General features: G+C 43.2%; 1 protein-coding gene across 1 annotated transcript; it reads right to left on the bottom strand.

Annotated features, from left to right (window-relative positions):
• Positions 1-3,465: 3,465 nt before the first annotated feature.
• On the bottom strand, positions 3,466-40,897 carry RGS13 (regulator of G protein signaling 13). The gene is given in 7 exon segments (XM_075037431.1): positions 3,466-3,486; positions 26,365-26,553; positions 28,913-29,021; positions 29,023-29,074; positions 30,799-30,860; positions 33,490-33,558; positions 40,848-40,897. Coding segments are annotated over 7 exon segments (552 nt in total).
• Positions 40,898-72,089: the final 31,192 nt, after the last annotated feature.

A 72,089-nucleotide genomic window follows, 5' to 3' on the forward strand; every position in this document is an offset into this window, starting at 1 on the left:
ATTGGTTTGGTTAGTAACTAACAATTCATGATTGGTGAGTTTGTTAGGACGGTTCTTCTTATCACTATCTTGTTTTTGTACTGGTCTTCTCGGATCTTTCAAGACTCTCAAGGATACACTACAAGCTGCTCAAGGTCGCGCTGTTCTCGAACTGTGAGGAATTCCGTAGGCTCGTTGCATCCCCCGACAAAATTATGTGCATAAACACAGACAAGAATCTAACTTTTGGCACCTGGTTTTTGAAGAAGTTTGGCACAGATTTTCTGAGGTGCAGTGCATAAGCCATTGCTACTTGACAGCTTCTCCAGAGAGTAACTGTTATATCTGTCCTGTGATGCACCTTCTAGTAAGAAAACAAGGACAGGCTCAGATCATCACATTTTAATCTCCTCCTCTGTATTTCCTCTGAACTCAGAAGAAATTTGGCCAGGGCTCTCCACTGGTCCATCTTTACTGGAAATTTGTGCTGAATTAATTGGCAGACTCTGTAATGTTTTTCTACTTTTGCCAATAGTGATTACAAATCAGTACAATAGCAACCTGGAGACGACAACTGCTCAGTTGCTTAAAAAGAATAGCAGATAGCTGTTCTCCTGGGCATATAGACTGCAAGCAGAAAGTTCTGTTTTTGTTAATGATCCTTAATGGAATGGCTGTTTCAGGTTTCTCTAGTTCTCTAATTATGGTGTTATGTCAAGGGGTTTTGCAAATTCAAGTTTAACACCATATTTTCTTTGCATGTGAATGATATGTACTTGCAAACGAAATGCAGTGCTTCAAACTAGACAAAATGATGGTTTAGAGAACACTATAGAGAAGAATACCAGGGAAAATATCCATACTTTTGGAGGGAGATACTCACATCTGAAATTAGCCATATAGGTAATTTGAATAAGACTAGCCTAACTTGGAACAAGTAACAGTTCCTGCTCCACTGCTAATTGAGCAATAAACTGCTATTATATAGAGATGCTAAAGTTTCAGGAGGCTTTGAGTGGAGGTTGGGCATATAGTTGGGGAGGGAGGGGTGGGTGGAGGTGTTTTGTACATTTGAATGTGAAGACTTTATTTTGTTAAAGGTACTTACGTAAAATATATAGATGAGTGATTTATGAAGTGAAAGCTATGCTGATTTACCCTTCTAATTTACTAACAGGATACTTGCACCAAGTCATCTGAGCAGCTGAGGCTAGAACATTCCTATAGCAAGTTCCTCCAGTACAGATGGCTGGATATACAATCTGCAAGTGAGTTTTGTTGGATTCTAGACCCAGAGTTTTAAGTGAATATGTTGAGTAATAAAATATGCTTTAAAAAAATGTTGAGTAATAAAAGTATGTTTTAAGTAAATATACTGATTAAATAATCAAATAATCACTCATTTTATCAGAAGTTCACTGCAATGTGGGCTTGAACCCCTTCAGGGAGAGGAAAGACCAGAACCTGGGTTCCTTATATCCTGGGTAAATGTCACCTCACTTACCATTGACAGTAGCTGTATTTTAAAACAAAGATTGTGAACTCTGTTCAGCCCATTAAAGGGACATGGTTCAGAGCAGTAAAGTCTAAATGAACACTGTGATGATGTTGGAGGTATTACAGTGACTAGAAGTACTGCTTCTCAGAAGTTTGTACTTTTGTTTGCAGGCAGAAAGTACCTTGGTCTGCCTATATGCCGAGCTGTTTGGAAGGGACATTACTGTAGCTGCCTTGAGCTCAGTGGTGTGCTAGACCTGCCCGCAAGGCCAGGAGTCTGTTTTCAGGGTATTTGCTGTACAACTTGTGAGCATCTTGTAGCACAGGCAAGAGCTTGTGTCTGCTTTAGTAATGAGCCTGTCAAGCTTGTTTCTGCTTGCAAAGTACTCTAAGGACAACCTGTAGGTTCAATACAAGGCTAAGGTATGTCCAGCCAGAGCATGCAAAAGGTATTATGTCTCTTATCAATTCTGTTTCTTCTTTGTAAGTTCTTTTAGGATTTGATTGTAATAATTCCCATAGCTGCTGGGAAATAAACTTGGGGAGCAGGGGTGTAGATTTGAACTGCTACCAAGGAGACAGAATGTACTCACTGTTCAGTAACTTATTAAATCTAGTAAGCTCAGCAGTGCTCATGGAACTGATGCTTAGAGTATGACTAGCAGGATTTCCCAGCACTACACAGGGATGTGTGTATGTACTCTTCTGTTCTTTTTTTCTGTTTTAAACTCAACTTTATGCTTTTTCTGGGGAAAGACTTTTTAGCCAAGTTCTATATTTGTTGCCTTCTGCTATCTGTGTGCCCTGCACCCAGGGTTATTCAGCAGAGAGCAATGCTACTAGATCTGAGCCCAGACCTGCTCTGGTAGCTTCCATAAACATTTCCTTTGCTCTTTGGCACTTAGTGAGTGGCAATGGCTGCTTATCTATGAAATACCTTATGTCACTGCAGCTGTTTCCTTGGACAGGTATGTGACCCTGTTAGAAATAATAATAATAATAACAATAGAAAAAAATAGGCAAAAAGTTGGTGCTTCATTTTTTTTCATCTAATTTGCTTTTGAAATCCAAGGCAGAGCCTGAAAGTGTCTCATTTAAGAACTGTAGCATTTTGATCACATCATAGTCTGTATGAAGTGATGTCCAACATGTAAAATACAACACGTACTTTAGAATGAATTAGGGATGCTTTTGCTACCAACAATGCTAAATGCATCAAAAGGAAGTGGGAAAGTTATTTAGTTGTATGATCTGTTATTTCTGCAGCTACTTTGCATGATACAGCTCTGCAAGTGTCTGCCTTTGTGAAGAATGCCATTAATATACCTGTTCCTTACATTTGCAGCTCTGCTTTCCATACTTGATTATCTTCAAATTTGTGCATCACAACAAGTTGGTTTTTCCACTGAAAAAAGTCACATGTATATGAAAAGTGTGCTACCTGTAAATTTGTACAAGTGATGTTATGTGCAAACTAGTAGAGTTTCTTTCTTTACTCCTTGTTTAATGTTTTCATTTTGTAGCCATAAAGAGAGAGGGGAGAGAGAAAGAGCAGGTTACATCACAGGTTTCCTTGCATAAAATTAGGCTGTGGAGGACTTTAAAAATCCTTTTACAAATTAAAGGGTTAAAAAAGAGTCACTGGGATATGCTATTTAGAAGTATGAGGGCTTTTAGGTAATGAAAAATCACTGGTGAAAATGCTGAGATTGTCACTGTATGTTTCTTCTTGAAGAAAATGAATGTCAGAGCATGTTTCCTTACTTTCATCTGAAATATTCTCTTGAAAGCTGTTATTGAAAATGAATGTAGAATAAATGTTTTTGATATTGCAAATGTATTCAAAAGAATGCTGTGTATTCATTTTATGTCACAGAAACCTACCCAGGCTTAATGAATTACCCCTTCTTGCTAACGTTCCTTGAAGTAATTTGGCACTTGTTTTATTAGTTAAGGTTTTGCATAATTAAGGTTTTTGATATATTGCTACTATGTCAGAGGAGATAGTATCTGAAAAGAAAAACGGGACAAAAAAGCAAGTGTCACAGAGAATTAATGTTCCAGTTATAAATCTGCAAGCAAATTTGAACAGTCTGTTCTAAAATATGTTGTACTTCTGGCATGGAAAGACAGAAAACCTGTATTGTTAAGCTGGAGGAAGTTATGTGTTTGTGTGTATGGTGTGTGTGTGGGGGTTGTACATTTTAAATCTGGCCAGATCTCTATGTGGTCTGAAGTCAGTACAGCTTTGCTGATCAGGACCAAGCTAATGTGGAGCTAATTGTTGGCTTTAATGGTATGTTGGAGATCAGGCTTGATATTCCCATCCTGTCTTGTATGCGTGAATTTGTGCAAAGTTTGTTTCATGAACTGCCTTTAATTTCTTCATTTATAACATAATCCCAAAATATACTTACTCTACAAGGAATCCAGATTTAGATGACTATTAACTGTTAGTACTGTGTCTTGGGTCAAGGTGGCTAAAACCTATCTGTCTCTAAATATGTCTTTCTGAATTTCTCTCTTTTTGAGACATGGGATCATTCACCTTTTTAAAACAAATCTTCCTTTTCTAAAATATCTTCAAAATTTTTTCAGACTTTCTTTCCAGAAGCTAGAAAGAAAACATGTAGTTTAAAATATAACAAAAAATCAATCGTTTAGAAAAAAAACACTTGCCTTATTTCAGTTTTACTATGGGTTTGGTGTACTAATAGGACACATATTGTAGCTTGGGCATAGTAAGAAAGGACCAACCTTTCCCACCACTTATTCCTCCTAAGGGGATTCCTAGGCAGGGGAAGGTAAGGTGTGCTGTCATGTTTTGCTGCTCAGGCCCATGAGCTGAGTGGAGGCAGCTGTGCTGGTTGGGGCCTGTTGCACTGGGGAAGGTAGACAAAAGTTTCCACAGCACAATATTTCCTGAGGTAACGATGTTGGTGAAACATGGGGTGTAATTTTATATCATTACTCCCATATTGCTTTACAGTTTGTTGTGGAACCTTCTGTTTTGTTTGTCTGCTGTTAGGTTCTGGTTCCTTTCCTTGATAAAAGGTTATCTGTATGAGCAAGGCTTTTGTATCTCACCAGGTAGAAAGTGCTCTTTCTTCTGTAGCCCAGGCTTCAGAGGGGACAATAAAAATGCCAAACAGAAAACCTGAGAGGGATCACATGGATCGTCTTCTGAAGATGCAACTGAATAAATGTTTGTGATAGAGGTAGTTCTCTAAATGTGGTGTGGTCTTTCCAAGTGTACCAGGAGGAAGTGTGCCTCATTGACTGGGGACATTCATGGTTCTATCGAGAGATGGAAGAATGAATAAACAGAACACTTGTTTAAACAGACAAAAAGAAAAAAGCAAAAAGATCACCTCCTGCGTACCAGAAGCAATGCTGTTTGCTTTGATCCTTTATTTGCACAGTAAGTAGTCATTTTAATCTCTCTGATTCCAATTATAGTGGCAAGTACATGTTACCCACTTCACTTTTGTTGTTGGGTTTTCTGTTCCAAGTATTGTAGTCCATGTAGGATTGCCTGGAAATGCTAAGTTTGTTCTTGATGTAAATTTATTGCTGTCAGTTGCTTTTGAGTAGGGTTTTGGCCCATATCTGATGGAATAGAAAGAACAGCACAGTGGTGTGCTGTGTGATGAGGAAATGAGTAGGGCAATCTTTACATCTCATCTAAGCATCTGGCAGAGGATTCTTGTACTTCAGCATGCCTGTCTGTTTCTTCAAACTTGCGCACTTAAGCATGAGGATGGACTTTTTTCAATTACACTTCTAATCTGATCTGTGCTGTTGGATCACTTCCTGAGTGTGCTATATCTATGTAGTAATGGTGCTCTTTTTTTCCCACTTATGGCATCACTTTCCTTTTATTTTCATGGAAAGACTTAATGACATAGAGGAGTTGAAGCTTAATATACAACTCTTCAGCAGATCCATATGATAAATAATAGAACATTACTTACTTACAGTATTTGCTGTAAGTAAAATGGAGACATGTGGCAGTTAGAGATGTAGCTGATGAACTTCAGCTCTCTTGTCTTTCCTTCCTTTCTTGGTCTCTAACCCTGCTAATAAGCTTTTAAAAACAAGCATAGTATGTTTGGTTTCCTTTCTTATTCCAATTCTCTTGCATAAACACATTCACAAACTAAAGGCAAAATTCATATGGATGTCTTAGTTGCATACTTGCATTCTTTTCAGAAATGAAAGTTTTTGCTCAGCCAAACACTTCAGTTGCCCTGGCTGCAAGTACTTTGTGTATTAATGTTTTTTCCTTATCAGAACTTGTTAGTAGTTTTCTATGGAACAAGAAAATGACAATCATAGAATCATTTAGGTTGGAAAAGACCTTCAAGATCATCGAGTCCAACCATCATCCATACCCACTAAACCATGTTCTGGAGTACCCCTTCTACATGCTTTTTAATACCTCCAGGGATGGTGACTCAACCACTTCCCTGGGCAGCCTATTGCAATGTCTGAAAACCCTCTCAGTAAAGAAATTTTTCCTAATATCCAACCTAAACCTCCCTTGCCACAACTTGAGGCCATTTCCTCTCGTCCTATCTCCAGCCACCTGACAGAAGAGACCAGCACCCACCTCACTACAACCGCCCTTCAGGTAGTTGTAGAGAGCTATAAGGTCTTCCCTCAGCCTCACCTTCTCTAAACTAAACAGCCCCAGCTCCCTCAGCTGCTCCTCATAAGACTTGTGTTCCAGGCCCCTTACCAACCTGGTTGCCCTTCTCTGGACATGCTCCAGCACCTCAATGTCTTTCCTGTAGTGAGGGGCCCAAAGCTGAACACAGTACTCGAGGTGCACCCTCACCAGTGCCGAATATAGGGGAACAATCACCTCCCTGCACCTTCTGGCCACACTATTTCTGATACAGGCTAGGATGCCGTTGGCCTTCTTGGCCACCTGGGCACACTGCTGGCTCATATTCAGCTGGCTGTCAACCAGCACCCCCAGGTCTTTCTCTGCCAGGCAGCTTTCCAACCACTCTTCCCCAAGCCTGTAGCGCTGCATGGGGTTGCTGTGATTGAAGTGCAGGACCCCACACTTGGCCTTGTTGAACTTCATACGATTGGCCTCAGCCCATCAATCCAGCCTGTCCAGATCTCTCTGTAGAGCCTCCCTACCCTCAAGCAGATCGACCCTGCCTCCCAACTTGGTGTTATCTGCAAACTTGCTGAGGGTGCATGCAATCCCCTCATCCAAATCATTGGTAAAGATATTAAAGAGAACAGGGCCTAACACTGAGCCCTGGGGAACACCACTTGTGACCCGCCACCAACTGGATTTCACCCCATTCACCACAACCCTCTGGGCTCATCCATCGAGCCAGTTTTTCACCCAGTGAAGAGTACACTTGTCCAAGCCATGAGACTCCAGCTTCTCAAGGAGCATGCCGTGAGAGACAGCATCAAAGACCTTGCTGAAGTCAAGGTAGATAACATCCACAGCCTTTCCCTCATCCACTAGGTGGGTCACCTGGTCATAGAAGGAGATCAGGTTGGTCAAGCAGGACCTGCCTTCCGTAAACCCATGCTGACTGGGCCTGGTCCCCTGCTTGTCCTGGACTTGCCATGTGAGCGCTCTCAAGACAAACTGTTCCATAATCTTCCCCGGTACCGAGGTCAGGCTAACAGGCCTGTAGTTCCCCGGATCCTCCCTCTGACCCTTTTTGTAAATGGAAGTCACATTGGCAAGCCTCCGGTCCTCTGGGACCTCCCCTGTTGACCAGGATTGCTGACAGATGATGGAGAGTGGCTTGGCAAGGACCTCCGCCAGTTCCCTCAGTACTCTTGGATGGATCCCATCTGGTCCCATAGATTTGTGAGTGTCCGGATGGCGAAGTACGTCACTAACTATTTCCTCCTGGATTAAGGGGAGTATATTCTGCTCTTCATCCTCACCTTTCAGCTCAGGGGGCGGAGTACCCTGAGCATAACTGGTCTCCCTGTTAAAGACTGAGGCAAAGAAGGCATTAAGCACCTCAGCCTTTTCCTCTTCTCTGATGGCAACATTCCCTTCTGTATCCATTAAAGGATAGATATTGTCCTTGGGATTCTTTTTACTGTTAACATATTTGTAAAAAAGTTTTTTGTTGTCCCTTACAATAGTGGCCAGATTTAGTTCTAGTTGAGCTTTTGCCTTTCTAATTTTCTCTCTGTATTATCTAACAAGATCCCTGTACGCCTCCTGAGTTGCCTGCCTTTTCTTTCAGAGATGATAAACTCTCCTTTTTTTCTTGGCTCCTAGCAAAAGCTCCCTGTTCAGTCAGGCCAGTTGCTTTCCTCAGCAGTTCGACTTGCAGCACATGGGAATAGCCTGGTCCTAAGCCATTAAGACTTCCTTCTTAAAGAATATCCATCCCTCCTGGACCCCTTTGCCCTTCAGGACCATCTCCCAAGGGAGTCTCTCAACCAGTGCCTTGAAGAACCCAAAGTTTGCCCTCTGGAAGTCCATAGTGGTGGTTTTGCTGACCACCTTCCTTGCCTCACCAAGAATTGAGAATTCTATCATTTCATGGTCGCTAAGCCCAAGACGGCCTCCGACCATCACACCTCCCACCAGTCCTTCCCTGTTCGTAAACAATAGATCTAGCAAGGCTCCTCCCCTGGCTGGCTCACCTACCAGCTGTGTCAGGAAGTTATCTTCCACACACTCCAGGAACCTCCTAGATTGTTTACTCACTGCTGTGTTGTATTTCCAGCAGATGTCTGGAAAGTTAAAGTCCCCCACGAGAACAAGGGCACATGATTCTGAGACTACTGCCAGCTGCTTGTAGAATGATTCATCCATCTCTTCAACCTGGTTGGGCAGTCTATAACAGACTCCCAGCACAATATCTGCCTTATTGGCTTTCCCTCTCATCCTCACCCGTAAGCACTCCACCTTGTCATCAGAATCATGTAGCTCTGTACAGTCAAAACATTCGCTAACATAGAAAGCCACCCCACCACCTCTTCTACCTTCTGAAGAGCTTATAGCCATCTATTGCAGCACTCCAGTCATGGGAGTCATCCCACCATGTTTCCGTGTTGGCAACTAAGTCATATCTATCCTGCTGCACAACAGATTCCAGCTCCTCCTGTTTATTGCCCATGCTGCGTGCATTGGCATAGATGCATTTGAGCTGGCCTATCAAATCCACCCCTAACATTGGCATGCTGCCCCCAGGCTCATCTCTTCTGCTAGTCTTTTCAGTTTTGATAAAAATCAATGGTATCTGAGTTGCTGCTCACGAAGATTTCTCAGCTCTGTCATGAAATTATTTTCCAAAATTGAGAGAAACCACCTTCAAAACATATTGCCTGGACACTCAAGTGGGGTATGGGATACCTGGCTCAAAAACCCAATGTCTATCTAAAGCAGCAGATTGCTTGCTGGCCGTGGCTGGCTGTATAACTCTCTTCTGCTCAACTTTCTGTAATCAAATTTAACAGGAGGTTTTTCTTCCATACAGCAGCTGAGGGTGCTGATCAAATTGTCGTTTCAGCCAGGTTTTGGCAGGATATGGAAACTCACTGTGGCATAACCTAAAGCTGTCTATTTGTAGGGACTTGAAACATCTACTTCTGACTTTCAATGAGGCACAGGAAGGACTGGTAGCTAGTTATTTCATGTGGTATGCCTCCTGAAAACACAAATGTGCACCCAAAACTGATGGGTGTCATTCCTAGCCTGCACTCAGACTCAGTTAACACTGGTTGAGTCTTCACTGACACTTTCTTAATGAAACTTTTGGCTATTCATAACTGTACCTTGTGAGATGACCTGAAGAGTTTCTGCTCTACAGGAGAAATCTTTCTGACACTGACATCGTGATTGCAGAGCTCACCTCTGTCAGCAAGCATGGATGAAATCGGGGATGTTTCCATCAGCCTGTGGGTGACCCCTGGAAATCATGCAGCTAAAACTAAGCACAGTAAGAGCCTCAGCCACTGCCATTGTCCTGAACAATGCGTATTTTATATGACTTTGAAAAAGCCAGTTTCGGAGACTACAGACAAACTCCCCTTTGTAAGTGCTAGCTTATTTGCCTGCTGCTAATACTACTGGATCTGCGTCAGGCTAGGTCTGGGTCTTGATTATTTCCTGATAGACCACAGCTTTGGAGCTAGTGTATTATATAACAAATTAACTGAAACATCTGCTTTGCAATAGTCACATTTTCTTTCTTAGACTGCTGAGCCAGCACTACGCAATTCTAATTTATTGTGAGGATATATTACTATTTAGTGCTTTTTTAATTTGCCAAGTGTTAGGTGGCTGAGTTTTTCAGCAGCGTTAGCACTTGGAACTCTCTGGTTTTCTTGGTTTTGTTCCTTTTGACTATTCTTCCATGTCACCAGCACACTGAGTCACCCAATACTCTAAAGTTATTTGGTAATATTCCTGGAACACTGTATAAAACAGTTTATTCTGAGAAGGTACAAGCTAACACTGACATATTCTTACTCAGCAGACCTAGTCCTCTTACTCATTAAAACTTATTCCAGTTGACACCAGGGGCAGCACACTTTTTGCTGCTTTTTGTTCCTGGTAAATTTTTAGTCAAATGTATCATTTCCCAAACCTGTGGTATCAGAACATCTCTCAGGGAGTGCTATCAAGCACCCCTGGAGAGCTCTATGTAGAAAAATTGCTTTCTTCAGAAATCTGCAGGAGGTAAGGGAGTTTTGATGACAGTGCAGCAAAGTTTATTCTTCCCTTCAAACTGCGGTGTTTGTGACACATATAGAGGTGAGGATAGTAGAAATGGAAGATGAGATTTACATAATTGTGGATGCATAGTACATTAGAAGAAAAACTATACATTTTAAACATAAAAATGTCCACCATATTTACTGACATAAATCACAGCAATGGGTAGAGAGATTCATAATGAGTGCTCTTAGTTTTACAGAGCTGATATTGGCTAGTTTTGTATTCTGTGCCTGCTTCCTGTGAACAATGCAAGGGCGATTGATTATACAAAAAGTTATGGAGTGGGAATTTCTTGGATGAGAATTGTTTGGTGGCAACAGCTGTTGCTGAAACAAAACCCTGTATTTTATATCCCTTTAAAGAGGCATTTAAATGCCTCTCTTTAAATCATAACCAGAAAACTGTGGTGGTGGAAGGTACTGTTTTGTGATCGGCTAGTTTTAGGCTTGTGTACTTTACAGAAGACATGTAACCTTTGGGAAGGAAAGGATCACTCGTGAAAAATCCCTCCAAGTCCGCTATTGGTAAAGAACTGTGCTTCCTGGCTCCTCATCAAGCCTCGGGTTTGCATCTGTCCTTTCAGAATATGCTTTGTTAATGCGAAGGAGACTATGTACTGCTTTACGTGTTGTGTCCTCTAACTGGAGTAAGAGAAGTGACCTTTCAAAGGACAATTAATTGGATTTTCCTTCCATTATTTTTGTTTGCTAATTTCATGCTGAACCTAACCTGTAAGTGTAGAGACCTGCTGGCTCTGTGGTCTGTAGAACTGTACCTTTCACTCCATCTCATCAAGGCAGCAAATTATAAAGCTCTAACATCTATCGATATTGAATGAAGGGCTCAGTGGGTAGTTAATATTCCCCAAATACATAGGCATCATAGACTTGTGTAGAGGTTTTGAACAGCAAACAAACTTTAAAAGTTGCTGAACTTCTGTACACAGTATATAATCAGCCAATAACAAAATTTGAAGTCTAATTTGCAGGCCATTTAAATGTGCTTTTTTTTCTTCTTTATATTGGTAACGATTGATGGGATGGGGAAGAGGCCAGGATTTTAGTTTTTGTTCTAGGCACTAAATGTTCCTTCCCATATGATCATGGAGCAAGCTGGTTTTTGTAGTTGGTAATTGCAACACTTGAGAAAGCACCCAATCAGCGGTTTGAGTGCTCAGAGGTGTTGGGAATTCACCTTTCTCTAAGGGTGTCAAAGTTTGCAGTAACACTAGATGAGAAGGGGTGGAATAGCTGTGTCAGAAACACGGTATATCTTCATGGTGGAGGAAATAGGCACAACTGTCATGCAAGTAATTACTGGAAGAAAAATCCACGTAATATTCAGCTGGCAAGTGTTCCTAATGAGAAGGATAATGCTCATATAACAAAGGCCCTAAACATCTAGAGAACTTGCATGTGAATTTTGAAAAGTTCACTTCCAGATTCCTCCCTTCACATATGGGGCCCTAAGTTGACTCAGGATGCTCATCAGTTTGGGATGCTATTTGTTTTTGATGCTGACATTTTCTGTATGAATTTTTAATTTCTTTAGAAAGTCAAAAAAATGTACCAATACTACATGGAGGGGCAGAATTCCAATTTGTATTTGTGTAAAATTCCATCAGTATGCTATTTTGACACAACATTACTCAGACTCTTATTTAGCTTATTTTATTTCATGTTTGAACTTAAAAAGATTTTTCCCTTCTTTTACGCTTATATCTCAGTACTAATTCATTTATTTATGAGTAATAGCTGGCGAGTTTCCAGAAATTAGAAGTATCTGAAAGAAACTTTATACAGAGCTGCATTGTTTACAGTAGCAGGAAGGCAGAAACAAGCTGCACCTCTGATAGCAGCAGCTTTTTAGGAATTACTGAAAGGGGACACAAGTGATGCATCTTAATGAATATTTATTAATATGCTAGAACAACATGAGCTGCTTGATTCGCCACTGTGTGTTCTGCAATGTGCATGTACCCATTACAGTTTCAGTAACATCAGTTCTTAGCTATGTCACCTTCCTCTTGTTAAACAAATTGCAATCTTCACAAAGTGGAGGTAAATATGAACTTCACAGTAAACAGGTTGGTCAGACTGCTTTATATGGATGAAACTGCAATAAGACCAAGGACAAGTGTAGCTTTTGGCAGTATTCCAGTGTAATTTGGAATAAGGCAAAAAAAGCTCAGCTTTTAAGTGATTTTTAGGAGTCCCTTATCAATTATGGTAAAGAATTCTTATAAGGAAGTTGTTGAATTTTAATAAATTTTAGGCCTTCAATGGGAGTCTATGAATGGAAGATAGGCAAGTCAAAGAATTAGACTTAGGTGATTGTTTGAAGAGTATTTCCAAACTCTTTTTGGCCTGGTTCATTAACTGATCCCTGCACAATCCTGACACTTCGATTAAAAGCAAAGACATCAAACACACCTATAATATTTAGTCTTCTGCCTCAGATTTTCTAGCCTCTGCTTAGATAGCCTGTGTATAAGAAAATGAAAATCTGTTTCTACACAGAACATGGTTAAGGTGAGTAGCAGAAACTCCTTGTTGCTGTTCTGCATGGGGGTTTGGTCCTCCCAGGGTGAACCTATGTCAGATCATTTCAAATTCCAGCTGTTGCTGAAAAGATGAGCTCTTGAGCCCAGCAGCTTGCTGAATAGCAGAGTACATGTGGGTACAAACCTTCAGCAAGGATATGGAGCTTGTTTCTCTAGCATCAGAATTTCAACTCTGCTTTTAGGAGTTATTTCTCAGAAGGGCTAGAAAAGGCTGGATATGGTTTATCTTCCCTTTACAGGAGAAAGATAAGAAGCAGCAGTGGCAAATTCAACCTACTTCTGCTATAGGCTCGTAAAGGACTCTGCCTTGACTCTTGTAAGCTTAGCTGTATATCGATTTTCTTCACCTTCAAATTCTGACAGAGTTGTACCTAAGGCAGAATATTATGTAGTTGTAACAAAAGGCAGATAATTCCCCATGATTTTCTTGCTTAATACAAATATTTGTATGGTCACTGTATAATATATATGTATATATATTGGGCTTATTATAAATTAGTCTTTCCAACAATGCCTAACAGCTCTTTCTGACTCTTTGAAGATTGACAGTTAATACTCTATTATCTAATCAGAAATAACACTATCTTAGCATGTTGAGACCTTCTTATGTGCTACGTACTTGTAATAGTAAATAAAACTGCATTGCTCTTCAAAACTGGATGGCAGGAAAAAGTGGTCTTTCTTGAAATTTAAGCACAGCCACTATATAAAATATCAGATTTGTCCCTAAGCGGTGGGGGAAATAACTTAAGAAAATTAAGGCAAAACATGTGACTTGTCTTGTTGAGAATCTAGAGGGGCATGCACAGCGACTAACCAATATAAAGTTGTCCTTGTTTCAGCTGGGATAGAGTTAATTGTCTTCCTAGTAGTTGGTATAGTGCTAAGTTTTTGAGTTAGGTATGAGAAGAATGTTGATAACACTGATGTTTTCAGTTGTTGCTAAGTAATGTTTAGTCTAAAGTCAAGGATTTTTCAAGTTCTCATGCCCAGCCAGCAAGAAGGCTGGAGGCGCACAAGAAGTTGGGAGGGGACACAGCCAGGACAGCTGGCCCAAAGTGGCCAACGGGGTATTCCATACCATGTAATGTCATGTCTAGTTTATAACTGGGGGAGTGGGGGCGGGGGGGATCGCTGCTCAGGACTAACGGGGCGTCGATCGGCGGGTGGTGAGCAATTGCATTGTGCATCACTTGTATATTCTAATACTTTTATTATTACTGATGTCATTTTATTAGTGTTATCATTATTAGTTTCTTCTTTTCTGTTCTATTAAACCGTTCTTATCTCAACCCATGAGTTTTACTTCTTTTCCCAATTTTCTCCCCCATCCCACTGGGGGGTGGGTGGGGAGTGAGCGAGCAGCTGTGTGGTACTTAGTTGCTAACTAGGGTTAAACCATGACAAAAGTATACTTGAATTAACTGGACTATTCAGGACTTTTTAGGAAGCCAAATGCTTCTAATGGTGGGGAGGAGAAAAACCCAAACAGAAAACAAAAACCTAGCTCTGGGTCCTCAAGAATGTAGTGGTGGAGGGAGAAGCTGATGCAGTAAGAACTTGAAAGGTAAAGGAAGTATGTGGGCTTGTTGGGGGGGTTGTTTTGTTTTGTTTTTTCCTCTCCACAAACAGTACTTATCATACATTCCCATTCTGGACACTGTCATCTGCAGTTCTAGGAGTCCTTTGACATCACCTGTCATTAGATAGAATTGTTTTGTTGCTTTAGGATGTTATATTACTAGCAGGAATAGGAAAAAGGAGTTACAGCAGGAGGTTGTGCAGATGTGGTATGGTTGTAAAGATACCATTACACTTGAAGTAAAACTTCTCCTATGGAAGATGCTGATTACATATCTAAGAACTAAATTAGGGTATTGTAATTAAACAAGGAAGCCAGACCTGCATATTTTTAAATGTGAACTTTAACAAAGAATGAGAGGGGAACACGAAAATTAAGTAGAAAAAAGTACACAAACAAGTAATAGTTCAAGAAACAAATAACTGTTCATCTAAGCTAGCTACATCTTTTTATACTAAAAAGGCTAGGATTTTTGTTAAGGATGTTGGTGAGCTTACTCATTTTGGAGTCCAGCTGTTTTTTTATGTGTGTGAGATTAGCCATATGTTCCCTGGAAACTGTTGTAACAAATGTAGTCCTTTGGGGGCTTTCAAACCGATGCCTCATAGTAGTGTTACTTTTAAAAGCATGAACTAGAAAGGGAGGCAAGCATAAGACCTATGGCTACAGGACAGAAATCATGGGCCATATCCAGTTGCTGACTTTCCCATCTCTCTGGGCAGTTGATCTCTCAGGCTGAACAGCAATGCTAACTGGAAGGGATGGTTCCAACTGAACTTTTAGTATTAGAATGACTGAGTGATATAACGAGTCTTTTTGCATGTTGAAATCAATGCAGCTTTAGAGAGGCTTGAAAGGAGATGTGTAAAAGTGTGTAACTTGCATGTTTCCTGATCTTTTCCCTAAATGCTGTTCTGTTTGTGAAGCTACCTTTGAAATCTCACTTCTTTACTACAGAGAAATTCTTCTTTAGCTATCCCCATGCATGTCCAGGTGTAACTTGTTGTTCATCCCCTTTCCTGATCAATATGGGTTATGACCAGTGCAGGACTGATACAGTAATAATATAGAACATACTTTAAATTGCTCTACTTTATGTGAAAGTTGTTCACCTTGTGTCTTTGCTTTTAAAGCACCAGCTTTGTGTTTGTTTCTCTTGTTCTTTTTTGATGGATGTTGTAGGTATAGACACATCCCCTCTTGAGAAACTGTACTTCTTGTTTCTTCACTTATCTGAGAATCTGTTCTGGGATTAATTCTGCATTGGATAGTGTGTTCGCATCTGTTATTTCATTTGTCATGCTGCAGTAAAGCAGAGTACTCTGTGCTTTTAGCTTCAGTGAGCTTTATCACTCAATTGTCACAGGCTTTAATCATTTGTAAATTCTTTTCAAATCTTTCACTTCACATTAAAAAGAAGGTTAATGGAAAGCAGCTGAATTTAAATGACAAACCTAACAATGCAATTGTTTCCTGATAGAGCTCTTCAGACAAGAAGCAGTAACAATTTTAGTTTCCTGAATGTGTTTGAGGACCGTATTTTCTTTCTCACACAAGACAAGACTCTGCTATGCCTGTCCAGGCAGGTCTGCTTTGCACATCTATCAACAGAGCTGCTTGGCCAAGGAAAAAAGAGAATAGTGGACCTCCAAACAAAAGAAAAATAGCAACAGTGGAAAACTGACCAAAAGCCATTTTAATTCATTGAGAACCAAAGGAATATTGAGTTTTTATACTGGTATTTCCCATGGGATCCAAATTGCCCCCTTTACAACACTGGTCATAAATACTTTTTTCATTGCTTCAGTAACATTATTACACATCTGGGCTAAATATGATCAGACTTAGAACTTGCTGTTCCAGTGTATGCTGGTGCATTTACATGAATAGACTGTGCACAAGTCGAGAGGGAGAGGAAAGCTTCTGATCTCTTCCACATGTGGTAGAATTTAAATTGTTTGTGAGGGTTTTAGAGAGTTTGGTGTTAGACTAAATGGGAAGCCAGAGTCTTTTTATAGTTTTGTTTCTCTTCTTTCTTAGCTCTTGTTATTTCTGGACTTGCAGGAGTCATGTCCTAATTAAAACATTCTGCCTTCTGAAGCCAGTTGGTCACATGTTAATTGTGTTTTTAAACGAAAAAAAATCAAATAAAATGGAATGAGAAAGCTTTAATTTTTAATAATGGAAGCTTTAATTTTCTGATTTATGTTTAGATGTTTGACTGGTGTGGTTAGCTTCTCTAAATGCCTGTGTATACCTTTCATGGTTTAACTCTAGCTGGCAACTAAGCACCACACAGCTGCTTGTTCACTCCCCTCACAGTGGGATGGCGGAGAGAACTGGAAGAGGAAAAGTGAAGAAACTCATGGGTTGAGATAAAGACAGTTTAATAGGTAAAGCAAAAGCAGCGCACACAAGCAAAGCAAAACAGGGAATTCATTCACCGCTTCCCATCGGCAGGCAGGTGTTCAGCCATCTCCAGGAAAGCAGGGCTTCATCACGCATACTTGGGAAGATAAATGCTGTAGCTCAAGTCCCCCCATTCCTTCATCTTCCTCCAGCTTTGATTGCTGAACACAGCACCATATGGTCTGAAATATCCCTTTGGTCAGTTGGGGTCAGCTGTCCCAGCTGTGTCCCCTCCCAGCTTCTTGTGCCCCCCAGCCTCCTCGCTGGTGGAGTGGGGTAAGAAGCAGAAAAGACCTTGACTCTGTGTAAGCACTGCTCAGAATAACTGAAATATCCCTGTATTATCAACACTGTTTTCAGCACAAATCCAAAACATAGCCCCATACTAGCTACCATGAAGAAAATTAATTCTATCCCAGCCAAAACCAGCACAATGCCTAAATGATTAAGACTGATTGTTTTGTGGTTTAAGCTGTACATATTAAAAATACTTTTCTAATATAAAAATACAGAATTATGCACTCTTACTGAAATAGAAGCTGCAATTTAAGATGGCTTGATGTGGTAATGTGGATATTCTGTTTTCAGTTTGAAATTTTAGAAGAATCTGTCTTAATAGATAGCTGAGTTTTATTTATATTGTGTTTTAATTCTTAAACTTCTTCCTCTGGACACTTAATTACCATTAACAGCATGGTAATAGCACCTAAAGTGCTCCTGTAACTGGTAGATTACACTAAGTACAACACTGGTGAGGTTGCCCTTTTTTGCGGGGGCAACATTTATCTGGTCGGTTGTAGCAGGTAAAGAAGGTGCCACAGTCTGTTGTGGTTTTCCATTCCCAGCTGCCTTGTGAGACAAAGCCTATGCTGATGGAGACTGATCAAATTATCCTGCAGCTTACTCCTGGGATATCTCAAGGGACTCTTCTCAAGCTCTTTTTATGGCTGGAAGTGGGTTGTCTAATGGTGTGGGCCCTGGCCAAAGTGGAGGGTGGAGGGGAAGAGGTCAGGTTGGGAGTGAGTTGGCCTTCTTCCAGACTTCTTTCAGCTGTTTATTTGGGGCAATATTTCCCCAGGAAACCTGGTATGCCTCTATGTCTCATTAAGTTTCTTACCTGCTGGTTTTTCAGCTCTCTGTTACTCCTTCATGAGTTTTCTAAAGTGGCATGCACTAATGCCCTGGGGCTTTCGATGAGGACTACCAGTATTAACATAATGTAAATATATGACAGTCTAGTCCTCTCTGTCCAGAAATCCTTCCAAGTTACATCATTGCTAAAGCCTAACTGCCTCAGAGTCACACGGTGTGCTTTTATCAAACCAGTTTCTCAGCAATGGTTATAAACTTGTGCTAGTAGGGTCAGGTAGTTCTTGGCACTGGAACTGATCTTTCTTCTGCTGATGTGAAGTACAGGCAGACTACATTAACACCTTTCTACAAATGCTGTAGATGTATTCCAGCTAGATGACTTCACTTGTAAACCATTAGATGCTGGGTAGAAAGGCTATTTTTATAGCCAAAATGGCTGGCAGACCCAGTGCAGATACAGAAAGTAGAAGAATTCTTTCAAAAGGTGTGGAAAAATAACTGGATTATTTGGACTATTAGCTTCATGTACCACTGCACAGTAATAAGTCCAGTCTAAGTTGCTAGAGGCAAAATGATTAGCACGTTCTATTAAACTTTCACCTGTTAGAACAGGTAATTTGTTTGCTAGATTTCATCTTCACTGTTTGATCTCATTTCTGATCATGCTGGAAAAAGGTCCCTGAAACTTTTTCTAATCCTATACCTTAGCAAATTTATTAGAGAAGCAGAGCTAGACAGAACATAATTATCTTGGCAACTGTTCAGATTTTTACAGCAATTTATATTACTTTTATAACTGATGCTAGAGGTGGATTTCTCCCACTCGTCAATACTTAGCAATGCAAAACTATCTGGTTTTAAATGTCAGTGAACTGTTCATCCAGTGTACTACGATTGCAAAGACAATACAGGCTTATCCTCTGAGCAATTTTATCCTATTTTAGCACTAATCCTGTTGCTAGGAAGTAATTGCCATGCTGATGTAGCAGCAATAAAAGTTTAACTGGAGTTGTCCCACTGTAATTTGTTCTGTGGAACTGTTTCTGTGTTTATATTCTGGAATTGCATTTGATAACGTGGTATTCATCATCTCAGTCTTTTAATTAATCCATGTGAGTAGACTCTGAATCAATCAACAGGCCCACTCAACTTGTGGGCTAGATGGGTGGCATTCCTTCAGAGCAGCAGAGAGCTGCCACAAGCAAACTAAGTTTTACCTTGCTGTGGTTTGAGTGGACCTGTAGGAAACCTGTCTGTGAACCGTATTTCTGGGAAGGCTTTGTTGTGTGCTGACATGTAAGTGGTGCTTTGGGACATGATATCTGGTCTGATTATGATGACAAACTGGTGGTGATGGAGACCATGCTGGAAGGCTCAATATGTATAGAGTGGAGAGAGGTCTTTAAAGTAGCATCAAGGTTACTCCTGAGAGAGTATGAACATGTCCAAAAGGGCTCTAAGTGATAGATGTTAATCTAGAACCAATACAATTTATGGGCTGTAAGTCCTGAGTTATTTAAAACAAATAAACAACAGACCCTTTAAAATATCCTAAAATACGTGAGTGTTAAATATGCTTTAAAAAAAAAAAAATCAATACTGAATGTAAAGAGAAATGGGAGGGAGATAGAAAGGGAAGGAATTTGGAGAGCTACTGAGATAAATATACATAGAAAAATGTGATCTAGAAAAAAAGAGCAGGGTGACCACCAACAGAAACTGCTGCAAAAATACAGCTAAAATGAAAAGTAGTGAGAAAGCAAAGAACATAATGAGGAATAAACAAGTAATTTTTGTATTGGTATCTGAACTGAAATGAGATTACAAAGTTACAAAGTCCTCTTTCATTATTATAAGATTATTTCAGCAGCAGACAAAATTGAGTGAAGGAACAACATGGGCAATGATTCACAGGCTAGCAGTTTTCCTAGATATTTCTTCCTTTTGAATTTTTTAAATTGTGGACTTCTTGAATTATGAGACCAAAACCTAAGTATGTCTTCATTGGTAGAGAGTAATTAATAGAAAATATTGATGGTTCCCACTGTTGAGAAGTGATGTAATCTGCCATAGTACTGAATGACTCATTAATAACTGACTCGATCATGTGTTGTGAATGATAAATCTTTATAACTGCAAATGTCTGAAAACTGCCTTTAGAACTTTGACTGGAAAGTTCTTTCCCTATGTATTTGTGCAAGTAAAGATACAGTCCTGTACTCTTTTGCTCTAAGCAAAGGCAAACTGGATCATGGCATGGTAGGAAGGAAGTAACTCCATGAAACAATTGAGTAGGTAACCATTTCTTCAGGAAAAAACCCTGATATAATCTTATTTACTCACCTGTTGTTACTGAGGTGATTAGTGGAATCATGGTTTGCAGACAAGAAGTGTGGGAGAAAAAAACATTTGCCTTGGCTGGTGCTGTATGTAGCAACAGCCCTAGTGGTGGATGTTCTGGGAAATTTTTGACTTACCAGTCTGAGACTAGTAAGATAGGCAAGCCAGGACACAAAACAGAGGTAACAATTTAAATCTGTCATTAGATGAATTCCATGTTCCTTCAGGACTTGGCAAATACAGTGACAATTTGTCATTTCTGATTATTGGCATTTCTGACGTTTATGAAATGCAGTCTTTCAGCTGTGGTTTCGCATTATACCTTAGGCCTTGTTACCAGCCTAACAGAGCACACTCTTGCCACCATTACAAAGCTTCTGCTCTTTGCAGCTGGACAGGAAGTCAATGCTCATATAAAGTCTTTGCTGTGATTTTTAGGTTTTGGTTCACTGACTTCTTTCCCACTGAGAAGTACAGGCTATGGATCTGTGGGGTTCTGTGAAAATGACTTACAGGCAGATGGAGTTGCGGAAGAGGAAATGCAGCCCTGTCTCCTGCCCTGACCCTGTAAACCCTCAGGTTTTTCCCCTTATCCTCAGATATGTGCACTTGATGCAGAAATCCAGAGAGAGGACATAGCATTGAGGAGCTAGGGTTGTGAAGGAGGTCTGTAGCCCATCAATGGGGGTTTGCCATGGTTAAAAACGCCCACTAGCATAAACATCTCAAGGTGGACCTACCCCATTTCCCGTTTTGTGAGGTGCATGTCCTTGCAGTAAGGAGCTGCTCTTAGTCCCTGGATAGCTGCATTGTACTTTGAGTTGAGCAAAATCTGAGGTACAAGACACAAAGGTTTCTGTATAAGCAAGGTCACCTTGAGATAATTGTCATAGCAATTTTGGAGGGAAAATAAAGTTATAGGTAAAACAGCTTTTCAGTAAATGGTTTAAGATGCCAGGGGTGGGTAAAAAAAAGCTAGCAAATGTGAAACCTTTAACTAATATAGTTAAAAAAGCAGGCTTGATTCAGCTGTGTAAACACAGGCATCTAGTCCTACTGAGATGCTCTAGGATACCCTGTGGTGTCCATTTGCCACTGCAAGCAGGGAATGGCAGTATGTCCACCTACCTGTGTCAGATCTACCAGCCCCAGGGGAAGTCTTAGCCCAAGGGCACTACATACTACAAGGTGTTTATGCAACTGAGTCAAGACAGAATGTGTATGTACTTCATTCTGACCATTTGCAGCATACTTCAAGATGTCTCATTCCATGTCACTGTTTCTATAAGGATATGCAGACACATAAAAATCAACGGAAAGAGACTCCCTGGAATCCATAATATGATGCTATCATGCTCTTACTAATTTGCCTTCCTGTCTAAAGAACCATTGCACAATTTGGCTGCATTGGCTATCTTATTGCTGGTATGATGGGAATCCATAGTTCTTAGAATCTGCGCACCTATGATGTATAATTTCTAAAAGATTGCTTGGCTACGTGATTTGCTTCCCCAATATATAATTTGCTCCTCTTGTATTTTTTATTTTGCTTTCTACATTGTTGCACCTGTTTCTTTTTTCTTTCACTTAAAGTTAGAATTCTTTGTGTATTTTAATCAGACCCTGAATTGGGACTGCTATTTTAAATTTGAATTTTTATAAGTTTTTTATTTTTCTAAAATTTTTTAGAGTTTGAAATTTAAGATTTTTTAAATCAAAGCATCTCAAAGCTCTGGAGTTACTCAGTGCTACTGACAAATTATTAAATGGGTAATTCTACTGAGAGAGTTTACCACCTCTGTGAAGCTTTGTTGTAGGAGACTGTAGGCAAGCCTGTGTTAGGATGCAGACTTTGCCCAGAAAAGGCTATGGTCTGTAGCCATATAATCCAGCTAATTGGCATGTGCAGCAAAATGTTCTTTTTGGAGGACTTCTTCCATTGCGCTCTTTCCTCTGTGTTTAGTGAACCATAGACCAAACATCAGTTTCTGAAGGGACCTGTGATTGCAACAGTACCACATATTTAGCAATACTTGGAAATGCTACAGTCATTTCCCTTTCTTCTGAGGTTGTAGGCTCCTAAACATCCTCATCTGTGCTGTAATTGGTGATGAACATCTCTGCTCATAGTATTTGTTTAAATCAGTTGTCTACAGTACCAAGTTTTGGATATTACTTCATTACTATGCTTGGAGCGAAAGTGCCTATAATTTATTTCTTGGGATTTAAAAGCAGATATATCTAGAGTTAATACGGAAGTGTAAAATAATTGAGAGAACTTGAGAGAATATGTAGTCTACATTTGTTATTTTATACTTATCATCACCTAGACACCAAGAGTGGTTTTAAAACTCATGAAAACAGCTGTATAACAATAGAGTATGAATTTCATCACTTTTATCAAGTGAGTAGACCAACAAAGCTCATATTTACAAAGTAAAAATTATCTAATTGTCAGCTCTTTTTAAAACAACAACAAAAAAATCAAACCAAAAAACTCCCAGACCATCTGTCCAGTATGGGTTCGTTTTTTTAGGGAGCCTCAATAGGTCAACAGTTTCCAAGGTTGGATACAGTTAATTGCTATAGTGTTTTTATTAATCTACATTTTTATCTTGCCAAATTTAATGTGTTTGAAGAATTGCCATTGTTTTGATTTTTTTTTTATTCTTGTTAGATAATTGAGGGAAGAATGAGAGAGAATTCTGCTGATTTAGCTATTTTAAAGTTTTTTATCTTTCTTAACAGTAGCTTTGAATGATTAATGTGAGTAAATGCCTTTTAGTGTTGTCTACCAGTGGAAAGTATACCTGAGCTCGTTCAAGTGCTGTTAATGAAAATGTTAAAAGCAGTGATTTGTTATTGCTGCTACCATTAGTTACTGTTTTATGAATCATGTTATCTGATTAAATATACTGTTATTGTCATGCATCTGGTAACACAAAAGAAAAAGCAAGAGAAAGATCTCTACCAGTTAACAATAAATCTGTTTTGGGAAAAGCACCCTCTCTTCTTCCAACTTAAAAACCAAAACAAAACAGAGCCACCAAAACCCCCAACCTTTTAGTTAGTTCTAGAAGGAAATATAAAGTTAATAATCCTGCCAGCAATAAGGATTGCTTAACTCATGACCTGTTAGCAAAATAAACGCTAAATGTTTCATGCCATAAAAATGTGTTTGTGAGTCCCTCTGAGTTCTCTGAGTATTCTCTGTGGATGATTTTTTTTTTTTCTCTCTGTCCTGGGTTCAGCTGGGATAGAGTTAATTTTTACAGGAACCTGGGAGGTGGGGGGCATAGCCGGGGCAGCTGACCTGAACCAGCCAAGGAGCTATTCCATACCATGTGACATCATGCTCAGTATATATATAGGGAGCGGGCCGGGGGGTGGATCCTTCTTTCGGTGGGGGAAGTGGCGGAGCGTCGGGTCCCGGGTGGTGAGCAGTTGCACTGTGCATCACTCTTTTTGTATACTCGTTCATTAGTACCGTTGTTGTTGTTGTAATTCCTTTGTGTTGTCCCAGTAAACTGCCTTTATCTCAACCCTCGAGGTTCCAGTTTTTTTTTTTTTCTTTTCTCTCCTCCGTCTTCCCTCCATCCCACCGGAGGGGGGCGGGAGGAGTGAGCGAGCGGCCGCGTGGTTCTTTGTTACCGGCTGGGCTAAAACCACGACACTCTCCCTCTGGATAATCTCCTTTCTGCAGGGAGAAAAGGTTCTGTCTGTCAACATACTACCTGACCAGCCTCTTTGTGTAACCCCTTCAGAAGACTGCATGCTAAGCCCATTTGGATAGAGAGAGCTGTTATCCTTGGTCATCACAAGCCTCTTTCACTCAGAGAGCAATATTTAGGTCTTCTGAATTTCTAATCCTAACAGAAATGGGAAGGCTTTTCATAGTGTAGTCCCTTGCTTATTTGTTTTTTTCCTCTGCTTAGGCTGGCTTTTGTCACAGATCTGCTTCCCTGCAGGAATTGCTTTTTAGTAGTTCCTACAGTTTTTCTTTGCTGTGAGGCTGTGGCATCTGCAGGATCCATCAAGCCAAAGTCCAATGCGCTGTACCTACATCCGAAGTTAACAGCAGTGAAAGCTATACTATCCCTAGCTGGATTTCCTATGGAGTCCCTGCTTGCTGAGAGTGGTTTTACAAGCTGAATATTCGCACATTCATATGATAATCCTTTTATATGGGGTCAGTGCAAAAGGAAAGGATTATCTCCTATACTAACAATCTCTTTTCTTACAACACTGAAGTAATCTTAAAGCTTTCTGTACTAGTGTAGATTATGCTCAGACTTGCTTTGTATTCTGCCTTAGACGTGCATAAATTCTAGTTTGAGAATTTCATGAAAATGATGAATAAAAATCTGTGGAACCTTAGGTAATTGATGATAAGTTACAACATCACTTTTACTGTAATTCACGTGTTGGCATTAGAGCACACATACACAGTTACAATTTACCAATATAACTTTGTACAAAGCCAGACATCATATTATGCATTTGGTAGCTGTTGATAAACACACTTATCTGTCATCAATAAATTACTGTCCCTCTTCCCAAATGTAACCTATATTGCACACCACAATAATACCACAGCTCAGAGGCCCTAAGCAATGATTTTTTTTTTTTAGAAGGGATTGAGACTTTGCCTGAAAATATATTCACCTATAATATCTTATTACATTGGCAAGAGGAAGATCTTAAAAGAACAACTATAGTTTCTCCTTACTACAAGATAGATGCCACAGATGTGAAACCCAGTTGTTTGTTCACTGTCTGCACTGACCTGTGTTTTCATGCTTGCCTTGTAAGGAAAAGGCTTATACATTCACATTAAAAAAAATAAGGGAGGTTCTCAGTGAGAACAAAAACTTACTGTGGTTAGGCAAGCAGCACAATGAACTGCTGTGAGGCTCCTTTAGAAAGACTAGGCTTTCCCAACAGAGGTTAGACAATAATTTATTACATTGTCACAAAAATTGCCTTTTAAAACTGGGCATCCAAGTTACAGCTTAAAGTAACCTTAAAAAGCATGAACTGGCAACATGATTGAAGTAACCTCAGTCAAATAAATGTATCCAACTGAATACTTCATTTCTCCTGTGAAATCATCCCATAGGATCAGTGTATTACCATTGGGGTTTATGGGGCTGCTGTCAGAATGACTTGTTCTTTGTATTTCTTAGAATAGTACAGCTTGAGAGGATGCTAGAAAGGTCCCTGATTTCCTATGGCTTTTAGTGTCAATGCTGAAGTCCATTAAAAGAATTAAGAGATTCCGGTTTTAATGAGACTTGAGAAGTCAGACTGGTTTTTGAATGTAAATCAGAGTGCTTTGATACTTAATCAATTAATCAGAAAGTTGTCTTTTACAGTTTATGCATGACAGGAAGAGACCTGTTTGTGTTACAGTACGATGTTCAAATGTCAGGTCTGCTTGTATCTAATGATTAGGGCATCTGAAGGGAAAGCAATATATTTATGTGTCTATACCCAGAAAAATAGAAAAAATTCTGATGAGTTTTATCACTGGAGAGAAGTTCAGGAAACACTGGTAGTATTATAGTATACTGTAGACCAAGTACCTTTATAGCACATATTGTACATCGTAATTCAGCATAAAATCAACTCTATACAATATGAATACTGCTCTTAATAGCTTAAGATTAAGCAAATAGCTGTACCTTACAATTTATCTTCTTTTACTTTGAAAGAATATAAGAATGAAACAACAACAAAAGAGTAAATGCAACAATACAGATATATTTTCTTCTGTATTATGTGTAGCCAAATAAACATTTATTTCCTAGCAGCAAAACTGGTTTTTTATTTCAGATCTCTCAAAACAAGAATACTGAAAATATGTTGTTAGAGTTGTCAAATATCAATAAAAGACTAGAACCTTAGGCTATCATTTTTGGCTGAAACTTTTTTATACATAGTTTCTGCTAGTTTTTAGGGTTTTATTGAGGGGACAGGAAAACAAAACCAGAACTCTTCCTTGGGAAAAGAAAGGGGAGGGGGAATATAGTACCTCATCAATTCTAACATCAACAGAACAGTTGAGCAGATTATTACTAATATTTGTCTACTGCCTGATTTCTCCTGTCTACTTTAAACACTTGCATGACAGAAGAAACCTTTCTAAATTTTCAACCTTTCTCTTTAATTTACCATTGAATTATTGCCATTAGTTTGAAGGCTGTGTTTGAGTTTTTGATAGAACTTTGATTCAGAAAATCATGGATAAAAATCTCTTTCCATGTGCATGTAAATTATTTTCTGTGCTTCATCAAAACAGGACTGTGTTGGCTCTTGAATATTCTTTATAATTGCTTTCCTTGCAGGACTGTCAATGTTAAGCTGAAAGAGAAAACAACATTAGTAAAGTATTACTGAATATATGCAAAGGGTGGGTAAGGAAGATTAATTTAGGGGACCTGTACTGAATGCCTTTAATTTATATTTTTTAATATACCCTCTAATCTAAAATCAGCACCTAAACAAAAACATCAATTCTAGCAGAGTGGATTTCTCCTTATAATGCCAGAAACCCCCATCATATTAGTTGACCAATTTGCTCCTCTTTTGGTGTTTGATTTAGTAAGAGGTATGTTAGTGGCTGGATGGGGATCTTGCTCCCTTGGGGACAAGAAGCCTCGAAGACTGGGAGCTGTCTGCATTTCCCAGTCTACCCCACATCCTTAATGGAAAAGCCAGTTTAATACTGAATATTGTGATCCTTGGAGGTCAAAAGCAGTGGTAAAGTCACTATTGCTGGGCCCATATGCAGAACATGGGCCCAAGGCTTCCAGCATTACAGAGGTTAAGTGATATATGTTTGATTTGCTTGCTATTTTTAGAAAGAATAAGACCATGTGTATGATTTAGGCAGAGGAAGAAGTTCTGTGGACATGGTTTGCATGGAGTGGCTGCAGTGGAAGGAGTAGATGAAAGGTGCTGACGTCCACCCCTGCTACTTTTGCTAAGAATTGTTCCTAGAGCTAGGATTAGATCCCTGAAGAGGAAGACTGACTTTTGATTTCTAACGAGTCCAAGTGGCTGGAGATGCACAGTACTTGTGAAAAACAATTGCTAAAATTATTATGACTTCTGAGATAAGATAAAACTGAGCCCATATATCAATCCTGTTTAGGAAAAGTTTTGATTCCTAGAGCTCTTCTGCTGCAATCCAGGTTTTGTAGCAGATAAGTTGAAGCTCTGTGGGTGTGTAAGATTAGAAAGGTCTAGTGATAGGAAAATATGCCACATGAAATGGGAACTTTTGATAATCTGTTAGCTCATGATGAATTACATCATTGCTTTTTTTCACCTTGATTTTGTTAGTGTTGAGAGGAGAGCTCTAAAATGTGAAGTTAGTGCTGATGTCTTTCATGGATTAGGATCTTGCTCTTCCAGAGGAGTCATTGGAGTTGCACCTTTTAAAATGCTGCTGAAATTTGAATATAAACCATATTTAAAATCCTCTTGAGCATCTACCTTTTTAGGGTGGTACCTAGTTCTTGTGTTAATAGTGAATATCAAGAAAATGTGAAATCAGTGTGTGCTGAAGACCTAGAAACCAGAGCGCCAAGAGCAAGATTCAAATAAATACTATTTTAGAAAAAGAAAAAAAATTACACAGCTTATTTTTAACTTTCCTGATTTATGCCCTTACTTTTGATTAATGAATTTGTGGTTGGCAATACTGACATTTCTCTTTTGGAAATGCAAATGTCTTGCTGCGTTTCCTATAGCTGCACATGCTAAAAATAAAATTAATCAGAAAAAGACAGAAAAATGCATTGTCTTGCCAATTGTGTTTAAAACCAACAGAGGGAAGTTTCAGATTTCCTGAAGTTTTAGATTAGGGGGAGTGGTTTAGTCATTTAAAGCAGCAAATGCTCTTGGCTAACACTTGGGAATCCAGCTGAGTTGGTTTTGGCTTGCCTTTCAGTGTCAACTGGGAGGCTGCATTTTGAGAGTATAATAGTTTTATTGTTATCCGTAAACCAGAAAATAATCTAGCCTGATTTTTCAGTTATGTCAGTCTGCCAGAGGCAGTGGCAGTAAAAGCCAGTATTAGCTTATTTTTGCAAGGAGAGTAATAAGCAGGAATAGTTAAAGGTCATAAAGCACAACTGGCTGAGCCGGAATGACTTTTTTTTTTTGTATAGCCACTTGTTAGAAAAAAATTCTGAAACACTTTACATACAAATCTGTTCTGTTTTCCCTAAATCTTGTGCTGCTGGAAGCAGGAAATAATTAATCTGTCTTGGAAAATTTATTTTAGCCCATTATAGAAAGGGGACAGCACTGGGTAGAGTTTTTGTGTCGTTCATTTATATTTGCTGTTGCAGAGACCAGAGTAATACATACATGTAGCAGTGGCATAATCCAAAAATCTATTGAAGTGATACCAATGGCCCCTGGATCAGACACTAAAAAGATCAGAACAGATCAAAAAACTTGGTTCTTAATCTAGTTGTGCCTTTTGCTTATATCCTTGGTGGATGTAGTTCAAAGATCTGCCTATAAACAAGATGTGAAGGCAAGTATTAAAATTCTGGGTGCAAAAGAGTTTGGGGAGGATGAATAGCAACAGTTTTCACTCACTTTAATACAAGAGGTGCTAGGCATTTGTTGTTGCTTTTTGTAAGCTACATTACACATCAGGCATTTCTATTAGAGGAAATAAAGAGCTCATGTTATTGTATGTCACCTCGTTGGGAGCCTGGGGTTGAATGTAACTTGTAAAAAGTTTCCTGGCCACAGAAATCCTTTTCTTCTGTGATGTGATCTTATAAGCTTCACAAGCAAGCCAGAATTCTGTTTTCATAGCTGTGCTCTGTCTTCAAGTAGGCCTTGTAGATCATAGGCCCACCTGTAATATTTCAGAAGCCCAATTTATGTACCGTGTATTTATGCATTACATTTAGAGTCCTTTGAAAGCAATAGGGATGTTTACAAGGCAATATAATTCTTGATTGTACACCTATAAATATTCTTACTAGATTATGTCAAAGTGCAGAATTAAACACGCTAACTCACCCTGCAGCCCTACACGTCAACATTGCATTTTCCTGCACATGCAGGGCTTCCTTTGACCTCAGTGGCATTTCACTATGCAAGGACAGAGCTCTGAAAACTTTGTTCTTCCTGGTCTCTGTGAACACTATCAAACATATCCAAAGACTGACAAGTATTTTTAAATTCCATTTCTAGTTTTGTACAGAAGATATCTAAATATTTTCAAATAATCATAGTCCAACTGGAAAAAATAAGACCACCTTTTCTTGGTGTAAGAATTTGGCAAAAAAGCAATTAGCAAAAAAAGGAAGTAACTTTTTTCTTGCTGCTGTAATCAAGAGAAGTAAAGCAGTTAAGAGTACTCTCTTCAGCAAATAAGTGGTTCTGCACCTGAGGATGTCTTTGAAACACCTGTCAATGGAGTTTGACAGCAGTAATTGGTGGGATCTTGGCAAAGATTAAATTCCTGAGGCTGTCTTTTGTCAGGTCATGTCATACTTTGTACAGAATTAGGTGACAGAGTTGCTAAAATGCCTCTAGCCAGGAGAACATTTATGAGGTTTCACTCAGTGCTAGCACTTGAGCAGGAATGGTGCTTGCAGTTAGTTGTAAGATGTACTTTCAGAGTAAAACCTAAGATAGGCAAATACTTTGCCTACCTCTCATAAAGAGCTGCAGATCCATTGGCTTTAGAGTTTCTGGCTTTTCACGTGAGTACACCTTTGCATTTTCTGATGTCATTAAGCAGTAATGGTGATAGCATGCATGCCTACGGCTTGTGCTATAATTTTGTCTCTTTTTAATTTTTTCTGTTGTGCACTTTCTCCCTGTGCTTTCCCTGCAACCTGTAACATACTGGGTGGTTTGCTGATAAAGATTTCAGTGACAAATCTTTTTCTTTATAGTTGTTACAAATTCTGCCTGATAATTTTCTTGGTTTTTGCAGTTTGTCTGCAGTTGAAAAATGACAGTCCTTAGGAATAACTGTTAGAGGTTTGTGCTGTGATGTAACTCTGTACATTACTTTCTCATCAATATTTTTAAAAAAGTATTTCAGCAATGATGTTCCAGACTGCCAGCCGTATGAGAAATGTGGGAGAGCTCTGAGCTGTGAATGAGGCAGGGCGTGCTGGAGTGGGAAAGTTCGGATTTGCTAGTGCAGCTACAGTTCTTCCATACCTGCAATGAGGGTCTGTGTTACTTTTCATGGCACTACACTATATAGATGTACCATTAGGTATGGTGTCTTTGCCATACACAGGATTTCCCAAGTCAACTTTTTTCACTTTCTTGTAGTATATATTGCTATACAGTGCTCTAAGTGGGGATATGGCAGATAAACCTACCCTTATCACGAGTCCTTAAGAATGACATGTGCTTGCAGAAATGGCAAGTTTGAGAAAGCATTTACAGCATGCTACATTTATTTTCAGCGTGATGCATGCTAAGCATGTAACGCAAAGTTGGTTTTCATTGGTTGCTTGTAAGACAGCATACATTATACTGCATGACATTGATTTTGCTTCATGGGAACTTTTTTCAGTAATCTGTCTGGGATACAAACATACAATTACTTACATTTACTCGTTACCAGCTTTTCAAAAGACTGGGACCATTGTAGCACTTCCTCCAAAGACAATCTTTAGAAAAAAGGAGGAGATTATTGTAGGATTAGCTGTAGTTCAAAGCATAAAAAATTAAATGAAATTACATTATTGAAAATCTGTCCCCTAATCTAAATAAAATCTGTATGAAACTTATATTTTAAAAGGTTTTTCTGTGTATCCTAGATCTTGTGCTTACTATACTGAAGCAAATATTTTTCTTGCTCTAACAAATACAGTTCCATTGCAAGATGCTCCCATGTAATTCCTCTAGAAAAGGCGTTCACTTATTTAAGTTGTGCTTAGAAGAAGCAGAAGGGAAGTACTAGCTTTCTAGATAGCAACTCTTTGGGACAGGAATCATTATATAGGTTATGAAATGTTGATGTTTGTATTTAGTAACAAAGTATTAAATGCTCAAGATCTTATAATATTTGAAGGCCTTTAACATCTATGTTGACTTATCAACTGAGAGCTGAATATAAGCTCTGAACATAAGGTAAATAATGAAAGGTTAATACAATCTTAACTGTAAGGGACTTTGATGTCTCTCCAGTTGTTTACAATGCAGTATGACACATTATTACTAATCTAGACAGTTGTTGGAGGTGACTAAAATCAGATCTTTCTTTCATGTTTGCTATTCTTAAGCAATAATTTCTTAAGCTTGTAGGAGTCTCCTGCCTGATTCTGGGAAAGAGTATGGAAGTGGTGAGGTGAGAGACTAAACAATTTAAGGAAAAACAAACGTTTGAGGGTCAATAGCTCCAGTTAAGTGCATGTAGCTCCATTTACACCAACTGATTTTTAAGCATTGCAGTTACAGCACATCACAGGTAACTTTGAAAACATGCTTATGCTTATATTACTAGAAGAAAACACAAAGGATGTATTCCAGTGGGTGCTTTGTATTATGCATGAGCCAAACCTGGGAGGGGATCCTTCCTCATTGAGTATTTTGTTTTCATATGAGCTACAATTTTGACAACAGCTACTCAGTATCATAGAATGCTTTTTTAATTTAAATTAAAAGTAAAATTGGCTTTGGTATGAGTGCTGCATGATGCTTCATAAATTTCTGCTACACAACAGCCATTAGTAGCTTTGTAGCTTTTTTAATTGGTGATCATCCATTTATTTTTAACTTGATATAATTCTCTCTTTCTCTGAAAGAGTACATGCTGTGACTCGCTGATTCTTTCATCAAGCTTTCCTGATCAGTCTGACCTGATCAGAGAAATATATAGTAAAAGAAATTTTACCACTATCAAATTGTGGTGTTGATAACTCTCTAGTAACTCTTGCCAGTAAAAGATATTTTTTTTTTCCTTCTCATGAGCTACTGGCCTCCTCTCTGTGTAAACTCATGAAGTATGTGGATATGGGGAGTGAAAATCTCTAGTCCTTTGAATGTTTTTTTCCTTAAGAGCTGCTTCTGAGTCGTATTCATTGTTACTGATGCAGATAATTTTTCACCTCTGTCAGCAATAGCAGTTGTATATAGAACGTATAGTTGTATATAGTCTGTCTCACTAAGCATCATCAGTAGGGTCATTTTATTTCCATTTCTGATTATTTGTCTTTAGCATAATCTGTGAAGCAGAAAGAACGCTGCCTGATGGGGCAGCTGACACAGAGGAAAACCTTTTTACCTTTTAACTTTCCTTTTAAAATCAGGAAAATACGAAAGGCACTAAGGGAAATATGAATATGAGTTTTTAGGATCTGTATTGATGCCACTTTCATAGCTGCTGTGCTGGTAGGACACTTCTTGCTGCACTGATTTGCAACATGATTAATTTGCTGAAGAACATATACTACACTGAAAAAAAATTTGAATATTCTCCAAAAATAACGAGGGCTTTATAGCTGGGACTCCAAAGTTTAAATTGGAAAATACCGTTGTAGTGTCTTGTGGGAGCTATTGTTCACTTATTGCACCATCTTCAGTGTGAGGGGCTCCCCTTGGCCACTGCTGTGTGTGAGGGAAGTCCTAGTCCAGGAGGCACTTTTGGAAATGTTGTCTGGATTTCTGCCACGTAACCTCACCCAAATGGCAGTTTCAGGAGTCATCAGACACACCTCAGTATTGCTGTGGAGGACATGTTTTTCTCTAATCAATAAATCAATACCATATATGATCTGATACCAGTTGGCAGGCATGTTGGGTGGAAGCATTTCACCACCTCAATGTCACATGCTGACCAAAGTTCTAGCTATGGTTGACCTCCATTGAGGTTGGTGGCAGCTGAGGACTTGCAGGACTTGGCCATGTCTCTTATCCACCACATGTGTATTCAACCTTTGCCAGCAGTCTGAATTCTGTTAAAGGATTGACCCAAAATATTGGGCTTACAAATTTTTCACAGGCCCAAATCTGGACTTACCCCAGGGATTAGTTTAGGCCTATGCCTATTTAATATAAAAGTAGTTACCACTGGGATATACCCTCCTTCCTCTAGAGAAGTGCCAGTTTACACTTCACGTACTGTAAAGGAATTGGCTATATAAAGGTGGTCAGCTGGGGCAGTTGTGAAGATTTTGCACTCTTTTGCATGATCTTAAACTTGCAAAGAAAACTTCCACTGTGAATTTTGAGATTTTTGTGTCCCCTACTCAGACAGCTGCATGTACTGCAGAACATAAGAATCTTACTGTTACTTACTTAGAACTGATCCCATTTTCTTCTGCTCTGAATATCTTGCAAAGCCAACAAGTATTTGAACTCATTCTCCTAAACATGGAAAATATGTGAGTTTTAAACTTGTGCTTAGTTTTGGCTATCTCTAATTCCACTTATAATTCAGTCTCCATATAACAGTGCAACTAGTCCTAACAATATTCTTATTTTATGCATCTAATCTTTGAGTCATGGCTGAAGCATTAGACCAACATATATTTTTTGTAACATGCAAGAACTTAAAAAAAAATAAAAATTAAAAAAATCAAGCAGTCCAGTGGATATATCTTAGGGAAAAATAGAAGTGTTAATAATTCTCCCTCTTTGAATCTCCAATTGTGAAAAGAGATTATAAGTTTCAGCCTGACCCAAAGCAGAAGGAAACCAGGAATCTTTTCCCTGAAAGTTCAGGGTGACCCAGATCAGGGAAATGTAAACTGGACAATGCTGAGTAACTTAAGTGTCTGAGATTAACATTGACATTTGTCCAGCAAACATCTCAATCAGTAAAAATTTGTATTAAACTTGCTTTTGTATAGAGAAGATATCTATAAGAAAGGGTACAATTTTTTATTAGGAATGAGACAGTCAAGAATAAGTTTGTCTAAAAAAACAAACAAACAAAATAATCCTGTGACCTGGAGTATGTTTATTTTTTCCCCTTTGGCTTTCAAGAGATTCTAAATTCCTTGCAAAGTTTACATAGGACAGTGAGTAAGTTTGTATGGACCTGCCTGAAATCAAAACAACAGTCTTATACATTATTTATTTAAACTCACAATTTCTTTCAAGTTTGGATTTGGCTGGTACATACTATTCCTACAACCAATTTTTTCCTTCAAACTGAAACACACAGTAAAACACAGAACAAGGCTGTGTCTCCCAGCATTCTGAACCTGTGAAATGATTGTATTTACCTTTAGTCTTATTTTCCTTGTTTCCCTGACATCTATATCCAAATTTGCGTTATACCAGCGTCTTACCTGGAAGATTTCCTACAGGATATTGAAGCTTCATAACTCTGCCCAACTGCTATACTGCAACTCCTGCTGCTCACCCTCCCTGCAGCCCTGTAGGACTGCCAGTGGCCATTGCCTGTTTCCTACTTTTGTGGAATTCTCTGAACTACACTCTCTGCTTGAGTTCTGTCAACTGTATGACTTCCTCTACACTTGCCTATTTATTTCACAAGTATTTACTCATCTCACCAGCTGCCTAAAAGCAATCTTTTAAAACTACACTACATTCCCTTTTTAAGATAAAGTAATGCATTTAAATTCTGGCATACGGTTATCACTTATCACCTGATTTTAGACTATTTTACCCAATGTCCTCTATTTTGGGTGTTTTCATGTTGCAATCATCAGTCTTCTATTCACTGAAATATAAATAAAATACAGACTTTGTGGCTTTTTTGAAACCTGAAGAAGCTTATGTAGGTTGCCTACTATACAGAAATGCTCAAGGCATATTAGATGAAGCAATATTAAGTAATCTAAATCAGCTACTTCCATCTAAATTTAAAGTGTCAATCAGTAACTTTTTTCTTCAGGTGGTTGCTGCATGAAGTCACATTTGTATAAGGAAATGTTATTGTTCTGAGGAACCATTTTGAGTTAGAGACTTTAAGCAAATATTGTTCTCCAGGGATTTTTCAGTACACACATTTGCCAAACACACATCCAGGGTTTTGTGGTTCTCTCTTCTTTTTATGTTAGAAATATTTCCTAATAGACCAAGGAACAGATCATGCTGATTTTATCTTTTTCAGTGCTTCTTTGGAATGTCTTCTTTCCACTGAAGCATAGTTTATGCTTCATTAGTCTAATGTTGCTTGTTTCTGCTGGCAATAGTCTTAGTCCTAAAATAAGACAGGAATATCACAAAATAACAACATGCCCTTGAGCAATTTGTGTCAGTTTTGACTTGGCTAATCTTCACAAGTGCAGCCTGTGACTTTACCTATATTAGTGTCCTATCTTCTATGGGAAATGGTAGCCCATCTACATCTTAACTACTTAATACAGCTTTGCAGTGTTCAGCTAACTAGATTTGGAACATGGGAGCTATTTTCACCTGATACATATAAATAACATGTAGTATCCTTTTTGTTTGCTCATTATAAGACTTTATTGCAACAAGGCTACAAGTTCCTTAACGTGTAGGATATGTGCTTCCTGCAGGTCTTGTAATCAAAAAGAAAGTCACATGGTTACAACACTTTCAGAGAAGGAATTTCCTGTCTGATAATAAATGAATCTAAGTCCTGAAGTTATTCACGTCTGTAAAAGATATAAGCAGTACTGATCTGGAAATGACTAACTGCTACTATATCTTATATTGGAAAAATATCAGGAAAACTGCTTTGGTGGATCAAAGAACAAGATCTCTCTATTTTTCAAACTACAACATACCTTTTTATTTTTTCAGCACCTTTATGCTGTGCCAGTGAATCTGTGAACTACCTAATGTCACAGTTTTTAGTACCCAGAGTAGGTTTCAGCAGAGCCTTCAGAGAGAAACCGCCATATAAAAGTTCTAATTGTCTTCTGTGATGTCACTCAGCTTAGTTTGTACTAAGAGGATTACACAAAATATTCATATATAAATAGGGATAAAGTTGTTTATACATCAGAAACATTCTAAAATGAATGCCTTTGCTATGCTGAGATAACTTACATGCCAAGAGAAAAAGAGGTGTTTCCCTGCCTATGCTATACTTTTCTCTTAATATTTTGAAGTACAAAACTTCATACTTAGAGAAACTCTTCTTGGATTGTTTCTCTTGGTTAAAGAGTTTTGTTTAGTAGTTACAGTTGTAGGGATAATTTTCCAAATTCCTTGACCTATTTTTTTTCTTCATTATTTTCTTTTAGTGTAGAAGATCTTACTGCCCTTTGGCTGTGTCTATGCTGATCATATTAGTGCCTAACTCCTTTCTTATATATACCATAGGCAAACAGTGGCTGTGTTTTCTATCAGAAAAAAGTTCAGTTGGACTCTGATGTACCACTGATAGAGGCTGTTTGCTCCAAAATTATCTTGACATCTCTACTGATCAGCTGTAATGAAATGAAGCTGTGTTTTACTTCATTGAAATCTTGCATGTATTGTCCAAGTTTTGTGACTAATATTTTCCATCCTTTTATCAAAGTTATTTTTATGAAATCTAAAGTCCATGCTGAAATGAGATGAAAGGCAAAAAGTACCCTTGCACTAAAACCAAGTTTCATCCTCTTACAGGTAGCATTATGAAGTACTTTAGATTGCCATGGGAGAGCCTTTATTTTCTGCTGTGACCCATTAGTGTGAGGCTTTTTTGTGCTTCTAACTGGTCAACTTGGTGTTGCACACCATCTGAGTGATGTTAGAGCAGAACTTTCTTTAAACTTGTATGAGGTCCTCTGTCATTTTTCTCATACCTGTTGCAAAGGTTATGGCCTCATTTTAAATTGAGACTCAAGTTATCTACATTTCACTTATTCTTCTCTAGCCAAGTGTTTCAAAGCAGCTGTGCAGTGCGATAGCACTGAAGTTGCTCTGTTCATGCCAGTAGTAGACTAGTTTTTACTGATACTGGGGCTTTGGGAGTAAGAACTAGCTCAACTAGTTGTTGTAAATCAGTCACAGGGTGGGGGGAGAATCTTTCTAGAAGTCTTTCTGTCCTTTTTGGGGGTAGTTGTGAGTTGTGATCTCTGGGGATTTGCCAGTGTCTACAAGGTACATACTAATTGTGTCAGGAGGGAAAGGTTGGTCTTCTCCCTGCTCTATCTGACAGCCCAGCTGTGTGCAGTGCGCGATGATTCTTTCGATCTTCTCTCTCTGTTTTGACTCATCTTTCTTTTTCTCTTACAATGCCTCCTAGGCAAAGCATGAACTGTGTAGTATTTGAACTTAAATTGAAGTTTGAGCCTACAATAATATAGTACACTCATTTATTTTATTGCAGCTCACCCTACTGGTATACAGGCCTAGTGTAGAAGGATGTACGTACATTTTCCAACAGTAATGATTCTGCTAGGGAGGAAATGTGTGTGGTATGCACACCTACAGCAGAACCTGGTGTATGAGCAGGACAGCATAAGAGCCAGCATAAGGAACTCACCATGGCCTGTGCTTATGGAAAGGGAGGGACAAATATCACAATGTGATCTATTTTCTGTGGATTTTTATTTCATTAAATCTTATTTTATATTCTTCATACCTTCACACAGGTTTTTGGAGTATTTTGTTCCATTTCTATAATAGGAATAGGCAGAGGCAAATACCTATATAATGTAACTAGAGTTGATTATTCAAATAATCACAATAGTGAGATGATCCAACTTTCCCACATATCTCCTCAAAAATAACACTTCTAACACTTGCACATACAGGCAGTTATATGCTAAAAGCATCTGAGGGAAATAACTTTGGCCTGAACTTGAGAAGCTAAAAATGGCTTTAAAGGATCTTACTTGTAGAACTACTTAAATTAAAAAAAAAAAAAAAGGCACCATATGAATAAATGTGACTCTGGAAAAGTTACATAATGAAAATTCCAATTATGCTGATAGTCTCTGCTAATGATTTGAACCAGTATTTAACTATTTGATTTACATATATGTGAATACATATGTACATATGCAAGTTCTTTTGCAAAAACTTAAATATATCTTATTTTTGCAGTAAATTTTATTGGCATTAAAGGATAGCTTATCTAAAATCTTAGTATTAAAATGAATGATAATGAACTATTTAGGGCTTTTTTCTGTCATCAACTGATATTCATTATCAGGACACTGTTAATTATATGACACACCATCTCTTTGTAAATTTAAATTGTGCAGTGACTGAGTATCAGTGACTTTGTGTTCAAATATTTTCTTTTACATATTACAGACATTAAAAAATACTGTAATATTGCTTAGAATTGAAATAAACTTGTTTTGGTTTGTTTTTTTTTTCATAAGGTTGTTTTTACTCTTAAGCTGAAGAAAACACTTCTCCAAACCTCATCTTGACTTGTACAGTGGGAGGATATTTAGGTGCAGGATTTGTTGCTAATTTCATGTCTGCAGTTTTGTTGTATCCTTGACCGTGCTCTAAAGCACCATATGAAATTTAATGGGTATCTGCAGGTACTTAGGATTGCCTAATTGCCTTAGCATTGGGTGGTTGACTTGCTGGCAAATCTGTCCTTGGATCAGTGCAGAGGAACTGTAAAACCAGAGAATGTGGCTGGCTGGGAAGCCCTCAAAGACTTGAGGGATGCCGAAAGGCTATGGATATATTCCTGCCTGCCATCACCATGCCTGCCAGCCACTGCAAGGACTCTTATCTTCTTACTCTCAACAGGACTGCTAGCATTCAAGCTTGTTGCTAATTCATTAAACTTGTTGCAAATACGATTTTACAACTTGCTTCTCAGACTCAGCTGCTTTCCACTACCATTCTTTCATAGCTTGATACCCAGCTACCCAGCTATACCTTTCTACTTCCCTTTCCAGAATATTTAGAGCACATAGGGGTGGAAGGTTGAGTCACTAACAAGGTATGCTGCTTCACTGAAAAATTGTGATTGAACCTAAATCATACCCTTCCTCTTATTACATAGATATTCCACTAGATGTCATCTGGTATCACCCTGAAGGAGAAGGTATAACGTGTGTGCATTAGTTCTGTGTGCAACTGTGGTCTCATGAGGGTGGATGTGGGTGTAGGCTCTGGGGAAACACTGCAGTTTCATTGTAATGAGTGGTCTCATCTATCCTGAAAGAGACTCCTTGCCCAGATGGGTGAGACACTGAGATGAGCAGGTAACTGAGGCATACATTGAACAGGCTGGTTAACATGGCTTCTGATATGGCCTTGTTCCTTTGTATTCCTGATGTTGCCATGTGTTTGAAAAGAGGATGTCCCGGCCCTAGCTATGCCAAAGAGACAAAAGTTGTCACACTGTTCTGGGGCCTGGCCTGTGCCTACTGAGTACTATTCATGACTATTCAGCACCCTCAAGGAGAAGAGAGGGTCTCTGGATCTGAAGACATACAAACAGACACTGTGGCTAAACCAGAGACCCAACCCCCAGCTATATCAGTTACCCCTATAACTGGGTCCGGTTGAGCCTGAAGGAAAGGTATCCCTTCAAAGAAGACCATGTAATTGACCAGGTCAAGTGGACCTCTGCTGAGGGACATATCCAGTATCTGAGGGAATTAGCTGTGAAGACAAATGCCACAGCCTGGAACATACCTGTCCCACTGCCTTAATCCTTCTTGCCCCACCTTTTATTGCTAAGCATGACATCATAAGGTATGAAACATCCCTTTGGTCCGCTAGGGTTAGCTGTCCTGGCTATGTCCCCTCACAGCTTCTTGCTCACCCCCAGCCTACTTGCTGGTGGGAAAGAGTGAGGAACAGAGAAGCCCTTGACACTGTGCAAGCACTGTTCAGCAATAGCTGAAACATGAGTGGTTTATCAGGACTGGTTTGGTCATAAAACCAAAACACAGCACCCTGTGGCCTGCTATGAAGAAAACTAACTGCATGCCAGCCAAAACCAGTGCAGTGAAGCATGTGCTGCTCCTACCATGAGAGTGACATAAAGCAGGGAGTGTTTGGTAACATGGGAGGGGCTGTTTTGTCCCACAGGCCTTCAATCCCATCTCTTGAAAACAGCCCAACAGCAGCCAAACCCAAAACCCCACCCGCCCAGATGGGGTCCCTGTAGCAGAGACTTGTTGGTGCAGGGGGCAGATGCAATTTTTGGAAAAGGACTGGGGAGAAAGGGGGGGTGACTGTTTCTCAGGACAAGAGGGAAAATCTCTCACCTCTCACCCCAGCTGTGCCATCTCCCTGCTGGTGTCATAATGGACCTTCAAATGACATGGGCTGGTGTCACAGAGGGGTGCACTGCATCACAGGGAGGTGTCCTGGGCACCACAGCAGTACTGGTACTTCTCAGTGAGGCCTACGTGCTGCTGGACACTTCTCAGGGACTCCCCACTTCAGCCCTTTGGAGCTGCTCCGCAGCTGAGAGCGGGGTCAGGAGGCAGCAGGGATGTGGTGGGGGACACTTACTGACAGATAGGAGAATGTCAGAGAGGAGTTTTGGGTGAGGAGCTGCAAAGAGTGTCCCTTTTCCTGAGCTGAGGGCAAGCAGCAAAGCACAATGGAGGGCTGCTGCACCATGGCCATCAGCTTGGAGCCGAGCTGCTTATTCCCCACACTCCTGCAGCTCTCCACCAAGGGTGAGGGTTTGGGGAGCTCCTTCCCCAGGGGTTGCAGCAGAGCTGTCAGCTGTCAAAAGCTGGGCTGTGGGGGTGGCTGGACAGGGCTGGGGGCTGTCGTGAGAGCCCTACCTGAGGATTCCACTGGGCTCGGAGGACAATGTGGCTGCCAGGACTGCCATGTCCTGGTACTGGGGCTGCCCTGAGTATTGAGGCTCCTGTGGGCGTGGCTCAGTCCCCTCAAAAGTGGAACCATTCAGAGTCAACTTTCTCTGGGAGCTCTACAGCCATGGCAGTGTTTTTCTGGGCTCTTTGTATACACCAGCATCTGTCATTGCCGGGGCAAGGAGCTTGCCGAGAGTCTGTGAGCTATCCAGCCTGGAGTCTGAGACTGCATTCCCTTGCTTTCTGGAGATCGTGGCTGTCTGGGGAGCCATGTCTGATAACATCGTAGGACAGCTGAAGCTGGACAAGGTGGGTTGACATCCTGGTCCTCCTTGCCCCACAGGGCTTCAGACTTCCTGAGAGCCTGGGCCCTAAGGAGAAATCCCTCCCTGAGCATCGTGGCAGCACAGCGAGACGACCTCATGTGCCATGATCGGCTTCCTGGCCAACCAGGAGAGAGACCAAGTCCAGATCCAGTCTGAGAAAGTATTCAGCACCCCACAGGGCTTCACTCTTCCCTGTGGTCAGAGTGGAGAGACCAAGCAGAGAGACAGGGGATGATGCTGGATAATCCCTGGGAAAAAGCCCCAGCAGTATTTCATGTGCTGGAAATGCCTGGGATCTTTTCTAGCCAAGAGATGTTAGCAAATAATTTTAGAAGGGGGAAAGAAAAAAATGGAGAACATGGTTTTTTTTTCCAAAGCTTTCACTTTTCCTATCTCTAAAGGACTCACTCATCAGCCTTTTTGTCTTTTTTCTGGGCAGGGTGTCCTGGTTGCAGGACTCAGGAACTTCGCTGTGGTCCAAGAGCAATTCCACAGCAAACGAGTGGTATTTGTGGTTTGCAGAGCCATCTTCCAGCTGGACATTGATGAATTATGGCTGTGGGAGCTTCCGTTCCCCACAGTGATTATCCCTGGTGAAAAGGCAGCAGTGACACTCTGGTTTCCCCCTCCAGGTCGAGGGGATCTATGGCTTGTGTGCTTTCTGTTCCTTGGAAAGGGTTGGGAGAAGTAGACAATTGCCACCAAAGGTCAGGGGGCAGATTGAGCTCCCCCAAAGCAAATGACTCCCTAAGAGCTGTTTCTGTAAATGACCTTTTCTCTAGAATTTTGTTACGAATCTTGCATGGCCTGCTATGGCAGTGATGACATTCTTCCTCTTTTCAGATGATGTCAAGATTGAGCTGCTGAACTACAAGAAGCTATCATGAACTACCTCCTTCCCATGTCATATTGTGGAGAACTGTGTGCAAAAGTGTCACCTGAGACTGAGGGGGCAGACAGGGTCTTTTAGGGATCCTTGCCGGAATGATTATGGCACTAAATTTTAGTTATAATTAAGCTCTGTTTTCTTAACAGGATACTGTGATTAGTATAGCGACGAATTTATGATTAGACTAGCACAGGATTTCTACAAGCAGAATCAATGTAGAACAATTTATAAGTAGCATAATATAGAATTTATAATACAACTTAACTTATAATTTTTAATCACCTGGATCCTAACATAACTTATGATTTCTAATTACCTGGACCCTCTGTAGATCGTGTCAAATATTAATACATGGTTTGCTGTTTCAGTACAACAATCCTAATCTAGACTTCAAAATCATATAAAAGAATATAAGTCACTGCCTCAGTCCTTGGAAATATCAGACAATGGTGGAGGCATGCCTGGCCACAGGGGTGTCAGATGTCTCGATGTCCTGCAGCAGTTCCAGTCCAAGTTGCCCCCTTAGGACTTGTAAATGCTTGATTTAGAGACAGTGCTCTGTCTATAAAAAACAGGAGACAACAGGAGGACACATGAGGAAAAGGAGAAGGAGGCCAGAGGAAGCAAGAAAAACAGAAAAAGGAGGAGACAACAGGATGAAACAAGAGGCAGGAGGCAGCAACAGAAGGAGGAGGAAGAGGCAATAAGTCAACAGGAGGCAATAGGAGAAGGAAAAAGAGGAGGCAGTAGAAGGACAAAGCAGGACACAGGACATAAGAGGAGGCAACAAGAGGCAACAGGAGGAGAAAGAGAAGAAGGCAAGAAGAGGAAACCAGAGACAACAGGAGGCAAAAGGTGGCAACAGAAGGAAAAGGTAATATGAGGAAGATAAGGAGGAGGAAATGGGAGAACCAGGAGACATGAGTGGGACTGAACAAAAAGAAGAAAAAAGAGGAGGAAGAGGACGAGACAACAGGAAGTAACAGGAGGCAACAAAATGATGAGGCAACACGAGGCCACAAGAGGAGGAAGAGAATGGTGAGGCAAACAGGAAGACACAGCAGAAGGAAGAGTAGCAGGAGGAAGTGGAAATGGAGGAAGAGAATGTGGAAAAAGAAAGAGGAGGAGAAGAAGTGGAGAAGTAGCAGGAGGGGGTAGCAGAGGAGAAGGAAAGAGGGGCCAAAAGGAAGAAGAGGCACAGGATGCAACAAAAGGCAACAATAGGGAAGATGAGGAGGAAAAGAAGGCAACAGGAGGCAAGAACAGGCAAACAGAGAAATAGGATGAGGAGGAGGAGCAGGAAGAAGCAAGAAGAGGAAAGAGCAGGAGGAGATAATAGGAGGCAACAGGAAAAGGAGGACACAGGATGAGGAAACGAGGGCAAGGAAACAAGAGGGGAAAGGAAAACAAGACAAAGGAGGAGGAGAAGGCAACAGGAGGACAAGGAGGAAAAAAAGGAGATAGCTACAGGAGGAGAAAGAAGGAGGTAAGAGAAAGCAACAGGAGGATAAAGATGATGAGCCGGTGAAGTAGGAGGCAAGAGGAGGGAACAAGAGGCAATATGAAGAAGAGGAAGAGACAAGAGGAGGCAGGAATACAACATTGGAGGATGTGGATGGCAACAGGGGCAGTGAAGAGGCAACAGGATGCAAAGAGGAGGAAGAAAAGGAGGAAGCAACATGATGCAACAGTAAGAGGATAAAGGAAGAGGAGAAGGCAGCAACAGGAAAAAAGAGGTAGCAAGAGGAGGCAAAAACAGGAGGATGAGGAGGACACAACAAGGGGTAAAGGGAGGCACCAGGAGGAGGAGGTAGCAAGAGGCAGAGGAGGAAGAGAAAGAGAAGGAAGAGGAAGTAAGAGGAGGAGGAAAATGGAAAAAGGAAGAGAAGGCAACAAGAGGCAAGAGGAGAAGGAGGTAAGGATTTAACATGAGAAGAACAGGGAAACAAGAAACAACAGGAGGAAAAGGCAAGAGGAAGCAAAAGCAGGAAGAGGAGAGGCAGGCAATAAGACACAACAGGAGGAGGTGGTATAAGAGGCAACAGGTGGCAAAAGGAGACAAGAGAAGTATTTGAGGTGGAAAACCAGGAGGTAACAGGAGGAAACAGGTGGAAACTAAAGGCAACAGCAGGGAGAGAAGGCAAGAGGCTCAGGAGAGCAGGAGGAGGAAAAGTGAACAGGCTGTAACAGGAGGCAATAGGAGGCAACAGGAGAAGAAGCAGAAGGAGGCAATAGGAGGTGAAAAAAGAGAACACAACAAGAAAATATAACAGGACAGAAAAAGAAAGATGCATGAGGCAACAGATGGAAACAGAAAGAAAAAGAGAAGAAAAAAGGATGCTAGAGGAAGTGAAAGGAGGAGAAAATGAGAAGAGACAAAAGGAGGCAATGAAAGGCAACAAAAGAAGGCAATGAAAGGCAACAAAAGAAGAAGGAGGAGGATGCAATAGGAGGGAAAAGAGGAGGCAACAAGAGGACACAAGACAACTGTTTCTCCTGTTGCCTGTTTCCTCTTCCACCTTCTGCCTCCTGTATGTTCCTACTCCTGTTGTCTCATATTGTGTCCTCCTTCTGTTACTTCCGGTTGCTTCATCCTCCTCCTGTTGCCTTCTCTTGCTTCCTATTGCTTTCTTTTCCTCCCCCTCTCGCCTGTCCAAAGCCTGAGTTTTAGAGTCCAGTCTTCTTTATAGGGTCCAAAGGCTAATTTTTGGGCCCAACCCCTCTTTTTCTGTTTCCAAAGACTAATTTTCTGTGACCAAAGCCTCACTTGAAGGTTTCAGTCCAAAATTTGAGGGCCCAAAGCAGCATTTGGAGCCTCCAAAGACCCACTTTTAGGGTTCAAAGCCTTAGTGTTTTGTACCAAAGCATCATTTGAGAGCACAGAACCTAATTACAAGGTTCCAAGACTCATTTTCACTTCCAAAGCCCCATTTCTAGAGCCCAAAGCCCCGTTCTTTAAGCCCCAAACTCTCCTTTTGAGGGTGTGAACTCTCATTTATTGGGCCCAATCCCCTCTTTAGCATCTCTAAGCCTCCACTAGAGTGTCCAAAGCTCTATATTAGGGACCAAAGATTCATTTCTGGGCTCCACAGAAGAGCCAATAGGTTGCCTTCTTGTTTAGGGTCCAAAGTGTCGTGTGTAGCTTCTAGACCATCATTTTAGTACCCAAAACCTGATGTTTAGGGCAGATATCCTCATTTTTAGAGTCAAAATGATGAGGCAACATGAGACCACAAGAAGAGGAGGAGGAGTCTAAGAAGGCAACAGCAGGGGGGGAAGTAGTGGAGGCAACAGGAAGACACAGGAGGTAGGGGAGGAAAAGGTAAAAAGAAGAAGCAGGAAAAGAAGGAGTAGGAAGCAACCAAAAGATAAAAGGGAGACCACAGGATGCCAGATGAGGTAAGAGGTGGCAAATGGAGGAGGATGCAATAGGGGGAGACAGGAGAAAGAAACAAGAGGAGGATGGAGTAGGACACCAGAGACAAAAGAAGGAGGAGGCAACAAGAAACAGTAGAAAGGGAGAAAGGAGGAGACAATAGGATGAAACAGGAGGCAACTAGATTCAATACTAAACAAAAAGAGGAGTAGGCAACAAGATGTTCTAAGCAGCAACAGGACACAGCAAAATGAGGAGGAGGCAATGGGAGGTAAAAGGAGAAGGAGGAGGAAAAGACAACAAAGATGTAACAAGAGGTGACAAGAGGAAGAGGAATAGGAGGAGGAGAAGTAAAAGGTAACATGGGGCAAAGGGAGGGTGCTACAGGATGAGGAAGAGGAGGAAGCAAGAGAGTGAAATAAGAGAACAAAATAGCAGTAAGAGATAGAGAAGGAGGCAATAGGAGGCAAGAGGTGGAAAGATGAAGAAGAAAAGAGGAGGCAACAGGAGGACACAGCAGGACACAGGAGGTAAAGGGGAAGGAGGCAACAACAATCAACAGGAAGAGGAGGCAAGAGGATGCCATAGGAGACAACAGGAGGACACTAGAGGTAAAGCAGGAGGAAAAAGGAAGCAAAAGAGGAGGAGGCAACAGTATGCCATAAGATGCATGAAGACGAAACAGGATAAAACAGGTAAAGAAGGAGGAGGAGGCTGTAGGAATTGAGGGAGGCAACAGGAGAATTAGGAAACAACATGATGAGGGAGGACGCGACTGGAGCCAACAGCAGACAACAGGAGGGAAAAGGAAAAGGCATCTTCCTTCTTCTTGGGCCTCCTCTTGCCTTTTATTGTCTCCTCCTCCACTTGCTTCAGTGTTCCCCTCTTGCGGAGGAGGAGGAGGCAATAGGAGCCTACTTTTTAAGAGCTGCTGCACCACTCCAAGTCCCAGTGAGAGCAAGAGAAAGTTGAAACACTCAGTAACTTGGGAGTTAATACTACTTAAGTGTCTCCATCACCATGCAAAAAAAAAAAAAAAAAGATCTGCCTACTATGCAGAGCAGAAAACAGCACTGAACAAGGGCTTTCTCCAGGCATGAACTGGAGATGCCCCAGAGATACTACCTCCATATAGATCATCCCCTCAGCAGGGATGATGACATACAGCAGATTTCAGCCACCAGGCACGACACTCCAGTAACTTGGTATTTTTTTCCCTATGATACCAAAGGGTAACAGTGTCAGGACCTCCACAGAGCCCTTACTGACAGTGGGTCAAGACAAGGCCTGTTGCTGGTAAGGTGGGCAGGTGACAACACGAGCTGGTGAAGCACCTTTTCTTGTATCACAGAAACTTCTCCCACATCTGAAAGAAGCGGATCCCAACATTTATCTAGACAGCATTGTTCAAATTCCAGTAACCACAAAATTCAGGCTTCTCAAAGTTCAGAAATATTTGGATAGTGTACAATTGAGTTGATCATAAAAGCATTAATATTGTCTACCATTAGATTTCAGAGTTGCTTTCACGTTTGGTTTCTTGGTTGCTCAAGGAATACTGGTATAGAACACTTCTGTAAGCTAGGTTCAAGGAAGTAGCAGTAAAAAAAACAAAACACAGCTAAACAGTAAGTTCAATGCAAAACCAGACCTTTAAGAGAAAAGCAACAACCTGATGGAGAAAAAAGGAATGAAGGAGATGGGATGCCTTGTCTTGAACCAAGCTGAGATGATAAAAGCTGAAGTCAAGTATTAGGCAGAGAACAATAGACATTTTGGTCAATTGTTTTACAAAACTCAACTATGGCTGCTTACTCCAGAGCTTAGTTTTATGCCTACGTACTGCTGAAATACAGTGCTGCACGTTTTTTTATCCTTTCCCCTTGCATATCTGTAATCACCTCTGCTGTCCTCTTCAAGCTTAGAAGCTGACGTTGATTTTTACTGCAGCTAGTGGGGCTGGGGACTTGCAAGGATCAACTTTTCTATTAAATTCAAAATCAAATTACAGGATTACGGTTTGGGGTATGAGGAAAAAAACCCCACAAACAAAAAACAATCTTACTGAAATAAAAATTCAAGTGTTTGACTTTTATACGAGATTATTAAGATCTTCTGTCACCTGGAGTCTGACACCTCCTTGTACAGAATACTACTCCCTATACACCTGGGAGAAGTAGCCAGATGTTTGCCATTTCGGAAAGAGGCTCTGCCAAGATGAGCGCCATGTGATATTCTTTCTGTGGGACAGAACTTATGCCCAGTGCTGTTGTGCATGTGAATAGGTTGCCAAGGGAAGATAAAGACCTGCAACATCTTTCAGAGCTGGCAGGTTCTTTATGTGAGAAGAAGCCGGACGTTTGCCTTTTTGGAAAGAGACTCTGCCGAGAACGAGTGCCATGAGATGTTCCGTCTATGGGAAAGCACATATCCCCGGTGCTGTTGTGCCTCTGAATAGGCTACATGGGGTACATGAAGCCCTGCAACATCTATAACAGCTGCCACCTTCCCTGCGAGAGCAGGAGGCGGAAGTTTACCAATTCGAAAATAGGCTCTGCCGAGAACGAGTGCAATGACATGGTCCGTCCATGGGAAAGCAGAGATCCCCAGTGCTGTTGTGCCGGTGAATAGGCTGCCAAGGAGAGGTGAAGACCAGCAACATCTTTCAGACCTGGCACGTTCTTTATAGGAGAAGGAGCAGGACGTTTACCATTTCGAAAATAGGCTTTGCCTCGAACAAACGCCATGAGATGTTCAGTTTGTGGGAAAGTACAGATCTCCAGTGCTGTTGTGCCGGTGAATAGGCTGCAAGGGGTACATGAAGTCCTGCAACATCTTTCAGGGCTGCCACCTTCCTTGCGAGAGTAGGAGCCGGACATTTACCATATCGAAAATACGCTCTGCCAAGAACGAATGCCATGAGATGTTCCGTCTTTGGGAAAGCAGAGATCCCCAGTGCTGTTGTGCCTGTGTACAGGCTGCACGGGGTACATGAAGCCCTGTAATATCGTTCAGAGCTGGGACATTCCTTTCGAGAGTAGGAGCCGGACGTTTAGCATTTTGAAAATACGCTCTGCCAAGAACAACTGCCATGAGATGTTCCATCTGTGGGAAAGCACATATCCCCAGTGCTGTTGTTACTGTGAATAGGATGCATGGGGTACATGAAGCCCTGCAATATCTTTCAGAGCTGGCACCTTCCTTGCGAGAGTAGGAGCCGGATGTTTCCCATTTTGAAAATACGCTCTGCCAAGAACGAGTGCCATGAGATGTTCCGTCTGTGGGAAAGCACATATCCCTGGTGCTGTTGTGCCAGTGAATAGGGTGCAAGGGGTACATGAGGCCCTGCAACATCCTTCAAGGGCTGCCACGTTCCTTGCGGGAGAAGGAGCCAGATGTTTACAATTTCAAAAATAGGCTCTGCCTCGAACAAGCACCATGAGGTCTTCGGTCTGTGGGAAAGCAGACATCTCCAGTGCTGTTCTCTGGTGAATAAGTTGCAGGGGGAAGATGAAGACCAGCAACATCTTTCAGAGCTGGCAGATTCCTTGTGGGAGAAGGAGCCGGATGATTGCATATTTGGAAAGCTGCTCTGCCAAGGATGATATGACTATGAGATGCTCCATCTGTGGGAAAGCACAGATCCCCAGTGCTGTTGTGCCGGTGAATAGGCTGACGGGTAAGATGAAGACCTGCAACATCTAACAGAGCCAGCACGTTCTTTAAAGCAGAAGGACCCGAATGTTTACCTTTTCGAAAATAGGCTCTGCCGAGAACGAGTGCCATGAGATGTTCCGTCTGTGGGAAAGCACATATCCCCGGTGCTGTTTTGCCTGTGAATAGGCTGCACGGGGTACATGAATCCCTGCAACATCTGTCACGGCTGCCACCTTCCTTGCAAGAGTAGGAGCCGGACGTTTACCATTTTGAAAATACGCGCTGCCAAGGGTGAGTGCCATGACATGGTCCGACTGTGGGAAAGCACAGATCTCCAGTGCTGTTGTGCTGGTGAATAGGATGCACGGGGTACATGAAGCCCTGCAACACCTTTCAGGGCTGCCACCTTCCTTGCGGGAGAACGAGCCAGATGTTTACAATTTCGAAAATAGGCTCTGCCTCGAACAAGAGCCGTGAGATGTTTAGTTTGTGGAGAGCAGAGATCTCCAGTGCTGTTGTGCCGGTGAATAGGCTGACGGGAAACATGAAGACCTGCAACATCTAAAAGAGCTGGCACATTCCTTGTGGGAGGAAATCAGAGATCCTCGGTGCTGTTGTGCCGGTGAATAGGGTGCAGAGGGAAGATGAAGCCCTGCAAAATCTTTCAGGGCTGCCACCTTCCTTGCAGGAGAAGGAGCCAGATGTTTACCATTTCAAAAATAGGCTCTGCCTCGAACAAGTGCCATGAGATGTTCCGTCTGTGGGAAAGCACAGATCCCCGGTGCTGTTGTGCCTGTGAATAGGCTACACGGAGTACATGAAACCCTGCAACATCTATCAAGGCTGTCGCCTTCCTTGTCAAGAGGAGGAGCCGGACGTTTAGCATTTCGAAAATACGCTCTGCCAAGAACGAGTGCCATGACATGGTCCATCTTTGGGAAAGCGGATTTCTCCAGTACTGTTGTGCTAGTGAATAGGCTGCCAAGTAGAGGTGAAGACCAGCAACAACTTCTACTGCTGGCACATTGCTTCTAGGAGAAGGAGCCAGACAGTTGCCTCCTTGGAAAGAGGCTCTACCGATTATGACAGCCATGAGTTTTTCCGTCTGTGGGAAAGTACAGATCCCCAGTGCTGTTGTGCCTGTGAATTGGCTGCACGGGGTACATGAAGTTCCGCAACGTCTTTGAGAGCTGGCACCTTCCTTGCGGGAGAAGGAGCCAGAAGTTTAGCATTTTGAAAATAGGCTCTGCCTCGAAGAAGTGCCATGAGATGTTCCGTCTGGGAAAGTGGAAATCCCCGGTGCTGTTGTGCCGGTGAATCGGCTGCCAAATAGAGGTGAACACCAGCAATATCTTTCAGGGCTGGCACATTCCTTCTAGGAGAAGGAGCCGGACAGTTGCCTTTTGGGAAAGAGGCCCTACCGATTATGACAGCCATGAGATTTTTCCATCTGTGGGAAAGTACAGATCCCCAGTGCTGTTGTGCCAGTGAATAGGCTGCACAGAGTACATCAAGCCCTGCAGCATCTTTCAGGGCTGCCACCTTCCTTGCGAGAGTAGGAGCCAGACGTTTACCATTCGGAAATAGGCTCTGCCTCGAACAAGCTCCATGAGATCTTCCGTCTTTGGGAAAGCAGAAATCCCCGGTGCAGTTGTGCCAGTGACTCGGCTGCCAAGTAGAGGTGAAGACCAGCAACATCTTTCAGGGCTGGCACATTCCTTCTTGGAGAAGGAGCCGGACAGTTGCCTCCTCTGAAAGAGGCTCTTCCGATTATGACAGGCATGAGATTTTCCCTCTGTGGGAAAGTACAGATCCCCAGTGCTGTTGTGCCTGTGAATATCCTGCACAGAATTCATCAAGCCCTGCAACATCTTTCAGGGCTGCCACCTTCCTTGCGAGAGTAGGAAACGGATGTTTACCATTTCGAAAATAGGCTCTGCCTCGAACAAGTGCCATGAGATTTTCCCTCTGTGGGAAAGCAGAGATCCCCGCTGCTGTTGCGCCAGTGAATCGACTGCACAGGGTACATGAGGCCCTGCAACATCTTTCAGAGCTGCCGCCTGCGGAGAGTTTTCGAGCAGGGAAGACACAGAACACTCAATATGAGATCCTGCAAGCGTCTTCAAACTTTATTTCTACCAGGGTTCTTTTATATCATTTCTATAACATATGCCTACTAGTCATTCTCTTATTGGTTATATGATAAAAAGTTACATTTACATATTCCATAGACTTGCGGTTACAGACCACTTATTTTTACATTTCTTCAACCACAACTTCTCTTCACAAAGTTCCTTCTATTCCTCAAGGACACCGTGTCCTTGAGTGTCATTGGTCGCTGGTGACATATTCCAGCTAAAACTGTCCTATCTCAGCACAAACCTTCTTGTCTCAGCACAAACCTTCTTGTCTCAGCACATATCTTCTTGTCTCAGCACATATCTTCTTGCTCACATAACATCTCCATAGACTCGTGACCTTGCTCCATTAACCATTCCTCCACAATTCCCCCTTTTTCTTTTTGTTGAACAATCCAAACCCGATTCACAACTGATTATAGACCCTTCTTCACACAAGAAAAAACACAAAAAATAACAAATATAATAATGATAATAACAAGAAATCGAATACATTCCTTCACCAAGGTTCTTAACCAACCGGTAATTCCCCAGTTTTCAAGCCAGTCATCAACAGGATTTACAACAACAGTAAGTTTTTTCATGTTATCTCGTAATTGGGAAAGTTTCTTATAAATAGATTCAGAGTGATCAGAAAGATTCATACAACACATTCCTTCAAATTCTTCACAACTGTGCCCCTGTGCTAACAACAAAAAATCAATGGCGGCTCGGTTTTGTAATACGGCATGCCGTATACTAGCGACATCAGTGATGAGTTCATCTATTATTCTGGAGGTAATTTTAATTTATTTTCCTGTCCAGCAAGCTAACCATTTTAATTGGGTTAGTGCTTTGGCAGCGGCAACTTGGGCGTTCCCACAATTCCATATCATCCCTACATTCAGGTCCCAATTGAGATATTGCATGTCTAACACGTTTAGGTCTGTGATTTATATTACTCATATTTACCAATTGGTGAATGCTGGGAGCAAACAACGTTAATTTGCCAAGATAACACGGTCCTCCATGTGGTTTTGCAGGTATAGCTGGCCAAGCACGATCTCCACAAATAAGAAATATTCCGGGTGGTAATGTTTTTGCCTTTGTTACTTTGTCATACCCTGCTACGGGCCAATGCCAATCATTACAGTAACTAGTAATGTTATAATACCAAGAGGATCTAGGGGTAATCCAGGTCCTATCATTTCTTGGCTTTTCAGGTTCAAAGTTCTTAATTTTAACTAAATCCATACCTAGATGGTCCTCAAAAGTCAAACAATAATCTCCAGGTACAGACCCCAAAATGTTAAGTTCTTGAGGCTCTGTACCAGTAACATTCAATTTCGTGATAATGCTATGTGTTTGGGCTCCCAAAGGATTTATGGAGATATTTAATGTGTCACACCAATTGTTTGTGATTAATCCAGACCTAATGGTACAGAAATCAGTCTTCGCTTGATTTAGATCATCATAAATTTTGGCTGTCATCCAAGGCCCAAATTCTTTCATATTTTTTAAAGGGACCCCAATTAAACACGTACGAAACGGATCAGACGGGGTAGCCATTGATAGACAAAATGAATCTTGTCCTGTCTCGTTAGTCTAAGTAACCCACATATTCTGTCGAAGATCAACCTTGTGAAGGTTTCCCAATCCTTTTCCTAAGATAACAGACAATGTGATTAAAATCTTCATCCCGGTTATAATTCTATCCATTTTCTGTTATAAAGTAACCATAAGTTTAAAATTGTTAGTAGTGTTTAAGCAGTCTATAGTTCTATTTACAAACCAGGCGTCTCAGTAGAAACGTCGTTTACAGCTGGTCTAGTCCATCTGGACAGAATCCATTGTCACCCTCTAATTTGCTGATTTCCAGTTGTCATTCCCCTGGTTAATTGTAACAATGGCACTAACTGTGCTATCTTGCTTCCTTTTGGTATAACAATTGGAGGAAACAAAGTCTGTGCCACAATATAGATTTCGCCTTCAAAGTCAGTGTCTATCACTCCGGGCAGCACAAACAGTCCTTTTATTCCGCTTAATGAACGTCCCAACAGCAATGCCCCTTGTCTCTCGCCATTTATAATTAGTGGTCCGCATACTCCTGTAGCAATCTTTTGCGGTTTAGTGTCAATAAGTGTAACATCTACTGCTGTTGCCAGGTCCAATCCGAGGCTGCCACGCGTTGCTGGGGATAGTTGTCCCGCTGAGATGAGTTGAGATGTGGCTCCAGAGCTGGTGCAGAGTTGTCCTTCAATGCTGCTGGAGCCGCAATTGGTGTCCTCGCGCTGCGACCCCTCGCGCTCGGCATCCCGTTTCCCGATCGACGACACGCAGTGGTGCTGTGGGTGTCTTGCCGGCAGTTCTGGCACCAAACTCCTGACTCCCTACACTGGGGTCTCTTGTGACCTATCTTTCCACATCTATAACATTTAAACTTTCCACTCCTACTGTCACTAGAGCCTCTATTTCCCCCTAGTAGCTTTAAAGGTGCAAGGGCAGCTGCAAAGACTTGTTGTTGCAGTTGCTGACTTTCAATTAGCTTTTCCCCCAGTTTCTCTAATCATTCCACTAACATTGCTTGTGGACGCATAGGGACCTTGCTCATACGTTCTAACATTAGTTCAATTGGCGCATCAGCTGGCAAAGTAACCAATACAGCTCTGGTGGCAGCGTTACAGTTTTCCAAAGCACATTGTAGCAACAGTGCAGCTTTTAGAGCCGGAGGTATATTTGCCTTATTCAAGGCTGCTGTGAGCCTATCCACAAAGGCTGCAAAGGGCTCTTGGGCTCCCTGTTTGAGTGACATATATGATGGAGTGGCTGGAGCTTCCCTTACGTTTGACAGGGCTTCCCGAGCCAAACGCATGGACTCCAGACATTTCTCGGGACCCATTTCCATCTGCATTGTCACATGTGCAAAGGCTCCTGTACCCATCAATTGATCTACTGTAACGTCAGCCAACGGGTCCCCTTGTGCCCGTGCTGTCTGAGCCGAGAAGTCACACAATCTTTGCCAGTGTGCATGCCATAGCAATAGCTGTGAGGGGGTTAACGCCATACGAAATACCCCTTTAATATCTTCCGGCGTTAACACATGTGTATTCCAAATGTAATTTAACAATTGTTGAACTGGTTCACTTTGTACCCCTGATTCATTGACCGTTGCTCGTAACTGCATTAACAGTTTCCAGTCTAAAGCATGATAGGCAGCTTGCTGTCCTCCTGGTACAGGCGTAAAAATAACTGGCAAAGCCTGCATACCAGCAGCAGCAGCGACTATTTCAAAATTTCCTTCAGCTGCTGCATGACTAGCTAAGGAATCCCAGTCTATTCTTGATAGGTGTTTCTTGGCAGCCACCTTCCTGCCAGAAGACATAGACAACCCCTCTAATTCTGTCACAGGTGGAGGATCAGGAAACTCCATCTCCCCCTCCTCCTCCTCTGCAATCTCCTCATCACTTAACAAGGGTGCAGCAGGTTCTGGAGGATTGGGAGGTGGTGATCTCACTGGTCTTTTTACTGTAACTGAAGCACAGGTATTAGGAATTGCATCATATCTATAGTCTATGGTAATTTTCCCAGGCTCTCTGCCTACTGCCCCCTCGCTGGGCATTTCTTCCTCTAGGGCTTTTGATGCCACAGCAGCCACTCTCTTTTCACAATGATATGTCTTTAAAGCATTTATGGTTTCTCTCCATGGTTTCAACAATTTCTTATATTCTTTACTTTCCTTCTTTTCATCTATAATACCACCCCATAACACATCCCTGTATTTTCTCCACTCATCTACGGAAAACAATTGCCCGGGATCCCCAAAGAATCCTTTGGCTGTACCTAATGCTACCAGCCCTGCCAACTGTTTAACACAATTGGCTCCTTTCTTTTCTAAAATTCTCTGTAATAATTGTAAAGCTACCTCTTTTTCCATATTTCTCTTCTCCTTTGACGTACGCTGGCCAGCGTTTTCAATGCAGCACTTCTAAAGAAGAGGTAGCAGACGGACGGCGAAGAATTCTTAGAATCTCCAGACGCGGCTTCTCTGCGCCCGCACAGACAAGCTTTCATCCCCTGCTGGCTGCACGGCAGGACTTTTCCGTCGATCTGCTCCTCCCCGCTGGGTTCCACAGGGGAAGTGTAGGTCCCCCGTCTCCGTCTGCTCCGCCGAGTCCTATGCGCAGATTTGAGAAGCCCTCCGTCTGTTTCTCGGCTTAACAGATTTGAGGATCCCTGTTCGGGTGCCACTTGCGGAGAGTTTTCGAGCGGGGAAGACACAGAACACTCAATATGAGATCCTGCAAGCGTCTTCAAACTTTATTTCTACCAGGGTTCTTTTATATCATTTCTATAACATATGCCTACTAGTCAATCTCTTATTCGTTATATGATAAAAAGTTACATTTACATATTCCATAGACTTGCGGTTACAGACTACTTATTTTTACATTTCTTCAACCACAACTTCTCTTCACAAAGTTCCTTCTATTCCTCAAGGACACCGTGTCCTTGAGTGTCATTGGTCGCTGGTGACATATTCCAGCTAAAACTGTCCTATCTCAGCACAAACCTTCTTGTCTCAGCACAAACCTTCTTGTCTCAGCACATATCTTCTTGTCTCAGCACATATCTTCTTGCTCACATAACGTCTCCATAGACTCGTGACCTTGCTCCATTAACCATTCCTCCACAGCCGCCTTCCTTGCGGAAGAAAGAGCCGGACGTTTATCATTTCGAAAATAGGCTCTGCCTCGAACAAGCGCCATGAGATGTTTACTTTGTGGGAAAGCACAGATCTCCAGTGCTGTTGTCTGGTGAATAGAGTGCAGGGGGAAGATGAAGACCAGCAACATCATTCAGAGCTGGCACATTCCTTGCGGGAGAAGGAGACGGATGATTGCATTTTTGGAAAGAGCCTCTGCCGAGGAGGAGATGACGAGTTGTTCCGTCTGTGGGAAAGTACAGATCCCCAGTGCTGTTGTGCCTGAGAATAGGCTGCACGGAGTACATGTAGCCCTGCAACATCTTTCAGGGCTGGCACCTTCCTTGTGGGAGTAGGAGCTGGACTTTTACCATTTCGAAAACAGGCTCTGCCTCGAACAAGCGCCATGAGATGTTCCGTCTGTGGGAAAGCAGAAATCCCTGGTGCTGTTGTGACGGTGAATCGACTGCCAAGTAGAGGTGAAGACCAGCAACATCTTTCAGGGCTGGCACATTCCTTCTAGGAGAAGGAGCCGTCCATTCGCCTTTTCGAAAAGAGGCTCTACCGAATATGAGAGCCATGAGATTTTCCGTCTCTTGGAAAGGAAATATCCCCAGTGCTGTTGTGTCTGTGAATAGGCTGCACGGGGTACATGAAGCCCTGCAATATCTGTCATGGCTACCATTTTCCTTGGGAGAATAGAAGCCGGACTTTTAACATTTCAAAAATACGTTCTGCCTACAACGAGTGCCATGAGATATTCCGTCTGTGGGAAAGTACAGATCCCCAGTGCTGTTGTGCTGGTGAATAGGCTGCATAGGGTACATGAAGCCCTGCAACATCTTTGAGAGCTCGCAACTTCCTTGCGGGAGAAGGAGCCAAACGTTTACCATTTCGAAAATAGGCTCTGCCTCGAACAAGCGCCATGAGATGTTCCGTCTGTGGGAAAGCAGAAATCCCCGGTGCAGTTGTGCCGGTGACTCGGCTCCCATGTAGAGGTGAAGACCAGCAACATCTTTCAGGGCTGGCACATTCCTTCTAGGAGAAGGAGCCGTACATTTGCCTTTTGGGAAAGAGGCTCTTCCGATTATGACAGCCATGAGATTTTTTCGGCCTGTGTCAAAGTACAGAACCCCAGTGCTGTTGTGCCTGAGACTAGGCTGCACAGAGTACATGTAGCCCTGCAACTACTTTCAGGGCTGCCACGTTCCTTGTGAGAGTAGGAGCCGGATGTTTACCATTTCGAAAATAGGCTCTGGCTAGAACAAATGCCGTGAGATGTTCCTCTGTGGGAAAGCATAAATCCCCAGTGCTGTTGTGCCTGTGAATAGGCTGCCAAATAGAGGTGAAGACCAGCAACGTCTTTCAGGGCTGGCACATTCCTTCTAGGAGAAGGAGCCTGACAGTTGCCTTCTCGGAAAGAGGCTCTACCGAGTATGAGAGCCATGAGATATTCTGTCTGCGGGAAAGGACATATACCCAGTGCTGTTGTGCCTGTGAATAGGCTGCACGGGGTACATGAAGCCCTGCAACTTCTTTCAGGGCTGCTACCTTCCTTGCGAGAGTAGGAGCCGGACGTTTACCATTTCGGGAATATGCTCTGCCAAGAACAAGTGCCATGACATGGACCATCCGTGCGAAAGCAGAGATCTCCAGTGCTGTTGTGCCGGTGAATCGGCTGTCAAGTAGGGGTGAAGACCAACGTCTTTCAGGGCTGGCACATTCCTTCTAGGAGAAGGAATCTGACAGTTTGCTTCTCGCAAAGACGCTCTACCGATTATGACAGCCATGAGTATTTCCATCTGTGGGAAAGGACATATCCCCAGTGCTGTTGTGCTGGTGAATATGCTGCAGGGAGTACATGAAGCCCTGCAACATCTTTCAGAGCTGGCACCTTCCTTGTTGGATAAGGAGCCAGATGTTTACCATTTCAAAAAATACACTCTGCCAAGAATGAGTGCCATAAGCTGTTCCCTCTGTGGGAAAGTAGACATCCCCAGTGTTGTTGTGCCTGAGAATAGACTGCAAGGGGTACATGAAGCCCTGCAATTTCCTTGAGGGCTTCCATCTTCCTTGCGAGACTAGGAGCCGAAAGTTTACCATTTCGAAAATATGCTCTGCCAAGAACGAGTGCCATGAGATGGGCCATCCGTGGGAAAGCATAGATCTCCAGTGCTTTTGTGCCGGTGAATCAACTGCCAAGTAGAGGTGAAGACCAGCAACATCTATCACTGCTGGCACATTCCTTGTAGGAGAAGGAGCCGGACAGTTGCCTCCTCGGAAATAGGCTATACTGAGTATGACAGCGTTGAGATTTTCCATCTCTTGGAAAGGAAATATCCCCAGTGCTGTTGTGCCTGTGAATAAGCTGCACGGGGTACATGAAGCCCTGCAACTACTTTCAGGGCTGGCACCTTCCTTGTGGGAGAAGGAGCCAGATGTTTACCATTTCGAAAATAGGCTCTGCCTCAAACAAGCGTCATGAGATGTTCCGTCTGTTGGAAAGCAGAAATCCCTGGTGCTGTTGTGCCGGTCAATCGACTGCCAAGTAGAGGTGAAGACCAGCAACACCTTTCAGGGCTGGCAAATTCATTCTAGGAAAAGGAGCCGTACATTCGCATTTTCGGAAAGAGGATCTACCCAGTATGACAGCCATGAGATTTTTCTGTCTGTGGGAAAGTGCAGATCCCCAATGCTGTTGTGCCTGTGAATAGGCTGCAAGGGGTACATGAAGCCCTGCAACATCTTTCAGGGCTGCCACCTTCCTTGCGAGAGTAGATACCGGACGTTTACCATTTTGGAAATATGCTCTGCCAAGAAAAAGTGCATGAAATGGACCATCTGTGGGAAAGCAGAGATCTCCAGTGCTGTTGTGCCACTGAATCGCCTGTCAAGTAGAGGTGAAGACCAACAACATCTGTCAGGGGTGGCACATTCCTTGTAGGAGAAGGAGCCAGACATTTGCCTCCTCGGAAAGAGGCTCTACTGAGTATGACAGCCATGAGATTTTTCCATTAGTGGGAAAGGACATATCCCCAGTGCTGTTGTGCCTGAGAATAGGCTGCACGGAGTACATGTAGCCCTGCAACATCTTTCAGAGCCAGCTCCTTCCTTGCGGGAGAAGCAGCCAGATGTTTACCATTTTGAAAAATACACTCTGCCAAGAACGAGTGCCATGAGATGTTCCTCTGTGGGAAAGCAGAAATCCCCGGTGCTGTTGTGCCGGTGAATCGACTGCCAAGTAGAGGTGAAGACCAGCAACTTCTTTCAGGGCTGGCACATTCCTTCTAGGAGAAGGAGCCGTACATTTGCCTTTTGGGAAAGAGGCTCTACCGAGTATGAGAGCGATGAGTTTTTCCGTCTGTGGGAAAGTACAGATCCCCAGTGCTGATGTGCCTGAGAATGGGCTGCACGGAGTACATGTAGCCGTGCAACTACTTTCAGGGCTGCCACCTTCCATGCGAGAGTAGGTGCCGGACGTTTACCATTTTGGAAATATCCTCTGCCAAGAACAAGTGACATGACATGAACCATTCGTGTGAAAGCCAGAGATCTCCAGTGCTCTTGTACCGGTGAATCGGCTGTCAAGTAGAGGTGAAGACCAACAACGTCTTTCAGGGCTGGCACATTCCTTCTAGGAGAAGGAGCCGGACATTCGCCTTTTCCGAAAGAGGCTCTTCCGATTATGACAGCGTTGAGTTTTTCCATCTGTGGGAAAAGACATATCCCCAGTGCTGTTGTGCCGGTGAATATGCTGCACGGAGTACATGAAGCCCTGCAACCTCTTTCAGGGCTGTTACCTTCCTTGCGGGAGAAGGAGCCACATGTTTACCATAATGAAAATTACACTCTGCCGAGAACGAGTACCATAAGATTTTCCGTCTGATGGAAAGTGGAAATCCCCGGTGCTGTTGTTCCGGTGAATCGACTGCCAAGTACAGGTGAAGACCAGCAACGTCTTTCAGGGCTGGCACAGTCCTTGCAGGATAAAAAGACGGACATTTGCCTCCTCGGAAAAAAGGCTCTACCGAGTATGACAGCGTTGAGATTTTCCGTCTGTGGGAAAGGACATATCCCCAGTGCTGTTGGGCCTGTGAATCGGCTGCACGGGGTACCTGAAGCCCTGCAACCTCTTTCAGGGCTGCCACCTTCCTTGCGCGAGAAGGAGCCGCATGTTTACCACTTCGAAAATAGGCTCTGCCTTGAAGAAGCGCCATGATATATTCTGTCTGTGGGAAAGCAGAAATCCCCGGTGCTGTTGTGCCGCTGAGTCGGCTGCCAAATACATGTGAAGACCAGCAATATCTGTCAGGGCTGGCACATTCCTTCTAGGAGAAGGAGCCGGACAGTTGCCTTCTCGGATAGAGACTCTACCGATTATGACAGCCATGAGAATTTTCCGTCTGTGGGAAAGTACAGATCCCCAGTGCTGATGTGCCTGTGAATAGGCTGCACGGCGTACATGTAGCCCTGCAACATCTTTCAGGGCTGCCACCTTCCTTGCGAGAGTAGGTGCCGGACGTTTACCATTTCGGGAATATGCTCTGCCAAGAACAACTGACATGACATGGACGATCTGTGCAAAAGCAGAGATCTCCAGTGCTGTTGTGACGGTGAATCGACTGCCAAGTAGAGGTGAAGACCAGCAACGTCTTTCAGGGCTGGCACATTCTTTGTAGGAGAAAGAGATGGACATTTGCCTTTTCGGAAAGAGGCTCTACCGATTATGACAGCGTTGAGTTTTTCCGTCTGTGGGAAAGGACATATCCCCAGTGCTGTTGTGCCAGTGAATAGGCTGCACAGTGTACATGAAGCCCTGCAACCTCTTTCAGAGCTGGCACCTTCCTTGCGGGAGAAGGAACCAGATGTTTACCATTTCGAAAAATACACTCTGCCAAGAACGAGTGCCATGAGTTGTTCCTCTGTGGGAAAGCAGAAATCCCCGGTGCTGTTGTGCCGGTGAATCGACTGCCAAGTAGAGGTGAAGACCAGCAACATCTTTCAGGGCTGGCACATTCCTTCTAGGAGAAGGAGCCGGACATTCGCCTTTTCCGAAAGAGGCTCTTCCGATTATGACAGCGTTGAGTTTTTCCATCTGTGGGAAAAGACATATCCCCAGTGCTGTTGTGCCTGTGAATGGGCTGCACGGGGTACATGTAGCCCTGCAACTACTTTCATGGATGCCACCTCCCTTGCGAGAGTAGGTGCCGGACGTTTACCAATTTGAAAATAGGCTCTGCCTCGAACAAGCGTCATGAGATGTTCCGTTTGTGGGAAAGCGGAAATCCTCAGTGCTGTTGTGCCTTTGAATAGGCTGCCAAATAGAGGTGAAGACCAGCAACATATTTCAGGGCTGGCACATTCCTTGTAGGAGAAGGAGCCTGACAGATGCCTTCTCGGAAAGAGACTCTACCGATTATGACAGCCATGAGATTTTTCCGTCTGTGGGAAAGTACAGATCCCCAGTGCTGATGTGCCTGAGAATAGGCTGCACGGAGTACATGTAGCCCTGCAACTACTTTCAGGGCTGCCACCTTCCTTGCGAGAGCAGGTGCCGGACGTTTACCATTTTGGGAATATGCTCTGCGAAGAACAACTGACATGACATGGACCATCCGTGCGAAAGCAGAGATCTCCAGTGCTGTTATGCCTGTGAATAGGCTGCCAAATAGAGGTGAAGACCAGCAACGTCTTTCAGGGCTGGCACATTCCTTCTAGGAGAAGGAGCCGTACATTTGCCTTTTGGGAAAGACGCTCTACCGAGTATGACAGCCATGAGATATTCCGTCTGTGGGAAAGGACATATCCCCAATGCTGTTGTGCCGGTGAATAGGCTGCACGGAGTACATGAAACCCTGCAACCTCTTTCAGAGCTGTCACCTTCCTTGCGGGAGAAGGAGCCAGATGTTTACCATTTCAAAAATAGGCTCTGCCTCGAACAAGCGTCATGAGATGTTCCTCTGTGGGAATGCGGGAATCCCTGGTGCTGTGGTGCCGGTGAATCGGCTGCCAAGTAGAGGTGAAGACCAGCAACATCTTTCAGGGCTGGCACATTGCTTCTAGGAGAAAGAGACGGACATTTGCCTCTTCGGAAAGAGGCTCTACCGAGTATGACAGCGTTGAGTTTTTCCGTCTGTGGGAAAGGACATATCCCCAGTACTGTTGTGCCTGTGAATGGGCTGCACGGGGTACATGAAGCCCTGCAACATCTTTCAGGGCTGTCACCTCCCTTGCTGGAGAAGGAGCCAGATGTTTGCCATTTCGGAAATATGCTCTGCCAAGAACAAATGCCGTGAGATGTTCCTCTGTGGGAAAGCAGAAATCCCTGGTGGTGTTGTGCCTGTGAATAGGCTACCAAATAGAGGTGAAGACCAGCAACATCTTTCAGGGCTTGCACATTCCTTCTAGGGGAAGGAGTTGTACATTTGCCTTTTGGGAAAGAGGCTCTTCCGATTATGACAGCCATGAGATATTTCCGTCTGTGGGAAAGTAGAGATCCCCAGTGCTGTTGTGCCTGAGAATAGGCTGCAAGGGGTACATGAATCCCTGCAACTAATTTCAGGGCTGCCACCTTCCTTGCGAGAGTAGGTGCCGGACGTTTACCATTTTGAAAATATGCTCTGCCAAGAGCAAGTGCCATGACATGGACCATCCCTGTGAAAGCAGACATCTCCAGTGTTGTTGTGCCGGTGAATCAGCTGTCAAGTAGAGATAAAGACCAGCAACATCTTTCAGGGCCGGCACATTCCTTGTAGGAGAAGGAGCCAGACATTTGCCTCCTCGGAAAGAGGCTCTACCGAGTATGACAGCGTTGAGTTTTTGCATCTGTGGGAAAGGACATATCCCCAGTGCTGTTGTGCCTGTGAATCGGCTGCACGGAGTACATGAAGCCCTGCAACCTCTTTCAGGTCTGCCACCTTCCTTGCGGGAGAAAGAGCCAGATGTTTACCATTTCGAAAATAGGCTCTGCCTCGAACAAGCGTCATGAGATGATCCTTTGTGGGAAAGAGGGAATCCCCGGTGCTGTTGTGCCGGTGAATCGATGGCCAAGTAGAGGTGAAGACCAGCAACATCTTTCAGGGCTGGCACATTCCTTCTAGGAGAAGGAGCCTGACAAATGCCTTCTCGGAAAGAGGCTCTACCTAGTATGACAGCCATGAGATATTCCGTCTGTGGGAAAGGACATATCCCCAATGCTGTTGTGCCGGTGAATATGCTGCACGGAGTACATGAAGCCCTGCAACCTCTTTCAGGTCTGGCAACTTCCTTGCGGGAGAAGGAGCCAGATGTTTGCCATTTTGAAAATGGGATCTGCTTCGAACAAGCGCGATGAGATGTTCCGTTTGTGGGAAAGCAGAAATCCTCAGTGCTGTTTTGCCTTTGAATAGGCTGCCAAATAGATGTGAAGACCAGCAATATCCATCAGGGCTGGCTCATTCCTTCTAGGAGAAGGAGCCGTACATTTGCCTTTTGGGAAAGAGGCTCTTCCAATTATGACAGCCATGAGATATTTCCGTCTGTGGTAAAGTACAGATCCCCAGTGCTGTTGTGCCTGAGAATAACCTGCACGGGCTACATGTAGCCCTGCAACTACTTTCAGGGCTGCCACCTTCCCTACAGGAGTAGGTCGCAGACGTTTACCATTCTGGAAATATGCTCTGCCAAGAACAAGTGCCATGACATGGACCATCCGTGCGAAAGCAGAGATCTCCAGTTCTGTTGTGCCTGTGAATCGGCTGCCAAGTAGAGGTGAAGACCAGCAACATCTTTCAGGGCTGGCACATTCCTTGTAGGAGAAAGAGACGGACATTTGCCTCCTCGGAAAGAGGCTCTACCGAGTATGAGAGCGTTGAGTTTTTCCGTCTGTGGGAAAGGACATATCCCCAGTGCTGTTGTACCTGTGAATCGACTGCACGGGGTACATGAAGCACTGCAACATCTTTCAGGGCTGGCACCTTCCTTGCCGGAGAAGGAGCCAGATGTTTGCCATTTCGAAAATAGGCTCTGCCTCGAACAAGCGCCATGAGATGTTCCGTCTGTGGGAAAGCAGAAATCGTCAGTGCTGTTGTGCCTGTGAATAGGCTGCCAAATAGAGGTGAAGACCAGCAACATCTTTCAGGGCTGGCACATTCCTTCTAGGAGAAGGAGCCTGAGAGTTGCCTTCTTGGAAAGAGACTCTATCGATTATGACAGCGTTGAGTTTTTCCGTCTGTGGGAAAGGACATATCCCCAGTGCTGTTTGTGCCGGTGAATATGCTGCACGGAGTACATGAAGCCCTGCAACCTCTTTCAGGGCTGTCACCTTCCTTGCGGGAGAAGGAGCCAGATCTTTACCATTTTGAAATATACACTCTGCCGAGAACGAGTGCCATGAGATTTTCCGTCTGTTGGAAAGTGGAAATCCCTGGTGCTGTTGTGCCGGTGGATCTCTCTGCCAAGTACAGGTGAAGACCAGAAACGTCTTTCAGGGCTGGCACATTCCTTGTAGGAGAAAGAGACGGACATTTGCCTCCTTGGAAAAAAGGCTCTACCGAGTATGACAGCGTTGAGTTTTTCCGTCTGTGGGAAAGGACATATCCCCAGTGCTGTTGGGCCTGTGAATCGGCTGCATGGAGTACCTGAAGCCCTGCAACCTCTTTCAGGGCGGCCACCTTCCTTGCGCGAGAAGGAGCCACATGTTTACCATTTCGAAAATAGGCTCTGCCTTGAAGAAGCGCCATGATCTATTCTGTGTGTTGGAAAGCAGAAATCCCCGGTGCTGTTGTGCCGGTGAATCGACTGCCAAGTAGAGGTGAAGACCAGCAATATCTGTCAGGGCTGGCACATTCCTTCTAGGAGAACGAGCCGGAAATTCGCCTTTTCGGAAAGAGGCTCTTCTGAGTATGACAGCCATGAGATATTCCGTCTGTGGGAAAGGACATATCCCCAGTGCTGTTTTTCCGGTTAATATGCTGCACAGAGTACATGAAGCCCTTCAAACTCTTTCAGGGCTGGCACCTTCCTTGCGAGAGTAGGTGCCGGACGTTTACCATTTCGGGAATATGCTCTGCCAAGTGCCATGACATGGACCATCCGTGCGAAAGCAGACATATCCAGTGCTGTTGTGCCGGTGAATCGACTGCCAAGTAGAGGTGAAGACCAGCAACGTCTTTCAGGGCTGGCACATTCCTTCTAGGAGAAGGAGCCTGACAGATGCCTTCTCGGAAAGTGGCTCTACCGATTATGACAGTGTTGAGTTTTTCTGTCTGTGGGAAAGGACATATCCCCAGTGCTGTTGTGCCAGTGAATATGATGCACGGAGTACATGAAGCCCTGAAACCTCTTTCAGAGCTGGCACCTTCCTTGCGGAGAAGGATCCAGATGTTTACCGTTTGGAATAATACACTCTGCCAAGAACGAGTGCCATGAGTTGTTCCTCTGTGGGAAAGCGGAAATCCCCGGTGCTGTTGTGCCGGTGAATCGACTGCCAAGTAGAGGTGAAGACCAGCAACATCTTTCAGGGCTGGCACATTCCTTCTAGGAGAAGGAGCCAGACATTTGCCTCCTGGGAAAGAGGCTCTGCCGAGTATGACAGCGTTGAGTTTTTCCATCTGTGGGAAAAGACATATCCCCAGTGCTGTTGTGCCTGTGAATGGGCTGCACAGGGTACATGAAGCCCTGCAACATCTTTCAGGGCTGTCACCTCCCTTGCCGGAGAAGGAGCCAGATGTTTGCCATTTCGAAAATAGGCTCTGCCTCGAACAAGCACCATGAGATGTTCCGTTTGTGGGAAAGCAGAAATCGTCAGTGCTGTTGTGCCTGTGAATAGGCTGCCAAATAGAGGTGAAGACAAGCAACATCTTTCAGGGCTGGCACATTCCTTCTAAGAGAAGGAGTTTTACATTTGCCTTTTGGGAAAGCGGCTCTTCCAATTATGACAGCCATGAGATTTTTCCGTCTGTGGGAAAGTACAGATCCCCAGTGCTGTTGTGCCTGTGAATAGGCTGCCAAATAGAGGTGAAGACCAGCAACATCTTTCAGGGCTGGCACATTCCTTGTAGGAGAAAGAGACGGACATTTGCCTCCTCGGAAAGAGGCTCTACCGAGTATGACAACCATGAGATTTTCGCTCTGTGGGAAACGTCATATCTGCAGTGCTGTTCTGCCTGTGAATCGGCTGCATGGGGTACATGAAGCCCTACAACCTCTTTCAGGGCTGGCACCCTCCTTGCGGGAGAAGGAGCCAGAAGTTTACCATTTCAAAAAATGCACTCTGCCAAGAACAAGTGCCATGACATGGGCCATCCGTGCGACAGCAGAGATCTCCAGTGCTGTTGTGCCGGTGAATCGACTGTCAAGTAGAGGTGAAGACCAGCAACTACTTTCAGGGCTGGCACCTCCCTTGCGGGAGAAGGAGCCAGATGTTTACCATTTCGAAAATACGCTCTGCCAAGAACAAACGCTGTGAGATGTTCCGTCTGTGGGAAAATGGAAATCCTCAGTGCTGTTGTGCCTGTGAATAGGCTGCCAAATAGAGGTGAAGACCAGCAACATCTTTCAGGGCTGGCACATTGCTTCTAGGAGAAGGAGCAAGACATTTGCCTTTTGGGAAAGAGGCTCTACCGAGTATGACAGCGTTGAGTTTTTCCATCTGTGGGAAAGGACATATCCCCAGTGCTGTTGTGCCAGTGAATAGGCTGCACAGTGTACATGAAGCCCTGCAACCTCTTTCAGAGCTGGCACCTTCCTTGCCGGAGAAGGAGCCAAATGTTTACCATATCGAAAAATGCACTCTGCCAAGAACAAGTGCCATGACATGGACCATCCGTGCGAAAGCAGAGATCTCCAGTGCTGTTGTGCCGGTGAATCGGCTGTCAAGTAGAGGTGAAGAACAGCAACCTCTTTCAGAGCTGGCACATTCCTTCTAGGAGAAGGAGCTGTACATTTGCCTTCTAGGAAAGAGTCTCTTCCGATTATGACTGCCATGAGTTTTTTCTGTCTGTGGGAAAGTACAGATGCCCAGTGCTGTTGTGCCTGAGACTAGCCTGCACGGAGTACATGTAGCCCTGCAACTACTTTCAGGGCTGCCACCTCCCTTGCGGGACAAGGAGCCAGATGTTTACCATTTCGAAAAAACGCTCTGCCAAGAACAAAAGCTGTGAGATGTTCCGTCTGTGGGAAAACACAAATCCTCACTGCTGCTGTGCCTGTGAATAGGCTGCCAAATAGAGGTGAAGACCAGCAACATCTTTCAGGGCTGGCACATTGCTTCTAGGAGAAGGAGCCTGACAGATGCCTTCTCGGAAAGAGGCTCTACCGAGTATGAGAGCCATGAGATATTCCGTCTGTGGGAAAAGACATATCCCCAGTGCTGTTGTGCCGGGGAATATGCTGCACGGAGTACATGAAGCCCTGTAACCTCTTTCAGAGCTGGCACCTTCCTTGTGCGAGAAGGAGCCAGAGGTTTACCATTTCGAAAAATACACTCTGCCAAGAACAAATTCCATAGATGTTCCTCTGTGGGAAAGCAGAAATCCCTGGTGCTGCTGTGCCTTTGAATAGGCTGCCAAATAGAGGTGAAGACCAGCAACATCTTTCAGGGCTGGCACATTGCTTCTAGGAGAAGGAGCCTGACAGATGCCTTCTCGGAAAGAGGCTCTACCGAGTATGAGAGCCATGAGATATTCCGTCTGTGGGAAAAGACATATCCCCAGTGCTGTTGTGCCAGTGAATAGGCTGCACAGTGTACATGAAGCCCTGCAACCTCTTTCAGAGCTGGCACCTTCCTTGCCGGAGAAGGAGCCAGATGTTTACCATTTCGAAAAATGCACTCTGCCAAGAACAAGTGCCATGACATGGCCCATCTTGCGAAAGCAGATATCTCCAGTGCTGTTGTGCCGGTGAATCGGCTGTCAAGTAGAGGTGACGAACAGCAACCTCTTTCAGAGCTGGCATATTCCTTCTAGGAGAAGGAGCTGTACATTTGCCTTCTAGGAAAGAGTCTCTTCCGATTATGACTGCCATGAGATTTTTCCGTCTGTGGGAAAGGACAGATGCCCAGTGCTGTTGTGCCTGAGACTAGGCTGCACAGAGTACATGTACCCCTGCAACTACTTTCAGGGCTGCCACCTTCCTTGCCAGAAAAGGAGCCAGATGTTTACCATTTCGAAAAATACACTCTGCCAAGAACGAGTGCCATGAGATGTTCCTCTGTGGGAAAGAGAAACTCCCCGGTGCTGTTGTGCCTATGAATAGGCTGCCAAATAGAGGTGAAGACCAGCAACATCTTTCAGGGCTGGCACATTCCTTGTAGTAGAATGAGACGGACATTTGCCTCCTCGGAAAGAGGCTCTTCCGAATATGACTGCCATGAGATTTTTCCGTCTGTGGGAAAGTACAGATCCCCAGTGCTGTTGTGCCTGAGATTAGGCTGCACGGAGTACATGTAGCCCTGCAACTACTTTCAGGGCTGGTACCTCCCTTGCGGGAGAAGGAGCCAGATGTTTACCATTTTGAAAAATGCACTCTGCCAAGACAAGTGCCATGACATGGGCCATCCGTGCGACAGCAGAGATCTCCAGTGCTGTTGTGCCGGTGAATCGGCTGTCAAGTAGAGGTGAAGACCAGCAACTACTTTCAGGGCTGGCACCTCCCTTGCGGGAGAAGGAGCCAGATGTTTACCATTTCGAAAATACGCTCTGCCAGGAACAAACGCTGTGAGATGTTCCGTCTGTGGGAAAATGGAAATCCTCAGTGCTGTTGTGCCTGTGCATAGGCTGCCAAATAGAGGTGAAGACCAGCAACATCTTTCAGGGCTGGCACATTGCTTCTAGGAGAAGGAGCCTGACAGATGCCTTCTCGGAAAGAGGCTCTACCGAGTATGAGAGCCATGAGATATTCCGTCTGTGGGAAAAGACATATCCCCAGTGCTGTTGTGCCGGGGAATATGCTGCATGGAGTACATGAAGCCCTGCAACCTCTTTCAGAGCTGGCACCTTCCTTGCTGGTAAAGGAGCCAGAGGTTTACCATTTCGAAAAATACACTCTGCCAAGAACAAATGCCATGAGATGTTCCTCTGTGGGAAAGAGGAACTCCCTGGTGCTGTTGTGCCTATGAATAGGCTGCCAAATAGAGGTGAAGACCAGCAGCCTCTTTCAGGGCTGGCACATTCCTTGTAGGAGAAAGAGACGGACATTTGCCTCCTCGGAAAGAGGCTCTACCGAGTATGACAACCATGAGATTTTCACTCTGTGGGAAAGGACATATCCACAGTGCTGTTGTGCCTGTGAATCGGCTGCATGGGGTACATGAAGCCCTGCAACATCTTTCAGAGCTGGCACCTTCCTTGCCGGAGAAGGAGCCAGATGTTTACCATTTCGAAAATACGCTCTGCCAAGAACAAAAGCTGTGAGATGTTCCGTCTGTGGGAAAATGGAAATCCTCATTGCTGTTGTGCCTGTGAATAGGCTGCCAAATAGAGGCGAAGACCAGCAACATCTTTCAGGGCTGGCACATTGCTTCTAGGAGAAGGAGCCTGACAGATGCCTTCTCGGAAAGAGGCTCTACCGAGTATGAGAGCCATGAGATATTCCGTCTGTGGGAAAAGACATATCCCCAGTGCTGTTGTGCCAGTGAATAGGCTGCACAGTGTACATGAAGCCCTCCAACCTCTTTCAGAGCTGGCACCTTCCTTGCCGGAGAAGGAGCCAGATGTTTACCATATCGAAAAATGCACTCTGCCAAGAACAAGTGCCATGACATGGACCATCCGTGCGAAAGCAGAGATCTCCAGTGCTGTTGTGCCGGTGAATCGGCTGTCAAGTAGAGGTGAAGACCAGCAACCTCTTTCAGAGCTGGCACATTCCTTCTAGGAGAAGGAGCTCTACATTTGCCTTCTAGGAAAGAGTCTCTTCCGATTATGACTGCCATGAGTTTTTTCTGTCTGTGGGAAAGGACAGATGCCCAGTGCTGTTGTGCCTGAGACTAGGCTGCACGGAGTACATGTACCCCTGCAACTGCTTTCAGGGCTGCCACCTTCCTTGCCAGAAAAGGAGCCAGATGTTTACCATTTCGAAAAATACACTCTGCCAAGAACGAGTGCCATGAGATGTTCCTCTGTGGGAAAGAGGAACTCCCTGGTGCTGTTGTGCCTTTGAATAGGCTGCCAAATAGAGGTGAAGACCAGCAACATCTTTCAGGGCTGGCACATTCCTTGTAGTAGAAAGAGACGGACATTTGCCTCCTCGGAAAGAGGCTCTTCCGATTATGACTGCCATGAGATTTTTCCGTCTGTGGGAAAGTACAGATGCCCAGTGCTGTTGTGCCTGAGACTAGCCTGCACGGAGTACATGTAGCCCTGCAACTACTTTCAGGGCTGCCACCTCCCTTGCGGGACAAGGAGCCAGATGTTTACCATTTCGAAAAAACGCTCTGCCAAGAACAAAAGCTGTGAGATGTTCCGTCTGTGGGAAAACACAAATCCTCACTGCTGCTGTGCCTGTGAATAGGCTGCCAAATAGAGGTGAAGGCCAGCAACATCTTTCAGGGCTGGCACATTGCTTCTAGGAGAAGGAGCCTGACAGATGCCTTCTCGGAAAGAGGCTCTACCGAGTATGAGAGCCATGAGATATTCCGTCTGTGGGAAAAGACATATCCCCAGTGCTGTTGTGCCGGGGAATATGCTGCACGGAGTACATGAAGCCCTGTAACCTCTTTCAGAGCTGGCACCTTCCTTGCTGGTAAAGGAGCCAGAGGTTTACCATTTCGAAAAATACACTCTGCCAAGAACAAATTCCATAGATGTTCCTCTGTGGGAAAGCAGAAATCCCTGGTGCTGCTGTGCCTTTGAATAGGCTGCCAAATAGAGGTGAAGACCAGCAACATCTTTCAGGGCTGGCATATTGCTTCTAGGAGAACGAGCCTGACAGATGCCTTCTCGGAAAGAGGCTCTACCGAGTATGAGAGCCATGAGATATTCCGTCTGTGGGAAAAGACATAACCCCAGTGCTGTTGTGCCAGTGAATAGGCTGCACAGTGTACATGAAGCCCTGCAACCTCTTTCAAAGCTGGCACCTTCCTTGCCGGAGAAGGAGCCAGATGTTTACCATTTCGAAAAATGCACTCTGCCAAGAACAAGTGCCATGACATGGCCCATCTTGCGAAAGCAGATATCTCCAGTGCTGTTGTGCTGGTGAATCGGCTGTCAAGTAGAGGTGAAGAACAGCAACCTCTTTCAGAGCTGGCATAGTCCTTCTAGGAGAAGGAGCTGTACATTTGCCTTCTAGGAAAGAGTCTCTTCCAATTATGACTGCCATGAGTTATTTCCGTCTGTGGGAAAGGACAGATGCCCAGTGCTGTTGTGCCTGAGACTAGGCTGCACGGAGTACATGTACCCCTGCAACTGCTTTCAGGGCTGCCACCTTCCTTGCCAGAAAAGGAGCCAGATGTTTACCATTTCGAAAAATACACTCTGCCAAGAACGAGTGCCATGAGATGTTCCTCTGTGGGAAAGAGGAACTCCCTGGTGCTGTTGTGCCTTTGAATAGGCTGCCAAATAGAGGTGAAGACCAGCAACCTCTTTCAGAGCTGGCACATTCCTTGTAGTAGAAAGAGACGGACATTTGCCTCCTCGGAAAGAGGCTCTTCCGATTATGACTGCCATGAGATTTTTCCGTCTGTGGGAAAGTACAGATCCCCAGTGCTGTTGTGCCTGAGACTAGCCTGCACGGAGTACATGTAGCCCTGCAACTACTTTCAGGGCTGCCACCTCCCTTGCGGGACAAGGAGCCAGATGTTTACCATTTCGAAAAAACGCTCTGCCAAGAACAAAAGCTGTGAGATGTTCCGTCTGTGGGAAAACACAAATCCTCACTGCTGCTGTGCCTGTGAATAGGCTGCCAAATAGAGGTGAAGGCCAGCAACATCTTTCAGGGCTGGCACATTGCTTCTAGGAGAAGGAGCCTGACAGATGCCTTCTCGGAAAGAGGCTCTACCGAGTATGAGAGCCATGAGATATTCCGTCTGTGGGAAAAGACATATCCCCAGTGCTGTTGTGCCGGGGAATATGCTGCACGGAGTACATGAAGCCCTGCAACCTCTTTCAGAGCTGGCACCTTCCTTGCTGGTAAAGGAGCCAGAGGTTTACCATTTCGAAAAATACACT

Source organism: Buteo buteo, chromosome 10, assembly GCF_964188355.1.
Source record: "Buteo buteo chromosome 10, bButBut1.hap1.1, whole genome shotgun sequence".
NCBI classification, from domain to species: Eukaryota; Metazoa; Chordata; class Aves; order Accipitriformes; family Accipitridae; genus Buteo; species Buteo buteo.